Below are 72,089 nucleotides of genomic sequence, written 5' to 3' on the forward strand. Positions count from 1 at the left end.
ATTTCAGATTGACCCTTACATATAGACCGCTTAAACCAGTAGATGCAAAATACCGATAGAAATATTAAAAAACTAGCAAATGTACCCGTGCTTCGCTACGATATTCTGCATTGTATACGGATTTCTCCATAAATTTCAAATAAGCCAGTGATTAAGATTATATTAAATTGCATGTCTCTTAGATCTATCCGAGAAACAAAACAGGGAGTACGCCATACGTTGTTTCCGACGTAAGATGGGCGTCGGGGAAGTTTTGTTGATAAACGCAGGCCACATTTCCTACTGCCAATCCCAATCGAGTTTGGGATTTTCTAATATAACGGTCACCGGGCGAGTTGGACATGCGGTTAGAGGCGCGTGGCTGTGAGCTTGCATCCGGGAGATACTGGGTTCGAATCCCACTGTCGGCAGCCCTAAAGATGGTTTTTCATGTTTTCCCATTTTCACACCAGGAAAATGTCGGGACTGTACCTTAATTAAGGCCTCGGCCGCTTCTTCCAACTCCCAGGTCTTTCCTGTTCCATCGTCCCCATAAGGCCTATCTGTGTCGGTGCAACGTAAAGCAAAAAAAAAAAAAAAAAAAAAAAACCTATAACGGCAGGCTCACTTAGCAACTGCCATTCACAGTAGAGACGGAGAGTTTCATCATAAAGACAGGCCAGTCACAATCGAGTTGAAGAGATTTAATTATAATAGAGAAATACAGCGCTATCTAACGTAACAACAATCTACACAGCCGTTTCGCCATGATGGTGTAAAAAACAGACAAACAGACACGACGAATAAAAACCGCTGATACGTCTTGAGTTGACCTAAAACGGCAAATTATCTGAAAAATTGGCAAAACAAACGGAATTACAGGCAGCGGACGCCCTACAACTTTATTTTATAGATAAGCATGGGCATGTTTATAAGTGCAGAAGTTTATTTCGAGAGTTACTGCTTTGAAACTGTACGACATATCAACAAAGGGATTTCACCACCAGACGCCTCTTTTAGTGTTCTACATGGATGATACTACGACATTTTCTAGTATTTCGTATATTTATAGGTAAAATTGAGTTAGAATCTTTGAATAGGGTGAAATTCGGTACAGTTTTCACATATTACTTTATTTTTTGGTATTCGTGTGACAGCTGGAATCATAAAATTTGGCTAACTTACGGGCACTGGTTGTCTAAATGTGCGTGCCGATTGTGATGATTCTATCTTTCCTATAAGTGTGTCAAACGATAACATATACGTGTAAAAAGTACAAAATTAACTTGAAATCGAGAAATACAGCACTATTTAATATATAAGGATAAAGATACGACAAAAAGTCATAGGACCAAAATTGTAGATCTCTCCAAATTGAAACCCAATTGTGCTATCTGTTTTGTGATATGACTTACCGTTTAGGCACCAATTACCTCGAAACGAAGGTCTGCACCGTCATTAAAATTGCATCCATATTTCGACATTTTCCAGGGCCAAATGTTATACATTTGAACAGCTGGGAAATTTTCCTCAAAGGAAAAAGTGTCCAGGATTAGGGATTAGAACTCACATACATATGGAGTAATTAAGGAAGAAAGTAACGTAGTTAAGGAAGTTGAAATTAATAGAAACTAGGATTATAACTGAGAACAGCCGTATAGGACAAGCATGTAAATATCAAATGGATATATTGGAAAATAAAATTTCCCTCAATAAATGGTGATGGTATGAGTTAGGGATATAAGAAGGCGGTAACAGAGGAGAAATTTAGCCGCAGGGATTCTTAGGTAAACAGATAAGTAGATGACTTATGGTATTATTACTTAAGCCTAAAAGAGCTATGCAGAGACAAGAAATTAAAGCGCAAAACAGCAGTAGAATAGAAATACAGTAAAAAGTGTGGCAAATGCCAGAAAACACCTTACGGTGTGAAATGATGGGCTATACCCCGCGGTATTTTTCAAATATTAACAAAGCCCCTTAGTGCTATTCGAGGATGATTGTAACTTCCAACGGTATTCCGCCAATATACCGCAGAATGGCCGATTGACCTCTTGTTTTCTACCCAAGGAACAACCACGAGTTTACAGGAATGATGACAAAAATGGCAATACGTCACTTCTCTGCTGACAAGCAGTCAGAGACGTTGCCATGGTAACCTGTAGGTTCGTTGTCGGTCTGTCGGTCACTCAATGCAGAGCATGAGACACGCAGAAAATAGTAATTTTCTCCGTCATTTGAAGAGTAAGTGAAATTATGTACATAACAAATGTTGTTTGTAATGAAGGGATGTTTCACGTCTAGCCTGCGGATTTTACAGAAAATCAATAGTAGGCCTATAAGAGAAAATGGAAGAAAACTGTTCTGGTTTTCCTATCAAGCTCCCGTCTATTCAGAGATATTAAAATCATATGCATAACAAAACCTCCGCTAAATATGAAGTTTGGTCGAGATCTATCCCACCGTTGCGCCGCGATGATGGAACAAACAAACAGACACGAAAAATAAAAACTACTATACGGTCTTGAGTTGACCTAAGACGGATAAATATCTGAACAAATTGGCAAAAAATGAAATTACAGACAGCGGACCTCCTACAACTTTATTTATATACAGTAGATTCTTTATACGGAGGTTTCAGGGATTAGATGACATAAATGTCAATTTTGACCATTTCGACTCTCTTTGCGGATAAATACGGCATGAGGCAAAACAAAGAACACTAAAATTATTGCTCATCTGCTGTCCAGGTTTCCCTAGCAAAGAAGTATTTATTTATTGTATAGTTTGACATATTCTAAATTCAGTGTTGTGTTGATTTCTACAGTTATGGATCTCAATATAGAGGGGAATGTGTGTATCCTGGAACATTATTTACGTTCATACGGAGCGACGCGTCACACTGGGCCGGGTTTGCTTCACGTACGAGGAGCGATTTAAAAACGGGGCACCAAATAACAGAACAATGATCACTATCGTTGACAAGTTTCGTCATATGGGATCAGACTTACGTCAAGGTAAGGGAACAAGAGGGCGCCCAAGAAACGGCACTGTAACTACAGCCTTGTCAACCACGTCAAAACCAGGATTAACTAGTATATAACATATCGCTGTAGAATGCAGCTGAATTACATTGCAGTCTCTGTGATACCTCAGTAGCGTACCGTTCATTCTCGCTGTGATGACTGAAATGTCTTTGTCGACTAGAGAGCTCATTCAAGAGCAATTCTCTGAGGAGGGCCTTCATCCGGGATATCAGAACGATGCTCACTAAAGTTAAGGTGAATTAAATGAGACGCTCCTAGTGTCCTGGGATTCTCGACTGGCAGAATGAATGCGTCATGCGTATTAAATTACGACGTACTGTTGGGAGACGGGAGACTAAGTCATGGAGGTATGGAGTTGCTGTCTTAACTCTATTCTTGTAATTCACAAGAGGATATTTTCACCGTTCCCGGTAGCGTCTTATCAACAAATGAGCGATATCTTGGTTCCTTGTGTCAAATCTCCTCAGTATCTAGTAGTTAGATCTTCGTACTTACGTTTGATTTACAGTCAGGAGTCATATTTCCATCCGTTAGAAACTGGAAATTTAGCATTTTGCATGTAGAACTGCATTTAATATTTCGTATTAGTGCATAGTCCTGTTAAAATATAATGTATTTGCTAGGTTTATACCTCCCTGTGGGTGGAGGTGCTAGATTGCACGCACAGTATTTCATGCCGCTCATAAAAGGCGAGTGAAGAGATAACTCGCAGCGGCTCATAACAAAAGCGTGTAGATTGGCGACCACGCTTCCTCTACCTGAGGTTGACATTAAATTCTCATTTTCATCTTTTCTATCCGATTTACCTTGATCACCTCTTGTTCTGTTCCGACGGAGGCGATATTACGTTTGGAAGGCTTAAGGTGTGTTTCATAATCTTCCATTTTTCCAGGTTGTACTTATTCAAACAATAATCACCAGCACCATTATTAGTAATCTGTTAGTAATCTGTAGATGATTTTGTTTTTACAATTTGCTTTACGTCGCACCGACACAGATAGGTCTTATGGCGACGATGTGATTTAGTTGTTGCCTGTAATAAACATCCTTTGTTGTGATGTTTGGTGTCGGCGAATTTTTTTGAAAATTCATGGATATTACTGTGGGGGATTCTACTTTACGACATTTTTTCCGGAACTGCGTCTTTGTGGAGTAAAATTCATCGGCTTTGGTTAAATGAAGTTTTTGTGAAACTTCTAGGCAGTCAAGCTCTTTCGCCATTTCCTCCTTCACTTCAACGGAAGCAGTCCTGATGTCTTCAAAACAGCGTTTTTCCTTACCTTAAACTCGTCACAAATACTGCAGGTATCCTTCTTCGGATGCCGAAAGGAAATGTTGAAGTCGCTTTTCAGGATATTTCCGAAAGTTTCATAAGAAACTTTATTTTCTGTCATTTGCTCGTTGTACATGCGGCTCAGTTTTGCAGTATTTAAACTTCTCCGGAAGATAAATTTTATCGGTATCTCAAATTGAATAATGTGACTTCCGCCCCCGCAGTGATTTAATGAAGTCAAACATATGCCCATGAGTTTCTTTTGAGATTTTGTGAGGTCTATTGCTATGCATACCTCTTCGATCTTTAGATCTTACCCCTTTGGAGGCAAGTGACATCTGAATGCACAGCACCCTACGAGCTGTTATTCCATGGATAGCTTTAAACCCCGTATAACATACTTGCTTATCAACCGTGGAACCACCTTCTTCAACCCGCAATCTAAATGCATAACTAGCGTCAAACTTCTTGTCTTTGTCTTTGAGAACCCGACGTCTTTGTACTAGTAAAACTGTAATGAAGCCACTTAAATATGAGTTTTGTTCGTCGTATGTTTCTATTGCATTAAATTCACTGATAATGCGTTTTCGTTGACTCTCACCCACATTACTGAAGCACGATAACTTTTTACAGGGCCTATAACACATGCGAACTAAACCTCAATTTTTTATAACATCCCTCATGTCGTCATACTTCTTCCTTCATATTCTTCATCACTCACTTCACTAAAATCACTTTCCATGTCGGTAGAAAACAAGTCGAGAAACAGTACTCAACAATAAAGATACTGAAAACTACTGACTTCACTTCGTCTAAATCAAAAATGAATTCCTTTGGGGTGGAAACTATATAGGACGATCAGATGTGTATCTTCTCTTAAATAAGACATATTTATTCGCATTTGTATAACGTCGTGATGGGAACTGGTTAAAGTAGATAGAATAGAAAATAATGTGCACTTATCTTCCGAGTAGCTTACTTTGAAAATGACTGTCTTCAATCGTAGAGCTACAAATGATCTGTAAGTAGCCTACGTTCAGTAAACAGAAATTAAACTTGCAGTGCATCCAGAGGCTGAATGTGTAAGGTAATCTAGGTGGTATGGATTTAGGCTAAGCGTCACTTACCTTTCAGTTAGAATCGTTTGGTCTGTAATGGAACGAATTTTGTATACTGATCATGAGTAAAGCAAAACAAACTAATATTGTATGCAAAAACATGATATCCTATAGCGCTTTCAACAAAATCAAGGACATTTCACATTCCCGAAGTGGGATGGAATTATCGATAGTAATAGGGTCACTGGGTTGTCACGAAGGCAGCCATGGTTCAGATCCCACCAAAGCAGACGGATTTTTAAAATAGAAAGTCACGCCCATTTAGTTCGGATTCTATGTAAAACTGGTAGTCTTTGTGTATGATCACGATATGGATAGTCATGTAAAACTGCTACCTTCCTTGCCTCCATACCCTGTCCAATTGCTTAGTGGTAATTTTTTTCTTTTAATAACTCCTCCCTCCTAAAACGGGTTGTGTGATACTGTCCATATAGATCTACGTGTCCATTCATGAGATTTCATTTTCACACCTTCATTAAGGCCACGGCCGTTCTTTGACTGTTTTAGCACTTTCCTATCCCATCGTCGTAGAAAACCTATCTGAGTGTGATATTAAGCCACAATAAAAAAGAAGAAAACGCTTGGTCTAGCTTCCATTCAGCGTTTCATTCCCTTTAGGCATTGTAATTAGTCCTAACTCTCTTCTGACCTCCAAGGTTTACATTCGTGAAGCCCAGGGAGTCACTACTTATGTTTACCGATACTTTCAGTCTTCTAAAGGTTATTAACTCTTCTTTCTTTTCTTACGATTAGAGTTAAGAAGTAATGATTATCTCGTTATAAACCCTATTAAAATAACCACCACGTAAACCACCGAAGACTTCTTGTTTCTTCTGTAACATTAATTTCCTTTTGTTCCATGACTAATACTTTTCATGTCAACGAAAGGTGTGTACGGGTTATATTGCCATTAGCGTGCTATTATACTCTGGTGTGACTTGGAGCATTGTCCACTCACTCGGCTAGGATAAGATTAAATATGTCTGATATTCAAACTGTTCTTTAGATTGGAGAAATGTCTCTATCGATCTATTTTCATGTTAATTTAAACAAATTGTGTGTATGCTCATAAATGGATCGGAATTCATTGTCGTACAGTTATCCTGATCGTATTGTATTACAAGCTAACAGAAATAACACAGTGGTATTACAACTAGTTGGATATGAGCCAACAATAGTTGGTTCGAACACGTAATGGTGGAAGCGATAAGGGTGTGTGAGGAATGCTGTGGTAATCCTCTGTCTAATGCCCTTATCACTTTCCAGCTGACAGATTACACCATCAGTCATAGCTTCAACAAACTGGATTTGTCAACCGCTGTCCTTTCTATTTATACTGAAGAAGAACTGTAACACATACAATAAACATAACGCTACGGCCCCAATGAAACCCTAGTTCCAAAATTCCTAGTATACATGAAATGGAAACCAAACATTTGTACAGAAGAATGGGAAATCATCAATAAAGAATATAAAGGCAGTGGCATTAAAGGAGAGTATGTCATTAGATGAACATCTGCTGAAGTGAAAAGAAATGAACGAGAAAGTACAGCTTATGTTGATAACCACAATGTTGACTTAAAGTATGAGCATCTTATATTATTTTACAGGTTACAGTAACCTTTAACAGCAATGAAATACAAATCTTCCTCAGCGTGTGCAGGTGGAAATAATATATTCCTATTATTTAATTTAAAATCTTGGATTGCATCATAGTTGAAACTTGTATGCACCCCGCAAATTCAAATTTACATGGATATGTGAAACATTATGGGACAATATTATGTAACTATATGAATTGCTCAACAGAAACATAGACTGAGTTGACAACACTGCAAAATAACTGACGGTGTGGCCATCTGTAATTGATTTAAAGAGAAGTAGAACTAGATAACCATCCTTTCTTGATTCTGATCAGGAATGTCAAAGGAAGAGGTCAGATCTTTGGAAGAATTTTGGGATCGGTAGAGGAAAGGGAAAGGCAGTGGAAATTGTACCGCTGTGTTCGGCAAATAACTACAGTTGACCAAGGTAGATTGGAAAGATAAAAATGGGGGGCCTGACGCAAATAAGTCTAGCAATACCGCACTTAGTTAGAACTCAACTCAATTTCTGAAGTTGAGTGCCCATGCGGGTCGTTTCTTACCTCACTCTGGGGATTCTGTCAATTATATTGTACGTTCTCACCTACAGGGGGTAGTGTGTAGTGGTAGTAACATAGTAAGTCTCCAGAACTTATCAAGAGAGAATCTGGAGCTCGAGTTGTATGTATTTTGACTATTTACCAAATAACTACAGAATTAAATAAGTAATGCTAATTCAAGTGCCCAAAACATAAACTAAATCAAATACATAGATGTTCATAACATATACAGCGAAAGAGACTGTTCGATTTTTTCATTTAAACTCTTTGCGCCACAGTCTCCCAATACGTCGGCTGTCGGCTTCATCAGAAGAACACAGCAGTTACGTTATGATCTGTATTACTTAAGAGGTTTCAGAGCGCTATTCTGATGAATTTATAGAAAATCAAGTGCACTTTGGTGCAAAAATACGAAAACCATAACATTGTGGCGATAGACATCTGTTGATTTTTTAAGTTGCCGTGTCTGTGCTTGAGTAACTGCTGATGTCATATGATCAGTCATTCTGTCTCAACAAGCTCAATTTTTCTCAACATTTCAAAAATCATTACAGTACTCTTATCTGAATTTTGTTCCACTCATTGACTGAATGGTCAACGTTGAAGCCTTAGGTTCAGAGGGTCCCGGGTTCGATTCCTGACCGGGTTGGGTATTTTAATCGCGTCTGATTAATTCTTCCTGCTCGGGGACTGGGTGTTTGTGTTTGTCCCAACACTTCCCTCTTTACATTAAAACAACGCACTGCGCTGCCAACCACTACAGAAACACGCAATAGTGATTAAATCCCCCTATATAGGGTTGGCGCCAGGAAGGGCATCCGGTCGTAAAATAAAACCTGTAATACACAGTTCGCACCCACGACTTCATCGATGTGGGAAAAGCGGCAGTAGTAGAAGGAGAAGAAGAAGAAGAGACTCTTACGTGAATTTCAGTATATTTTTCAACACTTCAGTTTTTACTAGATCCACTGTCCGGCTCCATGGCTAAATGGTTAGCGTGCTGGCCTTTGGCCACAGGGGTGCCGGGTTCGATTCCCGGCAGGGTCATGAATTTTAACCATAATTGGTTAATTCCCCTAGCACGGGGACTGGGTGTATGTGTCGTCTTCATCATAATTTCATCCTCATCACGACGCGCAGGTCGCCTACGTGCGTCAAATCAAAAGATCTGCACCTGGCGAGCCGAAGTCATCGGATACATCCTGGCACTAAAAGCCATACGCCATTTTATTTTTACTAGATCCAGTGACGATGGAACGTAGTTCCCGAAACTCGATTGTAGAATAAGTTATTTTGACAAAGTGTGCTTTTTTTTTTGCTAGGGGCTTGACGTCGCACCGACACAGATAGGTCTTATGGCGACGATGGGATAGGAAAGGCCTAGGAGTTGGAAGGAAGCGGCCGTGGCCTTAATTAAGGTACAGCCCCAGCATTTGCCTGGCGTGAAAATGGGAAACCACGGAAAACCATCTTCAGGGCTGCCGATAGTGGGATTCGAACCTACTATCTCCCGGATGCAAGCTCACAGCCGCGCGTCTCTACGCGCACGGTCAACTCGCCCGGTCAAAGTGTGCTAATGCACACTGTATTTTAATGCAATAATTTGATATTCTGGTATCGGATTGGTCATTAGAGCAATTAGTTATATAGTCTTTAAAAACCGACGTCGCTCACAGTAGATGTGTTCTATTTAACGATTTGATCAGAAACAAAAATATGAGTCAACATTTTAACGAAGAAACCAAATAAAGAATGGTGTACATGATTCTTCTAATGAGAACCTGAAACTTATTTAATTGCTTACCGTCCTCTATAATGAATCACTGCGGAATATGAGTTTACCATCGTTAAATTCTTTTACTCACGGATCATTCTTTTCACGCAGCATAATAGCACAATATATTTACTTAAACATTCCTATTTAAATTCAACCAGATTACTGAGTCTCTCCCGAAAAACTAGAAACCATTGCGGAGCTTCTCTGAAGAAAGCTACAGCTAATATTTCCTCTACGACATGTCACTCAGTGAACCTCCCTTCTAGACTCTTGCCAAACCTGTGTATTACAACTTTCGATAATTCCATTGGATTAAATTGGTTCCCGTTAAATTTTGGAAGTTTTAATTCCTTCATGGTATTCAAATTATTTTAGTTACAAAACGGATGACCTAACTTTATTTGCTTCATCTTTTCTTCCAGTCCACTTAGCTAGATAGCTGTAGTCGATTAAGTGCGGCCAGTATCCAGTATTCGGTAGATAGTGGGTTCGAACCCCACTGTCGGCAGGCTTGAAGATAGATTTCCGTGGTTTCCCATTTTCACACCAGGCAAATGCTGGGGCTGTATCTTTATTAAGGCCACGGCCACTTCCTTCCTCCCCTTGTCCTTTACTGTCCCATCCTGTCTGATCCACTGTATATATATAAATTATTAAAACCAGCTATTTCCAGTTCATCTGGCCGTTCTGCTGGACCGATTTATTTCATTATTTTTCTTTTAAATTCTCTCTAGAATATATTACTTGCCAGTGAATCATCAGGCATTGATAGGTCTGTAAGTTCAGTCATCTTTGATTAATCTTAAAATCAACTCACTAAATGACCACTCCAATAATTGCAGGCAAAGGCTTGCCCCAGCTCGCAATACATTATGTGCTTAGCAGGTTGCAGAAGTTAAGAAGCAATAACTTTACGTAGACATCGGCGAAACTAAACGATTAAAAATAACAGGTGACCATAGGCAAACCTGCAATTGCAACCAAACTATGGTAGTAAGATACCCATAGCACCCCAATGGTTATGAGTGGGGAAGGAGTAGAATGACAAAAAATCGAATTGACCTAAATTAATGCTGAATCCATACTTTTCGGTGTATCTTAGATGGGAGGAACATGACCAAAATCACCGATATTATACATGCATGCATGTGATCCACAGCATAGCTCTCAGCCAAATTTGGTACACATATGACTTTCTATCTTTAAAAATCTACTGTGGAGGTAAGACACCCCCATGCTGGGGGTTGGGAGGGAGTGACGTAAAAATCATCGATAATGACCAAACTACAAAGAAGTTAAGGATCGGAAATATGAAATTGTAGTTTTAAGGCTGATCTCTGAAGATGATAGGCATCTTGATGTTTCGGGTGTATAGTCCTGGAAACGGCGACGTTGACGATGCGGAATTATTTGACAAGATAATCTGCGTCGTGAAGACGACACAGAAAATGTTTTTCTAGGTGATCTCAATTTTCTAAATGTTAAGTCGAAAGATAATGCGAATCAATTTACCATATGCTAACGAGAAAGATAATGTATATGACAGAAAACATGGCCAACACAATGGTAAATAAGTTAATCTGGGAAGGAGAGCTATCAGAAAGTGATTGAACCAACTAGAGGGAAATATATTCTAGACGTGATGCTGATAAAACCAGATGAGCTCTAAGAGAAACTGAGGAGATGAATAGCATAAGTGATCATGAAGTTGTTCTTGTTGTAGATAAAAATAAATGCGATAGATATGAAGGATGTAAAAGAAGGAGTATTAGACATTATCATGTGGTTGATCAGAGAGGCATAGGGGAGTTCCTAAAAATTAATTATGATCACTGGGAATGGTAAATAAAAATGTAAACAGACTGTGGGATGGATTTAAAGCAACTGTTGAAGAGTGTAGAAACGGATGCACCTTTAAACGTGTCAAGGAATGGTAAAGACCCACTTTATTATAAGGAAGGGTATGAATAGGTATTTTAGGACATTTTTTTTGCTATTGGCTTTATGTCGCATCGACACAGATAGGTCTTATGGCGACAATGGGACAGGAAAGGGCTAGGAATGGGAAGGAAGCGGCCGTGGCCTTAATTAAGGTACAGCCCCAGCATTTGCCTGGTATGAAAATGGGAAATCACGGAAAACCATCTTCATGGCTGCCGACAATGGGGTTAGAACCCACTATCTCCAGAATACTCGATAATGGCCGCACTTAAGCGACTGCAGCTATCGAGCTCGGTTATTTTAAGCCAGAAAGAGGTTCCATGGAGCACATTCCGGGGATCAACACTGGGAGTGCTTATGCGAGGACTTACAGGACTTTAGTTAGCAGTATGTAAAGTTAGTTGGATATAGGGTTAATGTCCAGGTAGAGGAGGTGACTGATCCTGGTGAAGTACTGAAACTTACCTGTGATTACAAAGACATTACAAAGAGTTGCAAAATTTGAAAGCTAAAGTAGTTGAGATTGACAAGATTTCTGCAGCTATACTAAAGGCAGTGGGTTGGGATATAGTAAAAAACCGAAACAAACTCCACAGCGCAACAGCCCAGAAGGGCCTTGGCCTACCAAGTGACCGATGCTCAGCCCGAGGTTCTGCAGATTACGAGGTGTCGTGTGGTCAGCCCGACGAATCCTCACGGCCGTTATTTTTAGCTCTTTAGACCGGGGCCGCCATCACACCGTCAGATAACTCCTCAATTGTAATCACGTAGGCTGATTGGAATTCGAACTAGCCCTCAGGTCCAGGTAAAATTCCCTGACATGGCCGGAAATCGAACCCGGAGCCTTCGGGTAAGAGGCAGGCACGCTACCCCTACACCGCGGGGCCGGCTGGTTTATAGTACCTTATCTGAAATATTTATTTGATTACTGTTTGGATGAAATAATTGTACCAAATGAATGAAGAGTTGCTATAGTAGCCCCGGCGTACGAGGTAAAGGGTGAAAATGTAAAGCGGATTATTATAGATCAGTTATCTTGACATACTGTATGTTGAATGTAAGCTCTGTGAACGAATTCTTTCTGATTATATTTGACGCGTTTTTAAATTACTAACTGGTTTGACAGAAGACAGTTCGGGTTTCGGAATGCTTACCCCCGTGAGACTCAAATTTGAGATTTCCGCAAGATTTAGCAAATATTTTAAACTCAAGAGTTAAATTGACTGTATCGCTATTGAACTATCCAAGGCATTTGATAAGTAGATCATGGGAGAATGCTGACATAAAATGAGGGCTATTGGACTAGATCGAGAGTGGTTGAATGGGTGGGTAAATTTCTATAAAAATTGAACTTGAAGAATTAAAGTAGGTGAGGCAGTATTTGATCCTATAACGATTAAGAGAGGGAGGGGGTCTCATGGCAGTATTATTGGACCTTTATATTTTCTTATGTACATAAATGATATACGTGCGTATCCGATACTCCTGTAAACGATACCAAAATGTTAGAAGCATGCAGTTAGCTTGCTATAGAACAATTTAACGGTTTGATTGGTGAATAAAATTTGTATTCAAATAAAAGAACACAATTATAGTGTGATAATTAAGCAGCCCTTCTTTCCTAGTTTTATTTCCAACTTACTTCCCATTCTTCTAATAGTTATTAACCAGAAAGAACTAGTGATGTCTGCCTCTATGGTGTAGTGGTTAGTGTGATTAGCTGCCACCCCCGGAGACCCGGGTTCGAATCCCGGCTCTGCCACAAAATTTGAAAAGTGGTACGAGGGCTGGAACGGGGTCCACTCAGCCTACGGATGTCAACTGAGTAGAGGTGGGTTCGATTCCCACCTCAGCCATTATGGAAGTGGTTTTCCGTAGTTTCCCACTTCTCCTCCAGGGAAATGCCGGGATGGTACCTAACTTAAGGCCACGACCGCTTCCTTATCTCTTCCTTGTCTATCCCTTCCAATCTTTCCATCCCCCGCAAGGCCCCTGTTCACCATAGCAAGTGAGGCCCCCTGGGCGAGGTACTGGCTATCCTCCCCAGTTGTATCCCCGACCCGAAGTCTGAAGCTCAGGACACTGCACTTGAGGCGGTAGATGTAGGATACCTCGCTGAGTCCGAGGGAAAAATCGACTCTGGAGGGTAAGCAGATAAAGAAGAAGAAGAAGTACTAGTGATTGCATCCCGCCTTGGATTGCCTTCCTTGGACCTCGTTCAACACAAGGTCCTTATTTGCTACTTTCGTCACTGATTCAGTTCTCCTGCCACGACATCCGCATTCCCAGTTTCATTTGTACTTCTCTACTCGTAGTGAAGACTCAAATTTCCAACTTTCTTATCGAAATAAGGAACTCGTATTCATTTGTAGCCAACGGCCGTAGCCGTGTTGAAACACCGGATTCCGTGAGATCTCCGAAGTTAAGCAACATTGGGGGTGGTCAGGAGTTGGATGGGTTGGCACGCGCTGTTGGTGGGGGGTAAGGGAATGGAGGAGCGGAAAGGAACTGGCCACCCTACCGCACGTAAACTCCGGCTCAGGAACACCTCTGCGGAGGTTCGTACCTGCCTTCGGACAGAATAACCCTTACCTTACCTATTTATTTGTTATAACCAGTCCATCGTGACCTAGTAAGACACGACGACTGACCTAGTAACGAAAGATTGCCTCAAACATAAGTGGCTCAAATGAGGATCGGTGAAACGCTCTTAACTGATATGCACGACCACCGGTGAACTATTTAGAACACGCTTCCTTCTTCACATGCATTTATATACCTACACTTTTCAAATTCAAATTTGTTTTTTCCAACTATTCTTGGAGTAACGACTAAATGTTGCAAATCATCACTTCATAAACCGTCCACTCACATCCTCATTACATAACGTTAAATATTTTTCTGCTTGTATCATGTGGCCCCAAGAAAGTTCCAACTCCAGCGGCTGCATACCAGAGTAACTGGGTTATTCAAGTATCTCAAAATGAGCTACATTTACAGATCGTCTAATTTACATCGTATGTGCAAAATTCAGATAAAATTTGATAAGAATCTTTATCTATTTATGTTCATAATTGAATATAAATATTTCCAAAAATTAACCGCAGCGTCATAAATTTAACGTACTTATAATTCGCCACGTAATTACTGAAAATGAAACCCTACAACCTGTTTTCCAGTCATGACCGGGTCAGGGATGTGATGAATGAAGCAGATATAGGCTATTAGTACGATGGGGTCTCCACTCCCAAAGTGGTATATTCATGACTGATAAATGCTATGAAATGAGAATGGAGAGTGTTGCTGGAATGAAAGATGACAGGGAAAACCTGTCCCACCTCCGCTTTGTCCAGCACAAATCTCACATGGAGTGACCGGGATTTGAACCACGGTATCCAGCGGTGAGAGGCCGACGCGCTGCCGTCTGAGCCACGGAGGCTCCACATCATTACTGTATGTAGAAATATAAATAGAATTAATTGACAAGTATTTTACGGTTTACAGACGTGTAACATGGTACATGATTTCACATTACATCATATTTTAGCTTCCATTACAAGTTATAAGAACCTGAATATTCTGTTATATTCATATACCCCACGTGTTAGTAAAACAGGTTAATAGAACGTGAAATACTGTTCGTGTTGTCAGAAGCTCATTTTCAGTATAAAGTGTTTGGAACAACTTTAAAACAGAACTACCGGTATATTACTACACTGGATACACAAGGTCATTCTACATCATCAGCTAACTGTTCCAAGTCGGCCAGCTATTTTTCAACAATTAATTATAACACTGCCGTTGATTATACGGCAAAATGAATACACATTTCATTAAATTTAGTACATGTTAATGACCATTCATCCAAGTTTCATGAAAATTGTCTGGTCCAACCCAGTTACTCCTGAGATTGGAGATGGTGAAAACAGGGCTGATTAGTTCCGATGGTAGAGCGCTGACCTTGTGAACTCAAGTTGGCTGGTTCATTCATGGTTCAGTCCGTAGGCATTTGAAGGAGCTCACGTACGTCAGCTCTTGTCGTAACATTTACTGTCACATGAAAGCACTCCTACGGGACAGAATTCCGGCACTTCAGCGTTTCTGAAAACCGTGAAAATAGTTATTTCAATGCATTATTATTACTATTATTTTTATTATTATTGTGGATAATGGAATACTTTACCTTCCACTCCTCCGAGGGCCTGTCGAGGCTTGTACAAGGTTAGCTGCCTGGCTGAGGCGATAAAGGTGTGCTCGTTTTACCCCGAAGGACGTGGGTTCAATTCCCCGTCAGGAAGTCGAAAAATTTAAGAAACGAGATTTCCAATTTCAAAGGTTCACATGGCTCGGAGGTTCAATGCACCTGTACAAAGATGAGTACCAGCTTAATTCACGGGGGCAAAGGCGGCCGAATGTAGAGCTAACCACTCTACTGCATTAGTGCCGAGTTTATGGTTAGTGTAAGCCTTTACTTTCCACCCGCCCAAGGGTCTTTATGGCCTGTGCGGAGAAGAATGCTTTTTGTTTTTATAAGGATGACGTTGCTTTGTATTGATATTCTGTTTCACATCTTTACTCATACCAGCTAATATGTCAGAAAATATTGAAAATATTGGGACCGGTGGGAGACAGTTCAAGAAATTTCTTCAGGTCATCAAACTTGTGTAGGTGAACATAAAACCAATCACACGTTCTATCGTCATCTCTTACATTGGAAAACACCCCTGTGCACAGAAGAGCGTTATTGGGTCTCCGGACAATTAATTTCTCCCCATATTGTGTAGCAGTGCGTACCAACATGAAACAGTCTCTTTGATTGTATCGTGTGGTATTCAACTGCGCTATGAGCCAGTCAGCTACCAATTGACGGCTCTCACTCATTACGTCTGCTCTGAAATTTTCTGTATCGTGTAAACCAAATCGTTGGAATGTATTCCAGAGACACGTTCATTTTTTTGCTAGTAGGTTTTCAACGTCGTACTAACATGCTGAATGTTTTCGGTGACGCAAGAATGGGAAAGGGCTAGGATTGGGAAAGAGGAGGCCTTGGCCTTTATTAACGTTGAGCCTCAGAATTTTCCTGACGTGACGCTTTCATTTAAGGACTTAGTAGATCGGAACTAACACAAACTATATGACTCAAAAGGAAATCAATAGATACATTCCAATGTGCCCGTGTTTTATTCCTTTATTCTAACTTATTAGCTACTTTGCTTTCGTATATATTATTCATTTGAAGACTTTTCACTTTGTAATTATTATTCTTTTTAAAATATTTATTTAATGAACGATGGCTTTAGTTCCGGGAGTGTACAAAGACATGGTCGAGTCACCTGGAACAGATCACGGTGTGAAATGTCGAGTCATGAAACATCTCGGCAGAGAGCGAGAAAGGAAAAATCAGTGACTTAAGGAACTTCAATCAAACTTTTGCGAGTGCAAAGAAAACGGCATGAATCTGAGGTATAGAAGGAACGATATATTGTGTAAACCTGACGAATGAATGAACGAAAGAATGAATTAATAATAATAATAATATTAATAATAATAATAATGATGAAGGGGATGGTACTTACAGGATAAGGCACAACAAAGAGATCTATGACCATCAAGAAGACAGTTACATCCATGAGGAAGAGGCGATCGACTTTCCATGGGTAATTGACTCGTATGAGTACTTACAGACTTACCAGCAAGATCTTTACCACTACACGCAGAGAGAAAGCGTCCAAAAATAAATGGATCAGCACAGTAAAGTCCGACTTAGAACAGCTGGGGATTTCAGAACAAACCATACAGGATCGTGTATTATTCCGGCAGTTAACCTTTCAAGGTGTCTTTCCAGAGTCTCTCACCAGCAGACAGAGCACAGGCACCACTCGACCGAAGTGGACCGAGGAAAGGAAACAAGCACACAGCCAGAAGATGAAAGCTTTCTGGGCAAAGAAAAAACAGAATTTCCATACAAGGAGTCGAAACGAGCCCCGTGGTCCTCAGTAGGCCCAAACGACAATAATAATAATAATAATAATAATAATAATAATAATAATAATAATACAGTGGAAGCCCGGTTAAACGCGGTCCGATTCACCGTCGATTCGGACTGAAATCAGTAAGAAGTATGTCTCCGATGAAAACATAAATTAAATTCTTATATTTTAAAAACGTAGTAATGAATTGCATAGAGGGATTCTGTATTACGGTCTATGACTGTTACTGACTCCGCGCTAAACAGAACTTCAAGTGATGACTGGTTGGGGATTTAGAAACAGCAAGCACGTCCATTCACAGAAATAATGGGTCATGAACGGTTAGCCAAGCTTTTGTGTACACAGGAGAAAGTTAAGATGACTTTCCCCCATCCCCCTGAACAATTAAATTTGTTTACCTGCACCCATGCTTACAAAACATGTGACCGTGTTGGTTTTTAACTTTTGTCAATCTCCTAGTTAAGTGTTGAGCTCGGTGAAAAAACATACTCTATGAACTACAAATGTAACATAATCGATCGTGTGAAGAATGAAATGTCGAATGTGTGTATTTTAGGAAGAGAGTCTTTCTTAAAATTTTGTTCTCCTGTAGCCTACTCATTTTTCTCCACTATCGTCCTGTAGGTGAATTTTCATTTACCGTGGATAATCTATAACGTGGGGTAAATCATGTCCCCCAGACAATCGCGTTAAATCAAATCTATATATTAAAAAATTGATGAAAACTGAAGTCAGTCAGTACGGCCATTCTATCCGGTCGATTTCCTTCATTTTTTTAACTGAAAGGTATTCATGCACAGATTTGTCATCAGGCACTATAAATCACCTAACTTCCGTCTCCCTCAAATTATTTGATTTTTTCAATTTTTCGTCTCCTTGAAGCAATCATATCGTTGGTTTTAATTGAGGTACGGAGTTTGTTTTGACCTAAGAACACTTTGTGAATCAAGCTCTTTCATTTCAGATCTTAAGTATTCAAATAGGTTGATTCTGAGGAAAGTTATGAGTGCACATTCAATTTGATGTCTCATTTCTTCAACATTTTTTCTCATTGAGGCACTCATATACTTCGTTCTAAATGAGGTACGCAGTTCGTTTTGGTCTCAAAACACTCAGTGGATCAAGCGCTTTCTTTTGAGGTAATAACTACTTAAATTGGTAGATTATGAGAAAAGTTATGAGTACATTTGTCTCCGTGACGAAGATCTTTGAAGGACTTTTAAACAGTTAGGCGCGTAGTGTTGTTCCAAGGAACGTTTAATTCAATTTTTGTGTGTGATGTATTTTCAAGTAATTTGTTGACATAATATTACATTCTATTACCACAGCAGATCATGTGCTTTATTTCATTAACTCGAAACTTTGCAAATACATCCGTGAGGATAGTAACGAACAACACCATACATTGCGGGTGGAGCCAGCAAGAAACAGTTATTATTATTATTATTATTATTATTATTATTATTATTATTATTATTATTATTATTATTATTATTATTACATGTAGGATTCAATAAGTCCGTTGAAATTAGCATTTTATGATTATCCCAAACAGTAAAAGCGATATTTCAATGCGCTCAGGTACGAAGCCTCAAGGCGGTAGATTTACTGGCACGTAAAACAACTGCTGAGGGATAAAATTACGCCACCCCGGCGTCGCCGAAAACTTTAAGAGTAGTTACTGCAACATGAAAACAATAATAATGGTGTTATTCAGTTAATGGGTTTCTGTTTCAGATCTTCAAATTACACACACAGCACAGCACACTGCCAACCACTGCAGAAACACGTAATTTTTCAATACATCCTTCTAAATAAGATTGGTGTCATGAAGGACATTCGGTCGTAAAACTGGGCCAAGTCTATTCATTCTTTGAAGTATCGGAACTCTTCAATTTCCATCTGATTAGTGTTAATAGAGGATAATTGCCCAGTTGTACAAGCCATTAATACATTTATCACCAACAACACTACTATAACAATCATAATTATTTAAGTTAACAAAATGCATCTCCTCACTTAATTTTTTTTGGTAAATAAATTTCGTGTGGCTATTTCTAGCCGACTGCAGCCCTTGTAAGGCAGACTCTCCGATGAGGGTGGGTGGCATCTGCCATGTGTAGGGAACTGAGTGTTATTGTGGTGGAGGATAGTGTTATGTGTGGTGTGTTAGTTGCAGGGTTGTTGGGAACAGCACAAACACCCAGCCCCTGGGCCATTGGAATTAACAAATGAAGGTTAAAATTCCCCGACACTGCCGGGAATCGAACCCGGTGACCATTCAGCCAACGAGTCGGACATTTTTGTTGGGATTTGGAAGAAACAAGTTCCCCCATGTTATCACAAACCTGAAGAGAACACTAGTTTTACCTACAGCTTTCGACTTGTGCAGAATGTTTATATCCCATTCCTCTAGTAGCGACCTACTATTGCTTGTCTATAGTGACTGACAGTACTGCTCTGTAAATTAGCAGTGAAGAGGGGGTTTCTCCTCTGGCTTTGATGGAAAATTTGCCTCCAAGTTAGATAGATTTTTCCGCCGCCAGTGTAATGAATTAAGATTTTCCGACTCATCGGGTATTCCTAGGAAACAGATTAGTAAAAGGGCATAGTTTTTGCCCTGGCAATTTCCACTATTCGATCCCCCCCCCCGCGCCGAGAAAAGACGAAGAGTGTTCACGGATCACGGCTGTCTGCGGTCTGGTCATTCCGGCCCTGGAACTTTGGACTGTTAGAGCGGCAGTGTAGTACTGTTCGTTAAAAGCAAATATGTGGTTTTCAATTTGATCGAGTATTTCACATGAAAGCATTGCTGTTACTCACGCCATTCCTACCGACGTCATTGTAATGGGCTATGCTAATGTCAGTTGGGAAAACCACGAAGACAGTCTTTCCGAGGATGTAAACAGGCAGTTGGAGAGTTAGTGTCTGCCATTATAATGAAAATTCCCCAACTTGTTTGTGACTGATGGTAGACAATGATTATTACGTCGCATTTCTAGGGTAACTATGTAATTTAATACAGTCTTGCTCACAATGTGTACACTACCTAACCTAGAATTTTGTATACAATGTAGAACTCCGTAGCGAAGCACGGGTACATCAGCTAGTTACATTATAAAACACGATATTGTTAAAATTATGAAAATAATCATTAAGAGAAAATACCACGTAAGGCAAAACTTTGTGGGCGGTATGTTTCACACATTCAGACAACTTATATTTAACTGTCATTTCATACATTACTTCATTGGAAGCGTATAATACAAATTCTAGTCGAATTTATACAGCGCGAATTTCTGTATGCAATATATTAACATAACTATAATATTAGTGAAAAAAATTACGATAGTCCGCCTCTGTGGTGTAGTGGTTAGTGTGATTAGCTGCCACCCCCGGAGGCCCGGGTTCTATTCCCGGCTCTGCCACGAAATTTGAAAAGTGGTACGAGGGCTGGAACTCGGTTCACTCAGCCTCGGGAGGTCAACTGAGTAGAGGTGGGTTCGATTCCCACCTCATCCATCCTGGAAGTGGTTTTAAGGGGTTTCCCACTTCTCCTCCAGGCGAATGCCGGGATGGAACCTAACTTAAGGCCACGGCCGCTTCCTTCCCTCTTCCTTGCCTATCCCTTCCAATCTTCCCATCCCTCCACAAGGCCCCTGTTCAGCATAGCAAGTGAGGCCGCGAGGTACTGGTCATACTCCCAGTTGTATCCCCCGACCAAGAGTCTGAAGCTCCAGGACACTGCCCTTGAGGCGGTAGAGGTGGGATCCCTCGCTAAGTCCGAGGGAAAAACCGAACCTGGAGGGTAAGCAGATGATGATGATGATGATGAAAATTACGGTAGTCAGAATTATCAGTATGTGATATAATATTCATACGAAGAACTATTAAATGTACCTGAGGGTGTTATGAATAATTTTCTTATTTATTTGAAGTGCCAACGGCCGTAGCCGTGTTGAAACACCGGATCCCGTGAGATCTCCGAGGGGTAAGGGAATGGAGGAGCGGAAAGGAACTGGCCACCCTACCGCACGTAAACTCCGGCTCAGGAACACCTCTGCGGGGGTTCGGATCTGCCTTCGGGCAGAATAACCTTTACCTTATTTGAAGTATTTTGAAGTAAAGGGGTATGTTCTTTATTGATTGTTCTTTTTACTCGTTATGCGCAACTGAGGAGCACGTTTTAACTTATTAGCACTTTAATGATTTTTCCTTCTACTTTTCCCAACATCCCTTCATCCTCTCGCTGTGCTACTTTTACGTCGTTCAGCCCATCCTCTATATAGCCGGATGGGTTTTACAGAACATTTGTATTTGTTAATTAAGGTTCTGAATTATTTTCATTAATGCCAATTTCATTTAGGTCTTCACTAATTTCTTTTAGCCAACTATTGTGATTTTTTATTGACATGGCTGTTTAAAATTTTCTTTGTGAGCATGTCGTTATCTATACAAGTGACCATAAAATTGTAATCGCCGTTTCCTGATAGTATCTGTGATTTTTTCCTGTAACGTGATATATTTAATCCAAATTCCGTTTTCGTATTTTAGTCGTAAGACTTTTCCTGGTAGACGTTGTATATAGGAATATATACGGATATTTCAATAAAATGCCAACATACTGGAGATCAAGGCCTATATAGACTATTTGTGTGAAATATATGAAAATGCTTTATTACGTATCTCCGTTACTATGTTATTTCCCGTTTAACGTATGGTTTTCTGCTAACGAAGGTTTTAGAAACAATACCCAAGAAATTGCCTACTGCGCGCAGTCGGAAAACGCTAATCGTGGGCAATGGTATCCTATTATACCTCCCCTCCATATTAAAATACTGTTACCAGTCCGAACAAGATGGCTGCGTGGTATGGACACTGCAGTTATAAGATAGTGGGTTCGAACCCCACCATTACTAAACCTGAAGAAAGTTTTCCATGGTTATCCATTTCGTCACAACGAAAATGCTGAGGCTGTACGGATGCTTCGTCCGCAGTCTTAGTTCTACCTACATCATTGTCACCGAAATCCTATCTGAGTTAGTGTGACGATTATGAACTACTACCCAGACGGGTTTTACCTGTGAACAGTCAAACAGCAGCGTGCGTAGACACGCCCTTCTTTGTAAGTCATGGCTGTGCTGCGAAGTGAGAAAGTTGGACATTCAATACCAGTTTGAAAACATTACGGGCTCAATGCTACAAACGCAGAGAAGGGAAAGTCATATTTTAGGTAATTTTTGATCCATAGTGAGTTGTATTATACATTTAACTTGGCAAAATAGTAGACAAAGAGGTGTATATGGATATTATATATCAACATCTAGTAAATTATCTGAGACAATACTACTTTCACCTTGACAGAGCGCCTGCAGAATTGCTCGCTAGTGGTCTAACAGTTTCTCATCAAATATGAAACCCCTCTACTTCAATGTCCTGCCTATTCACCCTCCTCAATCTTGGTAATTTAATGAAAGGACGTCACTTAAATCAGCAAATGTGGTAAAACCAGCAATACAGAGATATTAGGTGAGATTACAAAATATGTTTTCCAACAATACTTATACAATTTTTACCAACGTTAGCAAAACTGTAAAATCGACAGAATTGAATTAGCCTAGGTGGCTGTCCACAAATGTTTAAAGTTCATACAAAAATAATTATAAATACAGTATCTTACATTTAAATTGTTTGTATTATTTGTATGAAATTGCACACTAATTTACAATATCAAACAACGGAACCCTGCAAATACTTCAAATTAGTATTCCCAAATACATCCGTGGTAAATAACTAGCCTATAGGCTATATTGCTTGTCATTTAGTTAAGTTTGTTTCAGAGCGATTCAAATTTGCATAGTTCTAGAATAAGCACCAGTTGGAAAAAAGGTTTATCTGCAGATTATCACAGGGAATGCTAACAAAGTCAGGTAATAATAATATCGCTGAAATAAAAATAATTCAATATTTCAGATTCAATATCAAGAATGAGACTCATATCTTTGCTGCGCCCGCGAAAACGGGTATGTGATAATACTCTAGCCTCTTCAGTCCCGAGCTTGTTTTTGCATTCAATGGATTATAAATTTCTCAAATACATTTTAAAAATTCACCAAAGGATATAGTATGTTTCACTAAGTTGTTTTATGACGTGTAGCATATATGCTACATCAGGACTCAGAGTTGACTTTCCTACCATTATTACTTTTGCTTTAAATTGTTTTGTATTATTGTAAGTAAAGAAAACCACATGTAGAGTATATGCTACATACGGACTGAGGAGGCTAGGAGGAATACTGACCCGCAGCACATATGTTATGAAGAGTTTTCCATGTAACAGCTTTGCTGGGAATTTTAATCCATATTAAGATTAAAATGTCATTTAAATTTGTTTTAGTCCTAAATGAAAATATAAAATATTAGACTTTTGATATATCTTAACTATTGAAACCATGTTTTGCAACACCTTACATTAGTAATGTGTGGTGAGCTAATTAGAACTGAAATTTCGTACTTTTAAATACTTCACGTACTTCAGGGGTGTTCATGACTGCACTTAAGTACTAAGTTATATAAGCTGTCTTTACGTTGATTATAGTGGTAACGATTAATTTTTAAGAGAAAGTACCCACAACGAGTTAATCATCAGCAATTAACACTTGTCATAGAAGAAATCATTGCAGCAGAGGCTCAACCATTCAAATTATAATTGAATTGTAAAGTATAAAATGGAAGAGCACCTCGATCTTCTAAACATGATACCGCTTGAGTCGATAAACAAGAAGCGTTCGATAAGGGAGCTGGCATGGTGACGAGTCCAGCACGAGCAGTTAGAGACACCGCCGTCACCACTACACACATTAAGTTAAGAATTCCTGAGAAGAACCTAAAATTTACAACAATAAACAATGGAACATTGCTAATCAGACTCTGCTAGAGACATGCAGTCACCACTCCATAATTTATATTAATAACTCCTGAGAATAAACTGACATTTAAAATAAACAATTGAACGTTTCTACAGTAATATTCGGAATAATGTTACTGAAAACCTGACGCTCTGTGGGTTCTGTTCGCGGAGACGTTCTCACTTGCACTTCTCTGTGCTCAAAATTCTAGGTTCTTGGAGAATATTGGCCAAACAGATCCCTCTTCACGATAGTCAAGGTCCATTGAATATCGATCCATGTATGGGAATAAGTCTCTAGATATTTGTAACAATTTGGTACGGCAATAAATCGTATATTTGTTCTCAGATATGCTATGTAGATGTGTTATAGTGAAGTTTACATTGATCTTTGTGTCATTCAATTTGTGACACGTGGTAGGCCGGCCATTTTCTGTGCCATTACTCACCCGCTCTTTTACACCGGGTGTGGTATCTACTTTGGAAGTCTAAGAGAACTAACAAGAAGTTCGTTCTCTCCTTTCGTCACCCCAACCACCCTCTCAAACAGTCCTCCGTAACCTCCCCTTCCTCTTCTACCTCTCTGCCTTAGAGCTACAGCGCCTTCATTTTCACTACTACGAACAGAACTACTGGGAAGGATTTTTCTATCGGTTATACAAACATTATTTCTCGAATGTATTTATTTAGCGTATGGTAATAATTATTTAGGGCGAAAGTATTTACGTATGACGTGGAAACGAATAGGCATATGTGAAACACTTTCGCCCGTTTAATGTACAGTACTTTATTTCATAATAAGGTGAATTTCATTATAATATAAACACATTAGGCCCATTTCAGAGCCACCACTCGTGAGAGAATCACTAGATTGCGTGCTAAATCGTCGGTTTAATTCTTTTTTTTTCCTGCCAGTTGTTTTACGTCGCACCGACACAGAGAGGCCTTACGGCGACGATGGGACAGGAAAGGGCTAGGAGTGGAAAGGAAGCGTCCGTGGCCTTAATTAACGTACAGCCCCAGCATTTGCCTGGTGTGAAAGTGGGAAACCACGGAAAACCATATTCAGGGCTGTTGACAGTGGGGTTCGAACCTACTATCTCTCGAATACTGGATACTGGCCGCACTTAAGCGACTGTAGCTATCGAGCTCGGTCAGTTTAATTCCAAAATACGCCATAGTGTCCATACACAGGGTTAGAGTCAGGAAGGGTATCCGGTTGTCAAACAAGGTCAATTTCACAACAGAAATACAGTTCGCATCCACTAAGTTGATAGTTGGATGTTTAGGCTCATCCATCCGTACATCCGTCCGTCCGTTCGTTGGAAGGCAGCAACATTACAGAATGTGCGGTTCTTCCGTATTCTATTCCCAGCTTTATTCCTAATTTAATTCAAGTTTGTTAGTCTTGAATGAGGTTTAAGCAGCCTCAGAAGAACAGTCGTGGAAGAAAGCCCCTGTGACAAGGGGTTCAGACTAGATATGATTTTACGTCCGGATGCCCTTCCTGTCGCCAACCCACTGTGCAGTGGTTACTATAGTGAAGTGCATTGTGCGTGTATATCAACATATGTACATTCAGAACAGTACATATACCTAGTTCCCGAGACAGAGGTATTAACCAGATACAGCTAAAACCCCGGTCCGATCGGATATCAAACACAGGACACAGGGTTAGAGTCAGGAAGGGCATCCAGTTGTCAAACAGGGCCAATTTCACAACATAAATACAGTTCGCATCCACTAGGGTGTTCCACCAGGGTGTGGAAAAGTGTGGATACAGAGAAAGAAAACAGGGGGCATCAGAGCTCCGGTGTTCTAGGTCTACTAGAACCTAGGCCTGTTTTCAGTTCTTTTAGGTTGAAATGCCAGGCTGAGTGGCTCAGACGGATGAGGCTCTGGCCTTCTGACCCCAACTTGGCAGGTTCGATCCTGGCTCAGTCCGGTGGTATTTGATGGTGCTCAAATACGTCAGCCTTGTGTCGGTCGATTTACTGGCACATGAAAGAACATATTTTGCAAAGTTTATCCCACCTACTCAATATAGTACAATAATTGCAATGTCTATAAATATTGAATTTTCACGACCACATTGTAATCGAAAGCGACTTTCAACCTATTAGGTCGTGTTACGTACATTTACTACGTATTGAAGAGATGTTAAGTACAGAACAAAAATGGCCAACCAGACACCAGTGGGATCCGAACCCACAACCTCCCGATTTCGCGTCGGTTGCTCTACCAATTGAGCTATGGTGTCCTAGGCCGTCGTCGTGCTGTTGGAAAGGATCTAAGCTACAGGTCTCGTACTACTACCATCACACTCTAGAGTGCGTTTAAGTTGCCCGTTGAGGGCCAAGTCAATGAATATTGAATTTTCACGGGAGGTTGTGGGTTCGGATCCCACTGGTGTCTGGTTGGCCATTTTTGTTCTGTACTTAACATCTCTTCAACACGTACTAAATGTACGTAACACGACCTAATAGGTTGAAAGTCGCTTTCGTCTATAACTATTACAATACTAGCAAGGTACCCGTGCTTCGCTACGGTATTATACTGAAATTTATAATTGAATGCTTATTGTTTTAGATATATAATCCGCCGAAATTCGCGATCTGACTCGTTTTCAGCGAGAATCCACCAAAATTCGCGATCTGACTCGTTTTCTATTAGATTACGGCAAGTTTCCTCCCATTTTTCAATCTTCCTCTCCAGCAATCGATTTCGTACTTCCCGGGATAGGCTCAGGTATTCTTCCCGGTCAGTTGGGTCCGTAAATCTTTGCCATACCGTATTTTCCTATAATAATTTTTAATCTGGATAAAATCCTTCAGGAGATCCGGCGTGGTGTCATATTGGGTGCTTTGGCGGCACTGAACCCGCGGCCGGATTGCATTCTTAGTCACTACCCGTCCAGGAGCCGTTTCCAGCGCGGTCCGCACATTTGACGACGGTCCGGAATATTATTATTATTATTATTACTATTATGTGTTGCTGGGATGAATGATGACAGGGAAAACCGGAGTATCCGGAGAAAAACCTGTCCCGCCTCCGTTTTGTCCAGCACGAATGTCACATGGAGTGACCTGGATTTGAACCACGGAACCCAGCTGTGAGAGGCCGGCGCGCTGCCACCTGAGCAACGGAGTATCCTTATAAGTACGTTAAGAACAGTAACATCAATTGGTCTCACCTCCTTTTACACCCCACCGCCGTTAGTCTTTACTGCCAACCCCCCCACCCAAAAAAATAAAAGAAGGCGTGTTTCTTTATGTTTAAGGGAGATTCCAAACACCAATGTTCACGTCTATTACCTTAAGTTTTGAGATATAAGTATCCCCATAAATATAATTTACTTTTGTCACTTCATTTCAAACTACTCCACCCCCCCTAAGTGAATTTTCCCGCAAAAAATACTTGTTTCTTTAATAGTAAAGGATCTTCTAAATACCAATTATCACGACTCTAACTTCTTCAGTTTTTTATTTATGTGTCCTCATGAAAGGAATTCAACTCCTTTACACTCCCGCCCCCAAGATGGTTTCCCCTCCAAAACGCGTTTTTCTTTGTTTTTAAAGGAGATCTCACGTCTGTAACAACTTTAGTTTTTATTAGATGTATATATTCTCATACAATTTAAGTCAATTAATTTTTCAATTCTTCCCCCCCCCCTCCCCCACCCCTTTCATTGGATTTTCCGAGAATACGTGTTTCTTTACTTTTAAAGCAGATTGCAAATATCAAATTTCACGTCTGTAACATCTTCCTTTTTAAGATATCAGTAGCTAAATTTAAATAATTCAACACCATTTTCAGTCACTTTCACCCCCCCCCCTCCACCCAAGTGGTATTTCCGAAAACTAAAAATACACGTTTCTTTATGTTTAATAGAGATAAAAATACCATTTTTCACTTCTGTAACATGTTAAGTTCTTTTTTAGATATACTGTAAAAATTCTCATTTTAAAATTTCACCCCTTTTGGGTTCCCCTTAAGTGGAGTTTCCAAAAACAAATCACCTATGTTTCTTTACATTTACAGGAGATCCCAAACACCCACTTTTTATGTCTGTAACATTTTACGTTTCTAAGATATTCTTTCAAAAAATTCACCCCAATTTGTCACTTCTGTTTAACGGCCATTAATAAGATTTTCCAAAAACTAAACGAATACGTGTTTCTTTATTTTTAAAGAAGATCCCATATACAAATTTTCAGTTCTGTAATATCTTCCGTTTCTGAGATATATGTATCCTCATTAAAGGCATTCACCCATTTTTCACCCTTTTACACCCTTCCTATTGGGATTTTCCGAAAACAAAAGAATACGTGTTCCTTTATTTTTAAAGGAGATTCTAAATACCAATTTTTACATCTATAAACTTTAACAGTTTTGAGATATAGATACACTCATTTTAAAAAATCACCCCCTTTTAACCCCCCCCCATTAATTGGATTTTCCAAAAACAAAAAAATACGTGTTTATTTTTAAAGGAGATCCCAAGCACCAATTTTCAGGTCTGTAATATCTTCAGGTTCTGAAATATAAGTAGACTCATTAAAGGCATTCGACAACTTTTTCAATCTTTTCCACCCTTCCTATTCGGATTTTCCGAAAACAAAATATACGTGTTTCTTTATTTTTAAAGGAGATTCTAAATACCAATTTTCACATCTATAAGCTTTAAAAGTTTTGAGATATAGATACACTTATTTTAAAATATTACCCCCTTTTAACCCCCCCCCCCTTAATTGGATTTTTCCAGAAACAAAAAATACGTGTTTCTTTATTTTTAAAGGAGATCCCAAACACCAATTTTCAGGTCTGTAATATCTTCATTTTCTGAAATATAAGTAGCCTCATTAAAGGCAATCAACCACTTTTTGACCCCTTTTCACCCCTCCTATTGCGATTTTCCGAAAACCAAAAAATACGTGTTTCTTTATGTTTAATGAAGATTCTACATACCAATTTTTACATCTGCAAACTTTAAAAGTTTGGAGATATAGATTCACTTATTTTAAAAATTCACCCCGTTTTCACCCTCCCATTAATTGGATTTTCCAAAAACAAAAAAATACATGTTTCTTTATTTTTAAAAGAGATCAAAAGTACCAATTTTCAGGTCTGTAATATCTTCAGTTTCTGAGATATAAGTACTGGTATCCTGATTAAGGGCATTCAACCCATTTTCACCCCTTTTCACCCCACCTATTGGGATTTTCTGAAAACAAAAAAATACGTATTTCCTTATTTTTAAAGAAGATTCTAAATACCGATTTTTACATCTGTATACTTTTAAAGTTTCGAGATATAGACACACTCATTTTAAAATTTCACCCCTCTTTTCACCCCCTTAGCGAAGGAATATCCAAAAATCCTCTCTTAGCGAGCACCTATATCTTAATATGAATATATCCCCAAAATTTCATTTCTTTACGTCCAGTAGTTTCGGTTCTGCGATGATGAATCAGTCAGTCAGTCAGTCAGTCAGTCAGTCAGTCAGTCAGTCAGTCAGGACAAGTTATTTTATATATATAGATATAATCAAGGGACTAGACCCACATAGGGTCGAAACTAGTCTAGTAGCCAAGTATACAGTACAGTGTAGTACGAGATTAGTGTTAACGTGTCATGTGCAAAGCGTATTTTCCAGATTGACTGAGGTAGAAATGTGACATTGATCATCATCATCATCATCATCTGTTTACCCTCCAGGTTCGGTTTTTCCCTCGGACTCAGCGAGGGATCCCACCTCTACCGCCTCAAGGGCAGTGTCCTGGAGCTTCAGACTCTTGGTCGAGGGATACAACTGGGGAGAATGACCAGTACCTCGCCAAGGCGGCCTCATCTGCTATGCTGAACAGGGGCCTTGCGGGGGATGGGGAAGATTGGAAGGGATAGACAAGGAAGAGGGAAGGAAAAGGCCGTGGCCTTAAGATAGCGGGTTTAAATTTCGGCACCTCGGCGTCTCCGAAAACCGTAAAAGAGTAGTTAGTGGGAAACCACGAAAAACCACTTCCAGGATGGCTGAGGTGGGAATCGAACCCACCTCTACTCAGTTGACCTCCCGAGGCTGAGTGGACCCCGTTCCAGCCCTCGTACCACTTTTCAAATTTCGTGGCACAGCCGGGAATCGAACCCGGGCCTCCGGGGGTGGCAGCTAATCACGCTAACCACTACGCCACAGAAGCGGACCTTAACTTTTAATGCCGTGTATAATTAACAGCCTTCGAGACCTGAACCGGTATTGTCTGCTCAAACAGCAGGACGCAAGGTCTGATTACATCAAGACAATGCAGGCACAACAAATCGTACTTTTAAATCTCTATGTTTAGTTTTGGCTGCCGAGCTGAGTGGCTCAGACGGTTAAGGCGCTGGCCTTCTGACCCCAACTTGCCAGGTTCGATCCTGGCTCAGTCCGGTGGTATTTGAAGGTGTTCAAATACGTCAGCCCCGTGTCGATAGATTTACTGGCACGTAAAAGAACTCCTGCGGGATTAAATTTCGGCACCTCGGCGTCTCCTAAAACCGTAAAAGAGTAGTTAGTGGGACGTAAAACAAATAACATTATATATTATTAGTTTGGGCTAAACTTTTTACAATTTGCTTTATGTCGCACCGACACAGATAGCTCTTATTTCGACGATGGGATAGGTAGGGCCTAGGATTTGGAAGGAAGCGGCCAAGGCCTTAATTAAAATACATTTAGTTGGTGTGAAAATGGGAAACCACGAAAAGCCATCCTCAGGGCTGCGGACAGTGGGATTCGAACCCACTATCTCCCGGATGCAAACTCACAGCTGCCCGCTCCCAACCGCACGGCCTAAGTGCCCAATGTTTGGGTATAGAATACTCTATTAGACAGATACTGAAATATAGGCTAGTCAATCCCATTTATATGTCCCTGTTATCTAATATCTTAAGGAAATTTGTAAATATTTCACATACTCCTATTAAACTAGCCGCAAGAAAATCCGTGGCACATACAAACCATTTAGAACCTTGGCCTGGGAAGACGACTACTGCCCAACCGTATATTTGAATACAATATTCTCAGCGTAATGACATTCTCATCCACAATGCTAGGCTTTCGTGATAGAGTTCGCTCCGTCTCATAAGCGACAGCTCTTCTATTTTCATCTCGAGATTGATTCAACCTCGTTCCAGCACTTAATTCGGAATTAAAATCCTTGGACTGGCAGGGGATCGAACCAGCTCTCTTAAGATGAGAGATAGGCACGCTTTATCAGGGGGCTGGTAAAATAAGGGTAATGATAAATATCTGAATATTACAGACAACTTCAGGAAAGGTGTAAGTGACCAACCATCTGCCCTGTGCCAATGGATGTTCCACGATTTGCAATGTAACACGCATAGTAGTGCCACTGCTGTTCAGGGTCACGAAGCTAATGAATTGTGACACTATTTGGCCTCCCTGGAGCGAATGGTCTTTCGCTGCCAGAGCCAGACATGCAATCCCCTCAGTGGGATCATGGAACCTGTTGTCATGTAACTTATCTGGCTGTATCAGCGGACGGCATCTCTCCCGTTTACATGCAATGCCCCAATTTCAGTGACATTGGAATTTGATATGCATTCTAACAACACATAACTAAATATAAATGAAAATAAGCACAAGTAAGAAGCAAAATGATCTCAGTACAGACCAAGAAAGCTCTTGGAGGAGTGGAAGCTAAAGATTTACACTACCCGGAACCTCGGCACAAAGAGGTAAAACGTGGCTAGCTCTAAGCCTGGTCACCTTTGTTCCCAGGAAGTAAACTATTATACAGAGTAATTTTTTAACATCAAATAGACTACATGCAATTTTAATTCCTCAATTTTAAGTGTGCATTTAAGTGTGCATTCTAATTAGACAGCACGAGAGCATAGGATTTCAGACATTAAAGAATGTTTAAGACAAATCATCAACCAGATGAATTTTTTTTTTAGAATTATGACTTACAAGAATTTTCTTGTTACATATTAGGGAAATTTAATATAACATAATAGATGTTTAGGATTTAATCAATAAATATTCTGTTTGTAAATATGTATATGTATGAATTGATTATGACAATATTTTGTTTAATATTTAATATTTATATCGCCAAGTTTTTTCACATTTTCTAAATCAGCTGATGATGGTGACTTAATAGAGCACCGAAACATGTACTGTAATAATAAATAATGTTGTAAATATCATCCAACAACATTGTATTAGTATTGAAAAGGTGGAACTTGATAGACTTTAAATTATTGTGATCTCAGTTCAATACGGAAAATAAGATGAAGTTTCTTACGTTTAATTTATTATACAGAGCGTGTTTCAAAAAGAATATACGTATTTCGAATGCATATATGTCTTAAACTTTATGACATACGAATATGAAACTTTACACACATACTTACGATCCTCTCAAGTTCAGATTACAGATGTTTAATATGGACCTCCATCAGTGACACGAACAATATCATATCGATAATCAAAATACTCCCATACTCGGGCAAGCATGTCTTTCGTCACTGATGTTATGGCAGTAGAGATCCGGTTCTTCAACTTTTCCACGTTCTGTGGTACATAAACATTGTCTCGAACGAAACCCCACAGGAAGAAGTCACAGGGTGTCAAATGCGGTGACCGTGGAGCCCAGCTGAGACATGCTAAAGGCCTGTTTTCACATGTAGGACTGTGCTTCGGCTGTGCTTCGACCGTGCTACGGCGGTGTCGCCTACTCTGTCTTTTCACATGTAGGACTGTGCTGCGACTGTGCTGTGGTCATGTGGTCCTTGTTCATTGCATCTGTGCTCACAGGTTGGAGACATGGATCCGAACGAAGAAGACGTACCGTAGTTATTGCCTGCGCAGCGTACATTGTTTTACAACAAAAGAAGAAAAAAAAAAGAATTACAAAGGCATTCATGTTGTTGAACTAAAATTATCACTTGTTCGTCCATCTTTAAGGAAGACAACTGCGCCACACCTACTACTGCAAACTACCACACAATGTATCTCAACCAACGAGCACAGTACTCAGACAGCGCATTGCGCACTCTATGTTATTCTGTGCTCGTTGGTCACTGGATCACGTACGACCGAGTGCTTCCGATTACCACCGAAATAAGACGGAAGTCCGGCTTGGCGACACTAGGGCGACCGTTTCTAATTTTCACATGTGGTACTGTGCTGTGACCAGGCGACGACTGTGTGGGCCGTAATCGCTCTGTTTGGCGATCCATGACAGCACGGTACCAACACGGTAGGGACACAGTCCTACATGTGAAAATACTCAACTGCTGTTCAATGTAAATGGAATGGTTTATACTGTTTGGCGATTGCGGACGACACAGCACGGTCGAAGCACAGTCGCAGCACAGTCCTACATGTGAAAACAGGCCTTTAGTCGCCAGCTCCTTGACGACCAATCCAACGGTTCGGTAGAGTTTCATTCAGATATTCACGCACTGGGCAACTCCAGTGAGGGGGGCTGAAGTTGTCTTCGTGCATCCTCGGAAACAACCAGTTTTGTAACATAGCGAAATACTGCTGACCATTAACCGTGTTTCCATCAAAGAAGAATGGGCCGCAAACAGATGATCGGGATATCGCACAAAACCCATTGGCTTTGGGCGAATCTCGTACATGTTCAATGACTGCATCTGCGTTCTGTAGGCCACAAATTCCAATATTGTGTTTGTTGACCTGACCACTAACATGGAAAGTCACTTCATCATTCGAAAGTGTTATCATTGTCAATAGCATCAAGAATCTTGTTACAAAATACCACACGTTTGCGTTTGTCATCAGGACGCAGAACTTGTAACAGCTGTTACTTGTACGGCTTCATAACTAACCGACGTCTCAAAACACGCCAAATTGTTGTTGTAGGCAGTTGTAATTCCGAATGGCACGACGAGTTGATTTTGAAGGACTACGGTGGAAAGCAGTTTCAATTCGTGCAACATTTTCTTTAGGAGCACGAGGGCGGCCAGGATACTTTCCTCTACATACACATCCTGTATCTACAAACTGTCGATACCATCTGCCAATGTTCCACCTATTCGGAGGATCAATTTGGCACCTCAACCTGAAACGTCTTTGCACTGTAATCACGGAATTGCACTTCTCAAACTTGAGAATGGAAAATGATTTCTGCTGCGGGGTAGCCATTTTAAACATATGACGGTTATCAAGCAAAACAGAAGACTACTGACATGTAGCGGCTATTAATATAAACTAGACTATGTATTCGTTTCTCCAATTGCCGAGCCGAGGCGCAGCGATCCATAGTTTGGACAAAATAATACTTTGTATTACGTATATTCTTTTTGAAACACCCTGTATATTTGTAGTGCAGGTTGAGTGCACTCCAGGGCAATGACGCTTTCGTTTCTAGTTGGTTTGACTTCCTGAATGGTAATCGAACCAAAGTCCTTCCACCTCAGATACTCAGAGCCCGAAAGTAAGAACGGTTCTTGGAAATTCTTCTGAAAATTGTGTGGTGAAAGAACGAGGACGCTTAGTATCGTCAAGAAGTGACCGAATCCGTTCAATTTCGTGAAATTTGTTACTGCATTATCTTTAAATATTAAACGTGAACTAGCTGAAACCAGTCAATACATGACGGTCAATGGGATATTTATTTATTAAAGGATCTCCTTATATACGACATTCCTTGTATTTTATTCTGCAGGTCTTTTGATTTGCCTCCCGTAGGCGACCTGCGAGTCGTGATGAGGATGAAATGATGATGAAGACGACATATACAACCAACCCCCGTGCCAGTGAAATTAACAAATTAAGGTTAAAATTCCCGACCCTGCCGGGAATCGAACCCGGGACCCCTGTGACCAAACGCCAGCATGCTAACCATTTAGCCATGGAGCCGGACAATTATTTCCATAAGCAGTAGACAGTATGAAAATGACTACTGAAAGTTACATAATCCATAAATCTAATGTTTGCAGCTCATTTCGTTAGGAATTTTTCTTGAAGTATACATGAATCTATGTAATTGTGTTTCTGGTCTAATGACTTACAAATAAATTTAAGGACATAGTTACCCAAAAAACCAGTCATATTCTTCTACGCAAAAATTAATTCCTAAAGAAGAAAGTCTCTCGAGAAAGGAAAACGATAACGGAAACAGTAACCACACGACTGTCTGGAAAAGTAAGTATAATCTTTATATATAAAACAAGAGTTTTGTCTGTACATTGCTCAGAATTTGAAAATAATGGTATTTCTGTATCGATCATGTCCACAGTAACAAGAAAATGCAGTTTTTACTTTTCCGGAATTTCTGTGTCTGTCTGTCTGTCTATATGTATGTACACGCATCACGAGAAAACGGCTGAAGAGAATTGAATAAAAATCGGTATGTGAAGTCGGGGGGTGAGCCGCTACAATCTAGGTTATAAATAATTTTATTCACGCTGAGTGAAATAGTAGTTTAGGGGAAGGTCTAAAATTCAATGCTCAAATATTTATATTATTAGTGGTCATATCGATAAATACTACATAACTAAAGTTATATAGAATTAAATTTCTGATCATTTACGTCTTATGCATTTTTACCGTACCGGCTATGATAACACAGATATTCATGAATTTGTATTTTTGTTGCTAAGTCCATATCAACGCCGAGCCCCGACAAAACGGGTAAGCAGAATTTAATGAAAATCGGTATATAGAGTCGGGGAATAAGAAACTACAGTTTAAGCTATAAACAATGTTATTCATTCTGGGTGAAATGGTAGTTTAGGGGAAGGCACCTAAAATTTAATTTTTAAATACCTATGTTCTTGGTCCTACGGAAAAGTACTACATAACAAAAGTTATAGAGAATACAATTTGCGATCATTTATGTTTTATTCAGTTTTACCGTACCGACTATGATAAGAGTGGTAGGGCCTATTTCAGAACCGAGAAGACAATTAATAATGTGAAGACCTACAATATCGAAAGCACGTAATATTGATCAACAATAACATTACACTGACCGTTGTTTGTTGCAATGTTCTTAGTCTCTTATGCTGACATTCAACTCCGATAGATGGGATTACTGCTGCGTATCGAGTATAACAGCCTAACTGAATATTGGCGGGAAATAGCTGAAGAGTTGGATAACTTTCTTCTTTAGCATGCCATTCCTCTGGTTCATGCATTTTCTGATACTGCTGGTACGGTTCATCATAGTATGCCAGCTATTCGATACCTACTCTGACGCGCTGTTTTGAATGAGCAGTGTGCGCACTTAAGTCAGAGGCTCAGTTAGTAGTAGTAGTAGTATGAACTGGTCTAGAATTACAATTTAGGCCTATTCCAAATTATGGTAGCACAATTCACTAAATAACTGAAAATTAAACCCTGAAAAGAGCCGTTTCTTAAGAAATGCTTCTTCCTCTTCACTTTTATTAAATCTACATTAATTTTATTCCAAATTAGCAGCGAAGATGTGGTTTCTTTCCTGGCTTGGTGGAAAAATTGCCTCCACGTCAGATAGTTCTTTCCCCCGCCAGTGTAGTGAATTGAGATTTTCTGACTCATTGGGTACTCCCAGGAAGCAGATAAGTAAACGGGCATAGTTTTTGCCCTGGGACAATCCACTATTCGAACCCCCCCGCCGAAAAGAGGATGAAGATTTTTCATGGATCACGGATGTCTGCGTCTTGGTCATTCCAGCTCTGTAGCTTTGGACTGTAAGTTCGGCAGCACAGTACTGTTCGTTAAAAGTGAGAAAATGTGTGGTTTCTCATTTGATCAAGTATTTCATATGAAAGCATTGCTTTTAATCGCGCCATTCCTACTGACGTCATTGTAATGACCCATGTTCATTTCAGTTGGGAAAACCACTAAGAGAGCCTTTCTGTGAATCTATAAAGGCAGGCAGAGAGTGAGTGTCTGCCATTATAATGTAAACTCCCCAACCTGATCGTGACTGACGGTAGGCCAGCTGGCCTGCCATTACAATGAAAATTCCCTAACCCAGTCCTCATATGAGAAAAGACGTTGGTGACTTCCCCATCGTGTTTCTAGGGCAACGTTAAGAGCTATTCAACTTAATACAATCTTGCTCACAACGTTTACACTACCTAACCTAGAATTCTGTATAAAATTTAGAATTCCATAGCGAAGCACGGTACATCAGCTAGTATTTCAAATAATGAGAAAATATTGCATGTTATATTCAAATATGGTGAGGGAATAACTGTTCTAGTTCATTAAATTTTCCAAGTTGTTCACTATTACCTTGCCCTGACCGATCTACCTTGAGTGAAAAAATACTTGGGAATGCCAAAATGGGGCCCGCCACTGACTTTTGTGCTTCCACGCGAATTTTCTCCTCCTTCCACACCTCTGCACTAAGTGACTTCAAAATTTGGCTCTCTGTTTACAAAATGGTATGTTTGGGAGAATTCGAATCTCACTAGTAAAAGGTAGACTACAATGTATTTATTTAGCGTACCATTATGGTATGACATTTAGAATGGAAGTGCCCGAGGACATGGGATGTACCTTAATTAACGCCATGGCCACTTCCTTCCAACTCCTAGGCCTTTACTATCCCATCGTCGCCATAAGACCTATCTGTGCGACGTAAAGCCTCTAGCAAAAAAAAAAAAAAAAAAAAAAAAATCCAAGTCAGACATATAAAGTCTTTCAAGCTGATAATATTCTTAGAGGGGTCTATGCATTACTTACTTACTTACTCCTTGACGCTACGGTCCTTGCAGAACCTTGGTCTCCGCAACAATCTTCTTCCAAAGCTCTCTGTCGATTGCCTTGGTCCTCCACCTCCGGACTCCCATGGTACGTAGATCAGCCCCCACCTCTTCTATCCATCGCTTTCTTGGTCTACCTCTACATCGTCTTCCACCTGGATGCCCCTCCAGCACTTTCTTAGGTTCTCTTGTAGTCTCCATTCGATGGACATGTCCTAGCCAACGCACTCTAGCAGTCTTCATGAAAGATACTATATCCTGCTCTTGGTACAGGTCTCTAAGCTCCTGATTAGATCTAATGCACCATCCCAGTGCAGTTGTAACTGGCCCAAAAATCTTCCTCAATACCTTTCTTTCCCATGTCATTAACCTATATTCTTCTGTTTTATTTAATACCCAGGTCTGAGCTCCATATGCAACCACGGGTCTAATAACAGTCTTATAAATGGTCAACTTAGCTTCCCTGGATATTTGTTTATTTCTTAATGTTGGAATTAAGGCAGCATAGCATCGATTTCCTGCAGCCAGTCTAGAATTTATTTCCTTTTTTTGTTTCATTTTGTGAAGTAATCAGAGAGCCTAGATATCTAAATTCCTGTACCCTTTCAAAACTCTTTTCTCCACACCTAAGTGCATTTGGAGGTTGACTAGATCTGGACCTCACTAGGAACTTAAGTTTTGTTGTTATTCACTACCAGGCCAATTTGCTGTGCTCCCCTCTCCAATTCTTCATAGGTTTCGAGAAGTGCATTCTTTGTACGAGAAATAATGGCCACATCATCTGCATATGCCAAGATTTGAATTAGTCTATGATATATGTTCCTTTCACGATTTGCAGTGATGGTACACACAGCTGTTTCTAAAGCAATATTGAAGAGGACAGCAGACATTGGATCCCCTTGCCTCAAACCCACTTTTACGTCGAAGGTTCGCGATACTTTCCCTTGTACGCATACCTTAGATTTACTTCCACTCAAAGCTGTTTTTTACCAACCTAATCAGCTTCCCAGGATAACCAAGGGCTTTCATTTCGATGAGTAGTTTTCCTCTTTGCACTGAATCGTACGCTTGTTTAAAATCAACGTACAGTTGATACAGTGGTATGTTATATTCATAGCACCTCTCCAGGATGATCCTCATTGTAAAGATATGATCTATTGTTGAACGGTTTGCACGAAATCCACACTGATATTCTCCAAGATCCTGCTCTGCTTTGTGTGTTAGACGCTTAGCTATTATTATGCTAAAGATCTTGTAGCCTATGCAAAGCAGAGATATCCCTCTGTAATTTTCACATTTCAATTTATTTCCCTTCTTAAGAATTGGGTACACCAAAGCTGTTTCCCATTCTTCTGGTAATTTCTCTGTTCGCCAGATTTCCAGTATCAACTTATACAATGCTTGTATCAATACCGTTCCACCATATTTTAACAACTCAGCTGTTATTCCATCTTCTCCTGGTGACTTAGGTCTATGCATTATTGTCGTTATTTTGCGACTGCCCTTTTACTACAGCACCTATTGCAGAAGTGTGCTGGAGGTAAAGGACACGATGAGTAGAAATATAAACACAGAAACCGTGGTGGTACATTCGTACATATCTCGCAAACGACTCTTGAGCGAAACCATCTTTACTGAAACTCTTTCAAATCAATCATCGGATCCTTGAAGCTATTTTTCCATAGTTCCTAGTCCAGCTCCATGGCTAACTGGTTAGCGTGATGGTCTTTGGTCCAAGGACTTCCGAGTTCGATACCCGGCTGGGTCAGGAATTTCATCCTTGATTGGTTAATTCTGAAAGCTCGGGGGCTGGGTATGTTTGTCGTCTTCAGCATTACAAATTATCATAGTTAGGGCCCCATCCTCACAAACGCGCAGATCTTCTATAAGGCGTCAACTGGAAAATCCTGCACCAGGCCTCGCCGGAGGCTACACGCAATTATTTAATTATTTCATAACTTCTCAATTGCTCGGTAAATTAAATCAAGTGTCTTTTATTGCAGGAGCCTCCGTGGCTCAGGCGGCAGCGCGCCAGCCTCTCACCACTGGATTCCGTGGTCCAAATCCCGGTCACTCCATGTGAGATTTGTGCTGGACAAAGCGGAGGCATGATTTTTTTCTCCAGTTCCTGCGGATTTCCCTGTCATATTTCATTCCAGAAACACTCTCCAGTATCATTTCATCTGTCAATCATTAATCATTGCCCCAGAGGAGTGCGACAGGCTTCGGCAGCCGGCACATTCCCTATCCTCGCCGCTAGATGGGGCTTCATTCATTTCATTCCTGACCCGGTCGAATGACTGAAAACAGGCTGTGGATTTTCATCCTTTAGTGCAAAAATGTACTGTTCTAGTGCTACATGATTATCATCATAAAATAAAAGGCTAAATTCATTTCACGTCATTCTTTACTATCTATGCAATTATTTACATTAAATATCGATACATAACTACACTGAAAATACTCCTACGTGCAGCGCCTGTCATATAAAATTCCTGAAAGAGCATTACAGTCACTGAAATTGTACGCAGAATCATTGAATTATGGCATCAAACTCCCTCAACTCAGCGTTATTCATTCACAAGAGAATATTGTTCTTTCAGGGAAGAGGTGTACTATTATAGGGTTTCTTTGTGGCAGCACTAAAGCTTTGTATTTTTATTCTAACGGTCTGAAACGAAATGTCATCTGTCTGCTTCGTAACAACTCTTCAAAACCAGCCAGTTGCCTTCTATTTAATGAGAGGAAGCAGTATTCATACCAGTAACAAAATGCTGTGAAAGAAGACTCAGAAGGAGTAAGAATATTTTCTTTTCTTTAACACTCGCCTGGAATTCTTTTCACTCACAAGGAACTCGGCGATCGTAGACTTGATTCTGAATTCTCTTAATATTTAAATCAAGCATTCATTTGGCAAACGACAACTAGGTATCACATGAAATATTTGAAGGCAACAGCATCAAAATGAGAAGACGGACACAGCATAAATGTCATGCCGGAAACTTTAATCTCTAAGCAATCTGCCCTAAAAACGGTGTCTTGTTCTCATGAAGTCCACGTCTGTTAATTTACATTTAATATTAATGGTCTCATGTTTCACTAAGCGGTTTTCGGAGTATCTAAGGCAATGGAATTTTGTCCCGCAGTTGTTTTAGGTGGCAGGAATATAGAATATACAGTGACTCTCATAATTTTTCGGACAGACATGAGTTATTATAGCTTCCTTTGCATTAGTGGTTTCAGTAATAATAAAGCACTCATATAAATCAGATACAACTTTCTGTATAGAGTATAGAAACTAAACGTCAATCATTCTTCTAATGAACACGTTCAATGAATATATAATCATTAAAAACAAAATCAAAATCAAAACCAATATTGCACAAAATTATTCGGACACTTTCCGTTTTACTGGTGGATTCTCCTTTCATTTTAATTACTTCCCTGAGTCGACTTGCCATGCTCTCCACTAATATCCGGATGTAATCGGGAGATATCTTCTGCCACTCTTCTTGATGTCGATTTTTCAGTTGTTCTCTAGATGTGATTGTTGTTTTCCTTATTTCTTTATCCAGTTTGTCCCAAAGATTCTCAATCACATTCAAGTCTGGTCATTGAGGGGGAGGATGAAGCACCTTTGGGCAATTAAACAATAACCACATCCTTACATTCCAGGCCATATGCTTTGTAGCGTTATCTTGATAAAACTTTTAAATGTTCACCAATCCCCATCTTTTCGGCACTCTTTTTCATATTGTCCCTCAGTATTCTAAGGTATTGGAAGTGGTCCATTTTACCCTCAATAAAAACCAATTCACCAACTCCATTCACCGACATGCACCCCCACACCATTACATGTCCACCACCATGCTTCACAGTTGATTTCAGATTTTTCTCTTGAAGCTCAGTATTAGAACGTCGCCAAACAGTTACCCTCCCATCAGATGGAAATATATTAAATTTACTCTCATCAGTAGATATAACGTCATTCCACCACTCATTGTCTTCTTTGGCAAACAGCATTCTCTTTCTTTGATTTACTTGATTTATGAAGGGCTTCCTTCTTGCAATACGGCCGTGGAAGTTACCTCTTCTGAGCCCTCTGCGTATTGTTTCGGGATGCACTTTCTTTCCGTTGTCTGCGGCAATCTCCGTAGCGAGTTTTGGAGCACTTAATTCCGGTTCCTTTTTCGTTTTTCTGATGATATAACACTCTTCCCTCACAGAAAATGTTCTTGGACGTCCCGTGTGCGGTAGATGTTCAATCCTATCTTCCTCCCGGAATCTTGTGATAATATCAGAGACTGTACTTTTCTTTTATTTGTAAAATTTCAGCAATTTTACGACAACTTTTACCTTTAACATGGTGAAAAATTACTTGCTGCCGCTGTTCGATTGTGTTCTCTCTTCCTCCGCGGCCCATTTTCACTTACGTTGTACACAGCAAGGTTAATAGAGAACAGTACACAGCACTCTAACACACTGAATGTTTACGTTCACACTGTTCGTAGCTCTTCTACACACGACCTCTGCACGGCGAATAATGTTGTTGTAGCTCGTTAACTGCGTTCTGAGGTTCCGAGGTTACTGGTTCTCTCCTGTTTACTAAAAGTACACATTTGAACGTCGTGTTGAAACTGTCAAAACTGGGTTCTGTCAGAAACTAGTTTGCGTGTACGATATTTTCTCTGAAATATAGAGTATTTAAATTACTAACGTGTCCGAATGATGATGTGAGTCACTGTATGAGACTGGCGTATTTGAGAAACTTTAAATGCCACTGGTATGTGCCATGTGCACTGCCTACACAAATAAGCCAGCTTGGTGATAGTTGAATAGTCGACTAGAAAAGCCCTGTTGCATAAGTAGGACAGATCATTCAGGTAGAACGAAGAAAACGAACTATGGTAAATATTCGTTTGTAAATCGGGGAATTGATCATTGGAATGCATTACCAGCAGCTGTCTTAGAGCCTTTTCACAAAAATGTAAGATGCTTCAAGAATGGACTCCAGCCTTCTGTAAACTGTGTGTTAATTTCTATGTGATGGTGTTATATTGTAATGTAACCCTCAACCCACTGTAAATTTAAGACATCTGAATTATTTAAGGTATGTGTGAATTTGTATACGAAGGTGCGGTATTTACAATGCTGAGGTAACAGTAATTGGACCGCCCAATATACTGTAAGCCATAGTGTAAAATGCTGAGATACTTAAGATACGTGTGAATTTGTGTATGACAGTGCTGTAGTGTTAATATAACAGTAAGCTCAACCTATGGTATTGTAAACCGTGGTGTTCTTCTTCTTGTTAATCTGTTTACCCTCCAGGGTTGGTTTTTCCCTCGGATTCAGCGAGGGTTCCCACCTCTACTGGCTCAACAGCAGTGTCCTGGAGCGTGAGACATTGGGTCGGAGGATATAACTGGGGAGGATGACCAGTACCTCGCCCAGGCGGCCTCACCTGCTATTATAAACAGGAGCCTTGCGGGGGATAGGAAGATTGGAAGGGATAGACAAGGAAGCGGCCGTGGCCTTAAGTTAGCTAAAATCCCGGCATTTGCCTGGAGGAAAAGTGGGAAACCACGGAAAACCACTTCGAGGATGGCTGAGGTGGGAATCGAACCCACCTCTACTCATTTGACCTCCCGAGGCTGAGTGAACCCCTCCCAGCCCTCGTACTACTTTTCAAATTTCGTGGCAGAACTGGGAATCGAACCCAGGCCTCCGGGGGTGGCAGCTAATCAAACTAACCACTACATCACAGAGGCGGACAAGCCGTAGTGTTAAGGACTGGAAATACTTTTAGTTGTGCGTGAATTATGTGTATATGATAATGTTAGGTTTAGAATATTAAACTAGTAGTGCTTCTTGTAATATTTTCTTTCTATGAAATTGTGTTTTGTACTCTTGTTGTTGAAGTTGAGTAATTATATTTCAACTTCACCTCATCATCACACACTGTATGTGATCATTACCACCGGCATATTCCCCAATTGCGACGTATATGTTAATAATAATGGACTGAGCCGGATCGAACGCGCCAGCTTGAGCTCAAAGGGCTTCCACCGCCTCAGTCATTTAGCCTGGCGGATTCGCATTTTATACCAATCAGAACAAGAAGAAAGTATGTTCCCTTTCACGTATTAACAGGACTTCTGAGGTGACTTGTAATGGCCGGAAGACATCGTCTTTCACTTCTCACCAAGGCAGCCGCGGTTCGAATCCCGACCAATGCTTGTGGGATTTTTGAAATGTAAAGTCATACTCCTGTGGTTCAGATTCCCTGTAAAACTGCAGCTCGCATCTAATATCTAGTACCTTCGCTGTTTGACAATTCTGAAAATTGACACGATGGTAAATCGAATGTTGTGATCATGGATTGCCAAACTGTTTGAAACGACACAACAGTCGGTTTTGGTGCATTCGACTTCCAGACCTCACAAGTTCCCAACTCGAGTGAGTTAATTTATTTGAAAAATTCAGTAAATGATATGTCGTATGGCGTTTAGTGCCGGGATATCCCAGGAAGGGTTCGGCTCGCCACGTGCAGGTCTTTCTATTTGACGCCCTTAGGTGACCTGCGCGTCGGGATGAGGATGAAATGATGATGCAGACAACACATACGCCCAGCCCCCGTGCCATTGGAATTAACCAATTAAGGTTAAAATCCCCGACCCGGCCGCGAATCGAACCCGGGACCCTCTGAACCGAAGACCAGTACGCTGACCGTTCAGCCAACGAGTCGGACAAAAATTCAGTGTAATACGGTAATACATTTCAGCATGCAAACAACTCTACAGTCGTTGGTACTGGTTTCGGAATTAAAGTGACACTAATTCTGGAGTGCCACTAAAATACTGTATAATTGACCGAGCTTGATAGCTGCAGTCGCTTAAGTGCGGCCAGTATCCAGCATTCGAACCCACTGTCGGTAGCCCTGAAGATGGTTTTCTGTGGTTTCCCATTTTCACAACAGGCAAATGTTGGGACTGTACTTTTTTTAAAGCCACGGCCGCTTCCTTCCCATTCCTAGGCCTTTCCTAGCCATTCGTCGCCATAAGACCTATCTGTGTCGGTGCGGCGTAAAGCAAATAGCAAAAACAAAAATATAATTGACAGAGTCTCTATTGGTCACATCCCTCGAATTAATTTTATGATGAAACCAGCATGTCTCCTCTTCTTCTTAATCTTATCGAGCTTCTCTCTGTTCTTTGGAGTCGGCACGGTGACTGGATATTGCCTGTTTTTCGGCCGAAAGCCCTTCCACAGCCCAACTCTGTACCGAAGGGTGTATTCACTATTATGTGTTTTCGTAGTGGTTGGTATTGTAGTGTGTTGACCGAGAGAGTTGGCCGTGTGGTTAGTGGCGTGCAGCTGTGAGCTTTCATTCGGGAGATAGTAGGTTCGTGCTCCACTGTCGCTAGCCCTGAAGATGGTTTTCCGTGGTTTCCCATTTTCACACCAGAAAAATTTTGTGGCTGTGCCGTAATTAAGGCCACGGTCTCTTATCTCCCACTCCTCCTATGCCATCGTCGTCATAACACCTATCTGTGTCGGTGCGACGTAAAGCAGCTTGTGCATTAAGACGAATAGAAATTCCCAGTCCCCGAGCTTGAGGAATTAATCATACGCAGTTTAAATCCCCGGAAAAAACGGGAATCGATTCTGGGGCCCTCTCAACCGAAGGCCTCAATGAGAAACCAGGATGTCTCTATTGATAGAATATCCTTCGAAATTATTTTATAGAGTGCTGTTCCAATGCAATTTTTGTATCAGCGATATTCAGTAACGTCCTGTTCTTTCTGACATTATTTAAAATTTATTGAAGTAGGCTAGTCGTTTGGATTTGGCCCAGTTTTACGGTCAGATTCCCGTCCTGGTGCTTACCCTATCTGGAAGGATGTTTTCACTATTACGTGTTTCTGCGGTGATTGGTAGTGTGGTAAGTTATGTGTATGTGAAGAGAATATTAAGACGTACACAAACATTCAGTCCCCGAGCCACAGGAATTAATCATGAACAGTTATCTCCAGCCTAGCCGAGAATCAAACCCAGGGACGTAAGTATGTAAGATCAATACGCCAACTATTCAGTCAAGGAGACTGAATGTATTCAAATATATATTATAACTAACCTTCCTTACTTATCGAATGGCTTTCAGTGCCGAGAGTTTCCGAGAACATGTTCGGCTGGCCCGGTGGAGGTCTTTCTACTTGACACCCATAGGTGGCCTGCGCGACTGTATGTGGGATGAGGTTCGGAGAGGGTGAAACCAGTGTCGGCATGTAGCCTATTGCTGTTGAATAACAACAAGGGGTTTGCTCAATGCTTTACGTCTCCATCCGACGGACGAATCACCATTAAAAGCGTCATATGCCCTCACTCAATATGAGCACTGCGAAGATGTTTGGAATTGAATACAGGCTTTTGGCACGCAATCTAGAGCTGGCCAAAACTCTGACGGTGAGAAATTTTCGACCAGCTGACTAGAACCGGCTAACCATGGTGTCGGACCATATACACTTCAACGCCTTAACAACCTTGGCCACTAGGGGTGGGTGGGTGGGGGGTTATAACTATCTGTTATAATACGACAGCAGTTAGTTAACATGTACTGTACAGTTCTTTAAAATTTAGAACGATTTCAGCTGTTTAAGGAACGGAAAGTTATGGGTCTGTCAAAATCCGCATCAGGATGTCCGTTCTTTAATATTGTATCTCATCTAGTGAAGGGGACAGAAATCCAATGACTAGTCGATTCTAATAGCCTAGTCAGCTAGTCTTTATCAGTTCGTACGACAGCTGGGTTGGTTGTCAACGGAGTTGACGGAATTTAAGGGCGTTTGATTGCAATGGATCCGTACGTTCAGCATCAGCCACATTAATGAACTACTAAGAAACAATCTTCAGACATACTGACATCTGTTAAGAATGTTAGCTAGTTGCACGGATGCTAAATAATTACCATTCAATTATTCCACTAATCAGATCGACAAAATGAAGAGTCTTGATAAGAAGGAATCTTTGAAATCAGATAGCGGAAATGAACCTTACCGAGCTCGATAGGTGCAGTCGCCAGTATCCAGTATTCTGGAGATAGTGGGTTTGAATCCCACTGTCGGCAGCCGTGAAGATGGTTTTACGTGATTTCCCCACTTTCACACCTGGCAAATGCTGCGACTGTACCTTAATTAAGGGTACTGCCGCTTCCCTTCCACTCCTAGCCCTTTCCTGTCCCATCATCGCCATAAAACCTTTCTATGTCGTTGCGATAGAAAGCAACTTGTAAAAAAAAGGAGAATAAGAAGAAATGAACCTTAGAGGATTACGTGACTGTTGATGATATAATAACAAGTTTCTGTAGCTACTGCGTTAAGTGATGATGTTGGTGGTGGTGGTAGTGGTGATTTTAATAGGAAACAACAGCTCAACAACGATCATCTATCAACACTGATCAGAAGGAACTTCGACGAATGAAAGTATCGGCTAAAGAGAGGGAAGGGCCGCGAAGGACGTGAAAATGACTCCGTAGGCCTCGACAACCCAATACCGTCAGGGCCGGAAGAGAACTAGAGTTGACCAAGGAAGGTCGGATGGGATAGATGAGGGCGAAGAGCCTGACACAAGTAAGTGGAATTAATACCAAACCCAGCTAAGGGAATCGTTGTCGCCAACATATGGTCTATTATTTAGAACTCCTGGTTCCCTTTTAGTGACCTCTTAAGAGGGGCAGAGGAGGCCTTACGTTGAGTTTGAAGTAAGGGACGAACACTTTCATGCTGAAGTATCCCACATACTGAACGTTGGCCGTGATTAGAACTGCAGCAGCCTTGGTGAGAAGCTAGTGAGGATGTTATATCGATTTTACGCTCCTGATATAAGAAAACAAGTTGGATCAACTACAGCGTAATTTATTCAGCAACGGGAATCCCATTGAGCGTTTAGTTTGATTTATCTCCACACTTGGATTGGTGGAAATTACTTTCATTTGTGTACGCGCACGACAGTGGAGCGAATGAGGTAATTTGTTTCTCGTTCACAGATAATAGACTTAACAGTTTCCCGTCAAGCGAAACAGAACCTTGTATTCGATCTCCGGCCCCAGAATTACTGACGTGACGTCACATTTGTGACGGGAAGCGCCGGCCGGGACGAAACGCGGCGCGCCTGTCCGGTGCATAATGAACAGTCCGGCGTCCGTCCACCCACCCACCACTCGCGCCAATCCACTTTAGTTTCCAACCAAATTGTTTCCCACCGTTTACCATCAATCTGGCATTTGTTTGGCTAACGATCAATCACTGATAACCGATTCTGCCTCCCATCCCTGCCTACTTGACAGGCTGATGTTCCCAGGCGGAATACCTGCGCCAGGGAATTGTTTACGTCTCCCTGACTCTTGCAGTAAATTGCCCAACATTGTGGCCAGGTTTATCTCTAGTGCTATTTTGTTTCCCTTCGTTGGAAAGGTGATTAGTGGAATACTTACGCAATGCGATATTACATGCAGTATGTGATAAGGAGTACGAGGGGCGTTTTAAATAGTCTATATGATTCTTTGTACATCGGCCATCCTGCTCCTTGGATGAATGGTTAGCGTTCTTCTGCCTTTCTATTCAGATAGCGCCGGGTTTAACACCCGGCCGGGTGAGGATTTTAGCCGTATGTGGTTAACCTCTCCTGTTCTAGAGCTGAGCGTTTGTGTTTGTCCTTAATGCAAACCTCTTTATTTACATAAAATACAAAATAGTGGAACACATTCCATCCCAGCACAAAGAGTTGGCATTAGGAAAGGATCTCGGCCATTAAACAAGGTCATTTTCACACGTGCCACACAGATCGTATCCTCAGTCCCAACACGCTGTGAGAAAAGGGGCTGAAGATTAGGAAGAAGATTTTCGGCACATTAACAATTTATGGAACATAAACTCTTTTATAAACTTACGTTCAGTTCGTGACAGAGCAGTGAACCAGAGATTAATGATCATTTGATGCCAGGGAACGAAAACTTTTAGTAGCAGTGTTTCATTTCTCTTAGGTATTTTACAAATTGGCAGGTTGTGAGAAGACTGCCGAAGGTCTAATAATAATAATAATAATAATAATAATAATAATAATAATAATAATAATAATAATAATAATAATAATAATAATACTTTTCTCCCCTTATCACAACAATCACTACTACAACACCACTCCATCTCTTACCTTCCACGAGTCTCTCAGGCGCACCGTAAATTTTATTTAAATAAAAGACCTCTCCCGCTCTCTGCGTGCGTGGTTTCTGCATACATAAATATATACATTTTCCTCACTGAAGAATTTGACCACGCAGTTTGGGTCACGTAGCAGTGAGCTTGCATTATGCAGCCCTAAATATGGTCTGCTGTGGTTTGCATTTTCACTCCATGTAAATGCCGGGGCTGCACCTTAATCAAGGGCACAGTCGCTTCCTTCACGATCATAGCCCTCCTTTCTTTTCCCGTCGTCGCCTTCAAGCCTGTCTGTGTTGGTGCAACGTAAAAAAAAAGAAACATGAAGCAGATTTTCATTATAGTCTCTCATGCTTTCAGAGTTCAGTTTGCAGGCCTTTATGAATTAAACGCCTCCATAACAACCTATTTGCGACTATCTTTGTGACCTCGTTTAGCTCTATACTTCGTGTCGTAAAATCACTTAAAACTGAATCTAACCATCGTCATCTGGCTTTCCATCTGCTCTCTTACCCTCCATGACCGACTTCATTATTTTCTTGGATCTTCTACAATTGCTCTTCTCTTATTTGTTAGTACCAGCAATCATTCTCGCTAGTTTCATGTCTGGCACTTCCATTTTATAAATAAGATATCCTAAGTTCAACGGACTTTCAGTCCCTTGTAGCTAAATCGGTCTGAAAATAGAGTGTTGTCAAGATAATTTCGTCTGAGAGCTGAGATGTTTCTTACAGAATACCGCTGATTACAGTTGCGAGCTCACTGCTCAGCCGTATGCTTTGTTCTTTCTTTCTTTCTTTCTTTCTTTCTTTCTTTCTTTCTTAATCTGTTTACACTCCAGGGTTGGTTTTTCTCTCGGACTCAGTGAGGGATCCCACCTCTACCGCCTCAAGGGCAGTGTCCTGGAGCTTCAGACTCTGGGTCGAGAGATACAACTGGGGAGGATGACCAGTACCTCGCCCAGGCGGCCTCACCTGCTATGTTGAACAGGGGCCTTAGTGGCGCATGGGAAGATTGGAAGGGATAGACAAGGAAGAGGGAAGGAAGTGGCCGTGGCCTAAGTTGGGTACCATCCCGGCATTTGCCTGAAGGAGAAGTGGGAAACCATGGAAAAAACACTTCCAGAATGGTTGGGGTGGGAATCGAACCCACCTCTACTCAGTTGTCCTCCCGAGGCTGAGTGGACTCCATTCCAGCCCTCGTTCCGCTTTTCAAATTTCGTGGCAGAGCCGGGAATCGAACCCGGGCCTCCGGGGGTGGCAACTAATCACACTAACCACTACACAACAGAGGCGGACATGCTTTATTAAACAATGGTTAGTTTCCTTCAGACCTGTGCAGTATATTTATACCCTCACCTACGCAGGAGTATATACTATGGTTTCACGAACTGATTTTGACTTCTCTTTTGCGGCAATGATCGTAATATCAACAGTAACGTAACTACGAGCTTGCTTCTCACAAGTTTTGAATTTGCTTCCATTCATTGACGGATCCTACAACGCTCCTTCCTCTCCTAAGCTCTTGTTCTGTTGTTCTCTTCTGATCCGGATGCTCCGAGAGCATTGCCCTACATTTGACGTCTCTTGGGTCGCTTATTTTTCTTTATCCCAGGAAGTACTCCCCCTTCTTATCGAGTAATGAGACTGATCATTAACTTGGTAAGACTGGCAAGGGAACTGAATGAAGTCATATCGAACGTACATTCAGCTAAAATCAAGTACTATACTAGACTTAACTAAAGTTGGCGTCTGACAGGTAAGGTTGGAGGGAGGAGCATTGCACGTGCCATTTCACGATGTTGCCACATTCAAGCATTCTTTTCTACATGCTCTTACCCCTCGCTTCCGGCTCACTTGTTCCCTCTTTCATTCTGACTGCTGTGATCTGCTGTAGACTACCTGGCCAGGTGGTGTCGTCCCATTTGCGATCACTCTTATACAAACAATCAGGTTCTTATCAGTGACAATGACAGGTTTGGCAACTCCCAGCAAGACGAGCTGCCCTGGAGTTTTATCTCCATGGCAACCGCAGTCGCCCCTCCCTCGTTTCCATGGCAATCACACAGCCACTCCCTTTATCCCGCCCCGGCAGGCAGTAAAGGGACCTCCCTCTAAGAAATGTCACACGCCAACTCTTATTATTAGCAGTATAGGGGCCGATGACCTTCGATGTTAGGCCCCTTTAAACAACAAGCATCATCATCATCATCATCATCATCATCATCAAAATCAAGTACAACCTATAGGAAGCTCACTTACCAACAGAAAAGCTGCGAGTTTTGACTGGAAGATTCTGAAATAGAAGTAGGAATGTATATTTATTTACTTATTTACTAGCAATATCATATTCATGTGGAATGACGATAAATTCAGTGTTTGTCAATAATACAGACACAAGGTTAATGGTTTCATTTATATTAAAGGCTCTTAAATGCAGGGAATTATAGTAACCGGGTCCGGAAAAGAAAGAAAACAAGTCTAGTGCCCGCTCAGGTTTGCAAATGTTCAAACTGATGACAAACTGGTAACGTGGACCAATGGAGTCAATAACGTTACGAGCTAGGTATTTGGAACCGCAAAGCGTTGTCTTGTAATTTTCTCTTTCAACACACTGACTGTTGTGGGTTTTGCGCCGTCAACTTCATCTTTGATGTATCCTTTTAAGAGAAAGTTCATTGGTCTGAGGTTGGGAAAACGCGCAGGGAATTCAACGCTCTTCGCCCAATCCATGTGTTTGGAAGTATGACATCGAAATAGACCCCGACATCACGATGGTGGTGAGGTGGGGTTCCATTTTGCAAGAAGTAACAATCCTCATCAACAAACGTTTCTGGAATGTATGGACCGACGGATACCAGCAGCAAGTTTATATAAACATTCCCCATTACATTTTGGTTTAAAAAAAAGGAGAATGGCCCTAGGATGCCCAATGGAGATATCTCACCCCACACGGCAACCCCTGGTAGGTTCACATGGTGCACAAGTCACATGTGCATTTTCAGACGCCAATTATGAGCAAATATGTCAATTAATGGAACCATTTAACTTACAGATAGCCTCATCACTACAAGCAATTTCGAAAATTTGTGAACATGCAGGGGACCCTCGGATTGTTTTCTTTCCTGGTGTAACGGTTCAAATCCCGTTACAAGATGATATCTGTATTTTTATTATTGTATGATTTTATCTGTATTTTATTATTATTATTATTATTATTATTATTATTATTATTATTATTATTATTATTATTATTATGTCAGTATTATTATTTTATCTGTGATATTATTACTATTATTGTAATTATCAGTCTTATTCAATTCTATTTTGCAATGCCTGTTGCTTGCAAGATTGTACTTAGATGTATGCATATATACGTATGTGTAGAATAACACTCAATACCTGTACAGTGAGAATTGTTGTATATATCAGAGATTGGATGTGACGTTGGGACATTGTGCAATATTGTTGGCGATTCTGCCAAGTCATCGCCACTTCATGGCTACGGCATCGTATTTATTTAGATATGCGCTCAGAGAGTCAGCCGCCCCCGGCTATTTCACCACTGGATGTAATATCTGTCGCGTAGGTGGGAGTATGTCATTGTTATTTCTGGAGATTACGTAGCTGTGTCAACCAACGTCTATTTAAGGTGGGTGCATATTGTAGCGTCAGTCATTAGTTATACGGATGCAGTACAGTGAAGAAGTCTACTAGATCAAGAGGCCTTAGTTGGTCAGTCAACCAGTGTGAACGAGAGATGGTGAAGACTCAGTGAGCCATTAATTATTGGTCATTGAGAGAGTGAGACCAAATGGTTGGTCCGTCACTTAGTGGAAGACACGGACGCAAGGGCTTACCATGAAGTCAGAGAGGGCAACCCTGGACCTGCCAAGAGGTAATACCATATTGACTTACAAAGAAGTCAGATGATATGGAGAAGAAGCAGTCACAAGGATGTATCACCAAGTTAGGCGTGACACATCTACAGTAAACACCAGATCAAAGGAATACGTCGTAATTACACTCAAAGTGTTGAAGGTACAGTCAAGTGAATCAGTGAGGGAAATATTTCATATAAATTGTTAAATGTCCGGTCAAGAAGAATTCAAATTCATGCTTAGTTTCTTTCAGTTGCAATGTCATAATTTCATATTCTCATCTGTTTTATCGCAACAAGACTCACTATTTTTTGATATATTATTTAAAGAATATATATTGTTCTATCAAACGAATTCATAGTTTCATTTCAATGAAAGTAAAATATCTTAACCTCAAAATTAATGGGGAAACCGAACGCCAATCTCCTTTTCCCAGAACTTATATGGTATGTTGTCAAAAGTAAGCGTATTACCCCACACCCTAGAGATAGTCAAGAGTCTCATTCTATCATTGCTGCACTGAGTAGCAGCTGGCGCCCTTCAAATAACGTATGTGTAAGTAAGCAGGTAACAAGTAAGTGTGAGTACAAGGTCCGACGAGTGTGTATTTTATTTAATGAATATAAATTTTTAGATTCTCCATTTTAAATGCAGATATTCAGATTTTTCAAGATAAATGCAGTTTTATATATATGTTTGTAAAATTAGGCAGACAGTAAGAAAACTTACACTGGACCTGGTTACTTTTTCCTTTTATTTAATGCTTCAGCACTTTTTCCCCTACTTTTATCCGCGTTTTTAAAGAGATTAGACAGAATCGTTTTTCTCTGCTTCAACAGATTTTCCTGGGTGAAAATTTTGATGAAATCAAATGCTTTATATGTGCCGTAGACTCAACGGGCTCAGAAGACATCAAGCAGGCCCAACAATTACTCAACAACAAAAACCTAATTCGGAACTCTTTGCTGTGCATAGCTACAAGTATTTGCCTGATGTGATGCAGAGTTTGGAAGAAGTTGATCAGTGTTAGGGACAACCTTGATGGATTTGCTAAAGACAAATTCGAATTAAATTTGAAGAATAATCCAGATGTGTAAACCTTTGCAACTTTGACTGAATTCCCTTTATGAGTGCTGAAAATATATACTTTATTGGTTTCTGTAGTTGTCGAGTGGAGTTTCTCTCACTATATAACAATCTACTGAGCTCAAAGGGCCAGCGACTTCCTGCCAAAAACAGTGAAATGTTGTGTGCAGTCCAATATAACAAGTTTATTAATTATTAGAACCCAGTGATTGGGATGAGGAAAGTTCATGTAACTGGTTTAAACCTTTATAACGTGATTTCACAAACACCTTTTTTGAACCTTTTTGTATGTATTTTCAGAACCTTTTCTCTTCCTTTGCTGACCATACGTTCCACCCTAAAATCGTCTCCCTACTTATTACTTAGGCTGCACACGTTCTGACAATAGATGTTTAGATCTGCTTTCAGTTCACAAGTGGACGGACTGGGGTCTGAATGGATATTTCCCGCTAACAATAGGAGGCAGAGCAACTACGTAATCACCGAGCGATCAGGACTACAGTAGTCTTGACCGGCTCACAGTGAGCAGGACGGCACCTATAGGGCGGCTTTCACATTGCGGCGGAGTGAGTTCGAACTGGGCAAGACCGAGAGAGACCGTGCCTAGTGAGTGAGTATTCGTACAAGCCGCGCCGGTCGGTCGGTCAAAACAGTTCGTGTCCAAGAACTGGGGCATCGGTTATGTCTCTACCACCAAGCGCTGTTTTATTGTTGTCCATGGCGCGTGGAAAAAAGAGACATTATTGGGTTCATGACTTGAATATTGATCGTTAGATGGAGAATTTAATACGTTATTTCAGGATATTCGGAATGACGGAGAACGTCCCTGGAGATACTTCCGGATTAGTACCAAGACGTTTGGCTACCATAGCAAGCAGAACACGACCTTTCGAAATGTAGCAAGATAATGCACACGAGATACTCAGTATTGCAGCAACACAACTTCCAGCCCAAGGTTGTGCAATCGACCCTCGCGCACGGAAGGTCAATCGGCCGCCGAAAAGGCTCTCAAAACAAACAAGTTTGTTTCAACCCGCTCGGCTCGGCCACTCTCTTGTCGGTCCGGAATCGCCCGGCTTTCACATCGAAAAGCACCACGCTGCAACATGTGTTTATTTCTGTGACGGAATCGGGTCGGCCCGAACACTCTCCGCCTGCAGTGAGAAAGCCATCTAAGTCTGGGAAATGGAGTATGCAGTCAGAGAAAATGCCGGCATGTACAATTTCCCTCTGCTGGCAGCCATGTAAGAGGACTCCCTTTTTCACTTGCACAATTATACTGATTTCTTCAACTGAATAGAACCATATAGGACAATAAATTCCAACAGCTCTGAATATTACCTCCAAGATTACACAAACTGTAGCAACACAACTTACACTTGTCTGATTTTACCGCGAGGCCGGGCTGAGTGGCTCAGACGGTTGAGGCGCTGGCCTTCTGATCTCAACTTGGCAGGTTTGATCCTGGCTCAGTCCAGTGGTGTTTGAAGGTTCTCAAATACGTCAGCCTCATGTCGGTAGATTTATTGGCACTTAAAGGAACTCCTGCGGGACTAAATTCCGGCACCTCACCGTTTTCGAAAACTGTAAAAGTAGCTAGTCGGACGTTAAGCCACCATCATGGCCATGGTAGAAAATAGGCGGAACATGTGCACACATGCTGCGGTCAAGTGAGGCCCGCCACTCACTCGAGTATCCTGAACTGTTCAGGATATCCAACTGCTGCTAACACACCGCTTTCATACAACATACTCAAGGTTCGACTTCGAAACATTCCACTTTAAACTCGCAGCTACTTTTTGCTAGGCGAGTTTCTATATGTATATGATTTCAGCAAAATATTAAGATACCGAGCTCGATAGCTGCAGTCGCTTAAGTGCGGCCAGTATCCAGTATTCGGGAGATAGTGGGTTCGAACTCCACTGTCGGCAGCCCTGAAGATGGTTTTCCGTGGTTTTCCATTTTCACACCAGGCATATGCTGGGGCTGTACCTTAATTAAGGCCACGGCCGCTTCCTTCCCACTCCTAGGCCTTTCCCATCCCATCGTCACCATAAGACCTGTCTGTGTCGGTGCGACGTAAAATAAATTGTAATATATATATATATCAAGATAGGTTTCATTAAAAAGTAAACTCGTGTCCTCATCCCGAGGTGGTGCAGCTCTTTTCAGGCACACCCCCTATGGAGGCGAGCTGCACATATACCAGCCCTTCTGCCATACTTGAATTTCTGGTAGTACAGAGGACGCGACGACAGGTAATAGTGCTAACCGTTACGGTACGGAGGCGGACTATGAGCTCATAAGTAGTTACCTTATGAGCGAGTTGACTTCGCAGTACAGGTCATGTATCTTCGCAAGATGGTGTGATCGAATTTCACGTTCGGTAGTCCTGAAAAAGGTATTTTCTGGTTTGTCACCTTCAAAAATGAAAAATTCGTAGGATATAGGCCTACCTCATTTTACCCATTCAGACTCCATGACCATTACAAATTACGCAGGTTTTCTTAATATAACTTACATATTTTGCATAGTTTCTAATACCTCGTCTTTACAAAATTTAAATGACCTGTGTTTTATGTAATCCGGATTTAAGAATAGCGTACAATTATGGCTGAACATGCAAAAAACTACCAGCTGAGGTGTTCCAAATATTTTCAATTTTATGATGATGATGATGCTTGTTGTTTAAAAGGGAATAACATTTAGGTCATCAACCCTTCAATTTTATGAGTAGTAGTTGTTAGTTTACAGCATAGAGCACAGCATGGATACATGTCCCATTTTGTAAATTATACACTCGTATGAGGATGAAAGTAGACAGTGTCTTCTAATGTAGCTCACAAATGTCATTAATGTTAATAAAAGAAACCAGTAATCGGGAGATAGTGGGTTCGAGCCCCACTGTCGGCAGCCCTGAAGATGGTTTTCCGTGGTTTCCCATTTTCACACCAGGCAATTGCCGGGGCTGTACCTTAATTAAGGCCACGGCCGCTTCCTTCCACTTCCTAGGCCTCTCCTATCCCATCGTCGCCATAAGACATATCTGTGTCGGTGCGACGTAAAACAAGTAGAAAGAAAAAGAAACAAGTAAATTATTTTGGTGGAATGGGAGTAATTTTGTATCTCTTCAGGAGATCAGAATTTATTTAAAATAATGTCGGAAAAAATCAGGTCTAGAAGAATCACGACTGCGGCCGCTAGCTTTCCAGTTAGGCTATTTCTATCCCAGACCACAACATCTCTGTTAGTATGATGTTATACAGGAAATATATTTTTGATATTTACTTTACGTCACACCCTCACATATACGTATTATGGCGACGATGGAATAGGAATGGCCTAGGAATTGGAAGGAAGCGGCCGTGGCCTTAATTAATGTACAGCCCCGGCATTTGCCTGGTGTGAAAATAGGAAACCACGGAAAACCATCTTTACGGCTGCCGACAACGGGGCTCGAACCCACTATCTCCCGATTACTGGATACTGGTCGCACTTAAACCACTGCAGCTATCGAGCTCGGTCGTTATACAGGAAAAACTGTAGAACTTCTTCACTTGAGGCGTCAGTCAATGATAAGCAATAACTAATTCAAAGGTTTGTACATTAAGGTCTAATATTTCGTACTGTGACACATCGGCATTATCAGTTATTAATTTGGAATGTTTGATAAAGATACAGAGATCCTGGTTTCATTTTTCGCAGAAGCACGTCTGTGCCTATTTCAGTATTATTAATGAAATTAAAATCATCATCATCATCATCATCATCATCATCTGTTTACCCTCCAGGTTCGGTTTTTCCCTCGGACTTAGCGAGGGATCCCACCTCTACCGCCTCAAGGGCAGTGTCCCGGAGCTTCAGACTCTTAGTCGGGGGATACAACTGGGGAGTATGACCAGTACCTCGCCCAGGCGGCCTCACCTGCTATGCTGAACAGGGGCCTTGTGGAGGGATGGGAAGATTGGAAGGGATAGGCAAGGAAGAGGGAAGGAAGCGGCCGTGGCCTTATGTTAGGTACCATCCCGGCATTCGCCTGGAGGAGAAGTGGGAAACCACGGAAAACCACTTCCAGGATGGCTGAGGTGGGAATCGAACCCACCTCTACTCAGTTGATTTCCCGAGGCTGAGTGGACCCCGTTCCAGCCCTCGTACCACTTTTCAAATTTCGTGGCAGAGCCGGGAATCGAACCCGGGCCTCCGGGGGTGGCAGCAAATCACGCTAACCACTACGCCACAGAGGCGGACGAAATTAAAATCAATTGTGAGTATTCTGTGATGGAACTGAACTGAGCATCATTACTGAGCTGTGGCGCAGAGGTTAGCCTCGCGGCGCCGAGTAACCCATATGATTGGCAGATCGCTCCTCTTGAAGTCAAGACATCTCTTAACGAATCAACCATATGTCTAAAATACTGACTCATGGCATATAATTCATTCAGGGCGTGAACCTTTAGATACATCCTTTACAATATTATAGCCATTTCGACGAATGGCGAGGCCTTCGAACCGGTTAGGCATTGAACCTGGCACCCTCTAAGGACTGTACAGCTTCAACTATCTATCAAAGAGTAAACCATGATTGACAGTTATTCTGAATGATCCTCTGTTGCGATTTTTCGTGTAATGCAATGACGCGGTAAATTCATAGTTCAAATATAATTTGTTTTGTAAAAGTTAAGGTAGACATACAATCTCTGCTAATAACTTTCCGTGCAATCAATTTCTTCTCAAATAACAATCTACTTTTGGACCTTTTGATAAGAATGAGGAATGTGTGGCTGGATGAGATTCCCTTGTGAACACTCCCAGACTCCTAAAAATAACATTTCAATAAGAGAAACTGTACAGTGAGAAGAATATTGGAGAAAAACAAACCAGAAAGTTGTACATCATACCTCTATTCTCTCACAGTACACTCGGAGGTGGCCCAAAACAAGAACATCTCTGCTGCGGCTAGCATATTAAGGAGAAGCAGGAGAGAGTGAACATAAATTTTGCGGGTGGCTGTCAAGTAGAGTTTAAAAATCTCAACGAAACGTGGAGTTAATTATAACTACGCAAAAGTTTGTGGTTAATTTTTGAGATTCCGGATTTATTTTCCACTGTGCTCTCTTCTTTTATTCATTATATATTGGTTTTAATGGTAAATTGTAATACCAAGTTAATTAGAAAAAGGATTTTGAAGGGGACGAAGAATTTTAAACAGCTTATAAATATTTCCAATAATTATTTTAATATATCGCCGTTGTGTCTGGAAATATCAGGAAGTAACAACCTTATTAAAATACTCTTTGTACATCAAGGTGAGAATTTTTACACATCTTGTACAATGACTAGATCCATGGTTGAATGGTCGGTTCAGAGGACCCGGGTTCGATTCCTGACCGGGCCGGAGATTTGAACCTTAAATAGTTAAATCTGTTGGTTCGGGGACTGGGTATTTGTACTGTCCCCTGCAATTCATACGCCACACGCAACAATATCCTCCAATACAATAACACGCAGTTTCCATTACACGGCACATGCCGCCCACCCTCGTCGGAGGGTCTGCCTTACAAGGGCTGGACCAGGCTAGAAATAGCCACACGAAATTATTATCTATTATCTTGTGCAATATTATAGGAGTTTTCAGGAACGCCGAGGCCACCAGGCTTACTCTTCAGTCAAGGATGCCAACGTTCGACAAGGAGAAACATCGAGTACTAATCGGTATTTAAACTAAATTTGTCCTCGTTCTATGACTCTCGCCTGATCTTTGGTGGCTCGGTGCATATCGAATTTTGACAGAATGTGTCATCAAAAAGTTTTAACCCGTCTGGTGGCCATGATCTTAAGGCGACAAGTCTACATGGTCTGATACTCTGATCAGCCGGTTCGAGTCCCGTTGGTCGAAACAAATTTCACCATCAGAATGTTGGCCGGCAGGTGGTATACAATTTCTAATCCCTTGATTGCGTGTCAAAAGCTTGGATTCAGGTTCAAACCTCTCCGGAGTGCTGTTGATGGGGATTCGCCCGTCGGATGGGAATGTAAAACCTTCAGCGAACACCTTGGTGCTATTCGATAGGTGTGGGCTTTGTGGCAGTACCGGGTTTCCCCCTCCCCCTTCCTACTATCATATATCACGTCATTCATTTCATCTCATAACTCCTCCAATGAGGATGACGTCAGGAAGGGCATCCGGTCGTAAAAACGCGCAATGAAGGTTCATCTTTCATCCCCGACCCCGTAGACGAAAGAACATACAGTGTTATCAAAAGTTCACTAGTCATTATATTTTCAATATAATTATTATCATCTAGATTCGAACTAAGTACAGAGGACTTCTAATACAATACCTCTATACAATTAAATACAAACAAGAAAAGTAATACATTTCCGAGTTTGTTTCCTAAACAGAATCTAGTTTTGGAAAACTTTATAATATAGGTTACGTATTTGCGGCCGAGCAATCGAACTTACATCCACTCCAGGTAACTTGGAATTACTCAGCACTTTCATAAAGTACCGTCATTATGTAAAGAAAGCTTCAATGAAAACTGCTTTACATGCTGTCTAAGTTTTCAGAGGAGATGTCTTCGCTTCCAAGATACTGCTTCAGCTGACTATGGTAGTTTTAATTCAGTCTTACTTGTTTGTTGACCAATTAAGGAGGTAGAATAAGTTTAATGATCAAGACACAAGAATCAGTTTAAAGAAGTGAGGTGGAAAATTCCTCTCCGATGAACAGAATCTCTTCTGAAATTGCCGTTGCTCGTTCAATTTCCTAGATCTGCTCCTTCCGTTGGACGGGGCCAAGATTACATAACAAGAGATGATGATGGTTATAATGATATAACGGGTGCTTTAGACACATGCTCCACAGTATGTTGGTTTGCCACACCTGACAAGCGCTGTCGTATTAAAAAGAAAATGAAATGGCAATCACAATAAGTATGAATATTATTGCATGTTTCATCAGAACAAATGTTCAACTTCTCATTATACTCTCCAGCATTCTTGTAAATGTCGATGTGGTTGTTGTTATTGCTGCAGGAAGTTTACACACAAAGTCAGCACTGTTTGTAGACAACGTTGCATACGTTCGATCGCGCAGAGAGACCCAACCCACCGAGCTCGATAGCTGCAGTCGCTTAAATGCGGCCAGTATCCAGTATTCGGGAGACAGAGGGTTCGAACTCCACTGTCGGCAGCCCTGAAGATGGTTTTCCGTGGTTTCCCATTTTCACACCAGGAAAATGTTGGGGCTGTACCTTAAATAAGGCCACGGCCGCTTCCTTCTCACTCCTGGGTTTAATCTGGCGATCTCGTTGATGTAATCTGGCAAACCAAAACAGTGCAAGATACTAGCATACTACACGCGTAAATTTACGATATTAATGTAATAACGTAATTTAATCTCAGGTGCCGTTTGAATGGACGCCATTGCAGATTATATTTTAATAATTCGATTTAATTTAACAAGATATGTGTGTGTCACAGTCCTCGCACTATTAGTTGCCGTCCTCGGAGGCCTGGGTTCAATTACCGGTACTGCCAGAAATTTAAGATTGGTAGGAGGGCTGCTACGTCCATGTAGCTCACCTCCATCGTGTGTGTACCTGAAACGAGCTGCACCACCTCGAGATGAGGACACGAGTTTACTTCACAGTCCTTGTATGCTGTTCTGCGGTAATGGCTTCTCTCACCATCTTCACTTTCTCTGAACACCTTTGTTGTGTCCTCAATGTTGCCACGCGGTGATATAGTCTCTTCTCTACATTCTGGAACATACTACAATCTGGATGTCATATGCGTAGATGTTGCCGTGTTTAAAATGCATTTCAATGACATTATTTTAAACATCTTTACGGTCTCATTGGACCACGTTTATTCAAATTCTCAAACGTTTACGTGCCTCGCGTCCATCATTCTCTTAATGTGAGCGTTTCTTCTGTCCTCCGGCCAGGGCAGTCATTTCGCTGGTTTGACCTCACCTTCAGGCACCCTCCAATCCTAGATTTTTTGTTTAAAGATGCGTCTATCTAGGACAGGCATTGTCAATCGAGAGCGAAATGCCTTCATAGCCAGTTTGCTCCCCGCTCTCGAGGAAAGAGAGCCGCCTAGCTAGCAAGTACAGTACGGTCACGGTATGCAACCTGCCTGTTCGCCGCTCTCTTGTCACGTGACCAACACCCGTCCCGAGCGGAGCATCTACGTGAAGCCGTCTGATCTAGGACATCTTGTTCTATTATCCTGCTCAGCCACTCCTTGGTTTACCTTCGACATTCCAAACTTGCGTTAGGATCTGTTTCGTCAGTGTGCTTTCAGATATACGGAACACATGAACAAAGAGAATCAGCCTCCTTTTATTGATGTCGTCCGTTAACTTGATCACCTTGTTATGCACTTCCTCATTTTTTCTAAGCTTCCATGTTCCTTCCTTCTTAATGGATCCTAAAATATTTCTCCCTATCCCTCGTTCTAGTTTCTCTAGTTCTCGTTTTGAGGTTTTATTTCTCAAGCGGATGCATACAAAATTTCTGGTCGTACGACTGTCTGGTAGTGTCAGAATTTAGTTCCCCATTATTCATTGTTCAAGCATAAGCAGCGTATGTACACGCGAGCACAGAAATGGTGTCCCGGTATAAACTAAGCATGGTATACCCCCACCTCCACGCTTAACGCATTGCTGCAGGTAGACAGCCCGCTGCAAGATTTTTGTGATTGAAATGGGCACAGTGGTGGATGTATACTGTAGCAATACACACACTGTGCCTTCAGCACTACCCATTCACTCCCTCCCCTCTTTTTCGGTACTGGAGTGGCCTTCGACACTACCCCTTCACTCCCTCACCTCCTTTCAGTACTGGAGTGGGGCAATGTTGATTGTTTATTTCGGGAAACCATTTCTGTGCTTGCATGTACGTCATTCGTATAATGTGACCGTTCCATTGCTCTACGTTTGACTAGACTGAATGTTTACGGGCTATAGCAGTTTGTACCCTGAGCAATGCACAGAGCCCTCACGTGCCGTTTCTGCAGTTGAGTTTCCAGTAGGCTCTATGGCATTGGGAAACTTCTCCGACCCTACATTGTGTGTTGCTGTTTCGTATATCACAATGAAAGCTCTTACAGCCCTACACGAGATAGAACAACTGTTCTATATTATGTAGTATGTATCTGCATCACCAAGTAAAGCAAATGCAAACTCCATGGCATTACAGCCCTGGTGTGCCTTGACCTATCAAGCAACCACTGCTCATCCCGAAGACCTACAGATTACGAGGTGCCACGTAGTAAGCGCGATGATTCTTCTCGGTCGTTATTGTTGGCTTTCTAGGTCCGGGCCTCTATCTCACCGTCAGATACCTCCTCGACTATATTCACAAAAAATAAACCAGCCGTCAGTATATTTAAACATTTTCAGGACCATGAGGTCGGGGCAGTAGATGTGTCTGGCTGGGGTTTCAGCATTGCTGAAATCGCCTTATGACACTCGGCTGCCTTAACTTTGAGACGCTTCCCATAAATCTTTTGACGCTCAGTTTTGGTGAATTTGGACTTTTTGGATCTCTGATGATCTATTCTATTCATTCGAATGCGTATTCGATCATTTTGAAGCAATGTTGTTTTTTGAGTAATCAGTCAATGGACTGGTTTGGTGCAGCCCTCCATACCACCCTGTCCTATGCCAAACTGTTCATTTCTATGTTACTACCATACCCTACATCTGCTACCTCTACCGTTCTTACCGCCTACACTTCCATGAAAAGCCAACTGAACAAGTCTTGGGTGTCTTAGGATGTGCTCTATCATTCCATCTCTTCTTCTCGTCAAATTTATCCAAATCGATCTCCTCTCACGAGTTCGATTCAGTATCTATTCATTTGTGATTCGGGCTACAATCTCACCTTCAGTATTCCTCTTTAATATTACATTTCAAGAGCTTGCATTTTCTTCCTATCTGAGGTAGTTAACGTCTATGTTTCACTCCCAGACAATGCCATTCTCAATATAAAAATCTTCAAAAACATCTGTCTCATTCCTATATCAAAGTTCCAAGTGAGCACATTCTTTTCGTAAGAAAGGCCTTCCTTGCTTGTGCTAGTTTGCATTTTTATCAATCAATCAATCAATCAATCAATCAATCAATCAATCAATCAATCAATCAATCAATCAATCAATCAATCAATCAATCAATCAATCAATCAATCAATCAATCAATCAATATAAATTATTCGCATTGATAGCTGTCACTAGTGATGGAATAATCGAATACAAAATAATCGTTTAATCGATTAGTTCATTTCATTCTATTATTCGATTATTTTCATTCGATTATTCTTCGATTACTTACTCGAATGAATGAGTCAATCGAATGGTGAATATTTTTCCATTCAATTATTCTTTAGATTATTCATTCGAAACTCCATTGGAATGAATGATGTAAAGGCGTAGTGAATGTTGTTTTATGTTCCATTATTTTTCAATTATTTTTCGATTATTCATCCGAAATTCCATTCGAACCATAGAGGCAATCGAATAGTGTATTTTTCTATTCGATTATTTAATTAATCGTGTAAAAGTTATTCGATTATTAAAAATATTCGATTTTTGAACTGAATGATATTAGAAACTCGTTTGATTATTTTATTCGGTTATTTAAATAATCGGATAGAGGTTACCCGATTATTAAAAGTATTCGATTATCCCATCATTAGCTGTCACCTAGGAGCCATATTCTCCTTCAATTGTTTACCTAGTCCTTTCCTAATTGTCTTCAAAGATATTGAAAATGTTTGTAACGCTCGTCGCCCCACATACAGTTCCGACACTATAGACGTGAACATTTAGAAGAGACTCAAGTTTTACATTCGGACATAGATATGCGGTCGCCAATAAGAACCGAACATGCTGCACTGCAGTGCTTCGTCTCTACTCGTGAAATTGTTCTTTGTTGCGTCAGCTTAATTTCACGGTTGCACTGTGTGTGTTTTGGTGGCATTTGAGCTTTCGGTAGAATGAAATAGTGCAGCGTACGAGGATGGTTGCCAAGCAGTAATTTCTCTTAAAACAATAATCACCACCACCATTAGTGCAAAGTTAAACAAAGCAAAGGGAAATGATGACTTGACCGTAAAACGGTAATCCTTCCCCAGTTGTTTCGAGCAACTACCGGACGTTGATAACTAGCTTAAAGGTGCCAGAGACCAGGATGCTATTAAATATTTTATTCCGTACCGTAAAACTTCTGGAATACAGCCTAGGACACAGGTCGTTATCCAGCGACGCATCTGATGTATTTAAAATTCTACTAAAGTACTTTTATTTAAATAACAAAATACTATGAAAGGATTATATACACTGACTGACAGAGCAAATGCAACACCAAGAAGGAGTGGTCAGAACTTTATGCCAATTGCAGGGTAGACTGACGTCACTGAGGTATGCTCATGATGTGAAATGCGCCGCTGTGCTGCGCACGTAGCGAACGATAAATGGGACACGGCGTTGGCGAATGGCCCACTTCGTACCGTGATTTCTCAGCCGACAGTCATTGTAGAACGTGTTGTCGTGTGCCACAGGACACGTGTATAGCTAAGAATGCCAGGCCGCCGTCAACGGAGGCATTTCCAGCAGACAGACGACTTTACGAGGGGTATGGTGATCGGGCTGAGAAGGGCAGCTTGGTCGCTTCGTCAAATCGCAGCCGATACCCATAGGGATGTGTCCACGGTGCAGCGCCTGTGGCGAAGATAGTTGGCGCAGGGACATGTGGCACGTGCGAGGGGTCCAGGCGCAGCCCGAGTGACGTCAGCACGCGAGGGTCGGCGCATCCGCCGCCAAGCGGTGGCAGCCCCGCACGCCACGTTAACCGCCATTCTTCAGCATGTGCAAGACACCCTGACTGTTCCAATATCGACCAGAACAATTTCCCGTCGATTGGTTGAAGGAGGCCTGCACTCCCGGCGTCCGCTCAGAAGACTACCATTGACTCCACAGCATAGACGTGCACGCCTGGCATGGTGCCGGGCTAGAGCGACTTGGATGAGGGAATGGCGGAACGTCGTGTTCTCCGATGAGTCACGCTTCTGTCCTGTCAGTGATAGTCACCGCAGACGAGTGTGGCGTCGGCGTGGAGAAAGGTCAAATCCGGCAGTAACTGTGGAGCGCCCTACCGCTAGACAACGCGGCATCATGGTTTGGGGCGCTATTGCGTATGATTCCACGTCACCTCTAGTGCGTATTCAAGGCACGTTAAATGCCCACCGCTACGTGCAGCATGTGCCGGCCGGTGGCACCCCCATATCTTCAGGGCCTGCCCAATGCTCTGTTTCAGCAGGATAATGCCCGCCCACACACTGCTCTACGAGGTGTACAGATGCTTCCGTGGCCAGCGTACTCTCCGGATCTCTCACCAATCGAACACGTGTGGGATCTCATTGGACGCCGTTTGCAAACTCTGCCCCAGCCTCGTACGGACGACCAACTGTGGAAAATGGTTGACAGAGAATGGAGAACCATCCCTCAGGACACCATCCGCACTCTTATTGACTCTGTACCTCGACGTGTTTCTGCGTGCATCGCCGCTCGCGGTGGTCCTACATCCTACTGAGTCGATGCCGTGCGCATTGTGTAACCTGCATATCGGTTTGAAATAAACATCAATTATTCTTCCGTGCCGACTCTGTTTTTTCCCCAACTTTCATCCCTTTCGAACCATTCCTCCTTGGTGTTGCATTTGCTCTGTCAGTCAGTGTATATAGTTGTAAGTTCATTCCTGGAAAGAGAACCAAAATGAAGCGACCGTTCTTTACTTCTTCTAATGACTGATGCTATTAAAGGAAGGATGTGTGTAATTATGAGCTTCCTGCAAAGGAAAGCTCTAACGACTCTCTGTCTTGAACGTGTCTCCGGAACACTTTCCTCGTTTAATTCTCCCGGTCTGTGACGAAGCTTATTATACCAAAGAAGTTTCTTTTGAACATCGTATTTATGTCCTTCAACAAAGCGAAGATGGACAAGAAAAAGGGAAAAGAAAACATAAAGATACAAAATAAGACCAAAGGTCGATATCATGTTTAATTTTCATGGTATGAATCGAGCGTTTGACAACAAACGACGATCTCGTATTACGATATGAATAGCGAAAATATAAGCATTGAACTACTCTGAAAGAGTATTCTGAAGGGGAAATAAATCATGTATGTCAGATGAAAGCTGTTTATAGATATATCAAAAGAAAGTACAATAATTATTACATTAAACATAACCATAAACATAACATAACATAGGCCTTTTCCGTGACTGTTAATCAAGTCATTATTACAATATATATATATATATATATATTGCTATTTGTTTTACGTCGCGCCGACACAGATATGTCTTATGGCGACGATGGGACTGGAAAGGCCTAGGAATAGGAAGGAAGCGTCCGTGGCCTTAGTTAAGGTACAGCCCCAGCATTTGCCTGGTGTGAAAATGGGAAACCACGGAAAACCATCTTCAGGGCTGCCGACAGTGGGGTTCGAACCCACTGTCTCCCGAATACTGGATACTGGCCGCACTTAAGCGACTGCAGCTATCGAGCTCGGTTTATTTTTATTTATGTTACTAGTACTTTTAATGTCAAACTATGATACAAAGGTTATCGGTGACGCTAGGATAGGAAAGGGATAGGACTGGGAAGGTTGTAGCTGTTTCTTAACGTAAACCACAGCATATGTCCATTGAAACCACCAGAATTCAATTTCAAGGGCTGCCAATGTTGAGGTTCTAACTCACTACCTTCCGAATGTAAGATTATTAATACATGAACCTTTCTACATATCTTACTCGTCAGGTAATTATTATAAATTAATCTTCCTCTCATTCAGGTAAGTATAACTTTATTAACCACTTGGAGCGTGTTGAAAGGTTCTACTGCCCGGAAGGCATGCTCTAACATTGCTCTCAACGTTATACATTGCAAATGACATCAAAGAATATTGCGAGTACCACTAATTCTTGATGATTTGGAGGGCACTAAAAAAGGATAAGCTCACGGAGCAGATAGAAATGATATCAGCAAGGAGATTACTAAATCCATTAGCTCCATTTTTCAGTATTGTGGGTTTGCAGGCAGAAATCTCACATTCGAGAAAAGGGAGGTTTGAAAGCTTTTACAGTTTTCATTGCCAATAACTGCTCTCAGAATATATAAAAAAAAATTATCTTTAAAATTATGCAACATGTTGTATGGTCCCGCCCTTGCACCACGGACGAGCGACAATATGTATATTACCAATCACTACCTTGAAAGATCTGATTAATTGTGACGTGTCCGGCTCCATGGCTAAATGGTTAGGGTGCTGGCGTTTGGTCATAGGGGTCCCGGGTTCGATTCCCGCAAAGGTCGTAAATTTTAACCATAATTGGTTAATACCACTGGTACGGGGGCTGGGTGTATGTGTCGTCTTCATCATCATTTCATCCTCATCACGTTGCGCAGGTCGCCTACGGGTGTCAATTCAAAAGACCTGCACCTGGAAAGACGAACCTGTCCTCGGACACTCCCGGCACTAAAAGCCATGCGCCATTTCATTTCATTTCATTTCATTGTGACGTGCCCATAAATGACCACACTATAGAACATAGATTCTCATAATTCAAATTATTACTTTTAATTAAAATAGTTCCGTAGTTACCCATACAAAATTAATGTGAGTTCTCCCTTGTAAGTTGACTGGGCGCCAGTCCAGAGTTGAAGACTCTAGGACGAAATGTATATTTAAAAGGAGAGACACAAGGTAATCCCAGGGGTAGGGTGATAGCCCACTAACCATTAAGTATTCTCTTCAGGAACAAAGATAATTAATTTAATCTGAATTAATTAAAAAGCAAAAAAAACAATGTATATAGGTGAAAGTGAAATGCTGGTAATGTACCAAGAACTGAAAAATTACTGCTTGAAAGTGACTCATTATCCTTAATTGACTCCGTGAATGCTTTCGGCAATTTAATGAAATGTTCACCGATTGTAGATCATTTGGACATCCTTCTGATATGGGCTGGTTCCGTGGTTGTTGCCTTCCTTCATGGGGGCTGCTCATCTCGTCATCTTGGTATTGGCTCGTCTGTTGCGTGCGTCAATCAAGAGTTGAAAGACATCTAACATTATCACTGCCTATTACACCAATATCTATAAGGCAGATATCAGTCCTACTGAAAGAGACCACCATGAGTACTTTAGAGTGGAGAAAATTCCAAGATGGGATTTTTTCAAATTAAAAAGATTCTTTCTCTAGATATAAGAATCTATCTATGCCTGGTTGAGACACAGTGGGTCTCTTGTCGGTTCCGGACTGAAAAATATGACTACAAGTACTCGAGTGAAGTAACTCGCCATGAGTTCATGTACAAAGTACAAGAAATAAAATTATAACAGCTCCGTCGCTGTGCTGCAATACTGTAAGTCATTGCTACCGCTATTCAGAAGTAAGTCTCTCCACTGATCTAATATCATGTGTCTCTACCTAAGTTATGATACCAAGTGAGACTCTCGAAGTACTGAGACCCTACTGAGGCCGAGGGGCTAAGTCTCTCGTATTTATCAACTTACTGGACTCCTTAGTTGATATACCAGGTTTCAAGCATATTGAAGTTTACTCTCCCTCTCCTACATCAATCAATCCCTAAATCAAATACATTCTAGTAGCTTCTTCTTAATAGGTCAAGCTTTCTCGCTTCTTACATAGCGTCCCACGCTAACATCCTAACAGGCTCAAGGGGTGTTGTAGTATTCAAATTGAAGCGAACAAGGAAAGTCTTAAAGGTTGCCCTTGGCTGGCTACTCTCTTGAAATTCCAGGAATTAGCTAGTCTCCGTCTGGAATGAGTAAATACCATTTTCTGTTGTCGTGAGCGCTCAAGTAAATCGTTAAGTTAATTTTAGCATGTATGTTTCAATATACTACTCGTTTGAAACCTTCCTTTTCAGCTCTCGCTAACATTTACCGTACCATAAAATAGTATGAAATGACAATTTGAAATGATCAAATAACCCTATTAATATATCTATATATGTAGATATATATACCTACAGTATAACATGATATTAAATGATATGAAACACCAGTTTAAATTTTACACACTATAAAATCTTTCAGAGATCGGTAACGACCTGGATGTTACAAGGTTTGTTAGAGTATCTAGAAAGGTGCTGCAGATGTGTTTTTCTTAGTTAACCAAGTTTAATTAACAGTTTTATATAAATATACAAGATGTATCATAATTAATAGCGTAAACTGAAACAACTGTAAGTACACTATACTAGAAGCAAAAATATCTTAGTAAACATGGGTCCACAAACGAGCCTTTTTCGAGATCATTTATTTGTGGTTATCAGTCACCACTGACATGATTGTGTGTGACTTTGTTAGGAAAAGGCACCAATATAACATTAAGAAAATTTATTACGTACTTTGGTAGAAGCACAGTTGTTTTTAGCGAACATGAAAACTGTCTTACTTAGTATGGTTACAGTAACATGTTATTGTACAATGACTATACAGTGTACTTACTCATAGTTAAAGGAAGTGTTCAAAGTGTCGTCCTTGTACGCGAAAGTTATTCCGTCCATTGAGTTTGTTTGGTAAAATGTATGGCCCAATAAGACGATCACCTAGTACCCTTAATCACACGTTCAGTGAGAAACGTCGCTAATAAGGTGATTCATGCATACTTTTCAAGAATTTCGAAAGGATCCAGCGTGTTTTAATGAATTCGAAACTCAGTGGGGTGACGAGAACAGGCCTGTATCCGGGCACAAGGACGACCGACACTTTGAGCACTTCTTTCAACTGCGAGTAAGTACTGTACACTGTACAGTAATTGTAACGTATAACTGTACCATACTAAGTAAGACTGTTTTCTTGTTCATTAAAAACAACTGCACTTTTGTCAAAGAATATAATTTTTATTAACTTTGCATTAGTGCCTTTTCCTAACCAGGATGATGTTTACACACAGTGTTGCCAACTTAGCGGATTTTTCGCTAAATTTGACGGAATTAGAAGACTGTCAGCGGAGAAATATATCATTTAGCGGACAGCGGAATTTTTGGCGGAATTCTAGATTTATTATAGCGGAATTTATTTTTTGATCCATTTTACGTATTTTAAAAGAAACTGTACTCCAGTCTGTTTCCGAGCTATTTCGTATTTCCTGTCAGGAGCTAGCAGTCACATGAGGGAAACATGTTATTTGGATCTGATGTTATGAGATCATGGTATTATAAATTTGTAATGCGTGGGGAATGGGTACTTATCTCTTAGTCGATGAATGACGACAGATAATGAAACTGTGAGAGAGTAGCATTTATATTTATGCTAAGAGGGAAGACCGTTTAATGTAATGGCCTGTCGTGTGTGTGGCCCTTGAGGTAGGGGATTCCTAATTTTTTTGTTTTTTGCTAAGGGTTTTACGTCGCACCGACACAGATAGGTCTTATGGCGACGATGGGATAGGAAGGGCCTAGGAGTGGGAAGGAAGCGGCCGTGGCCTTAATTAAGGTACAGCCCCAGCATTTGCCTGGTGTGAAAATGGGAAACCACGGAAAACCATTTTCAGGGCTGCCGATAGTGGGATTCGAACCTACTATCTCCCGGATGCAAGCTCACAGCCGCGCGCCTCTACATGCACGGCCAACTCGCCCGGTGATTCCTAATTTTCACCCTGCAGTAAAACGCCTACAAGTTTTAGCTCGCCGGCTCGCAGTGGAACCCGCAGATCAGCTGAGTGCAGACATTTACTTTTATTATTACCATTATTGCTCATTTTTATTGCTCATTATTTGAGATAAGATTTCTTTAGCGGAATTTTAGCGGATTTTTAATAGTATTTAGCGGATCTTGAAAATATAAGTTGGCAAAACTGTTTACACACAGTGAAGGTGATGGCTGCGAACCATAAATTCTAAATTATCTCGCAAACGGCTCGATGCGGACCCATGTTTACGTTACTTCTAGTTTCATGTA

The 72,089-nt window shown here is 41.0% G+C and overlaps 1 non-coding gene across 1 annotated transcript; it reads right to left on the minus strand.

Moving 5' to 3' along the window:
* Positions 1 to 26,362: 26,362 nt before the first annotated feature.
* Positions 26,363 to 26,435, minus strand: TRNAS-CGA (transfer RNA serine (anticodon CGA)). The gene has a single exon. It is a non-coding gene; the product is annotated as a tRNA-Ser (tRNA).
* Between the last annotated feature and the right edge of the window lie 45,654 nt (positions 26,436 to 72,089).

The sequence above is a fragment of the Anabrus simplex genome, chromosome 1, assembly GCF_040414725.1.
Source record: "Anabrus simplex isolate iqAnaSimp1 chromosome 1, ASM4041472v1, whole genome shotgun sequence".
Lineage (NCBI taxonomy): Eukaryota > Metazoa > Arthropoda > Insecta > Orthoptera > Tettigoniidae > Anabrus > Anabrus simplex.